Raw genomic sequence first — 72,089 nt, 5'->3', positions numbered from 1 at the left:
AAACAAAAACACATTGTACACACCTATCAGACGCCCACATAGACAAATGTTTAATGGAAAATACAGTTCACCTCTTGCCATGAACTTCTAAATTTTCATCAAAAAATATGATCATTTTTTTTGCAGGAAAAAACATTGAGATATAAACAAATAATGCTCGAGTTATATAGCCATAGAGTTGTCTTTTTTGACACTAGAAGTCATTTTAAAAGGTGCAGTAACTAGTTTTAAAAACTACTTTTTCCCTGCAAGAGGTCACGGATTTCCACTATATCTTCAAAAAAAAGGCCGGTAGCAGAACTAGGAAGAACTTGAAACGACGGTGTCTATCACTTTCAAATCAAATCATATCATATCGTAAACTGCAAAAGGAGTAACTGGACTAATCTGTGATCTTTCAAGTTTTCATATACACAGGTTGCCTGGTCATACATGCGAGATCATCGGTTGCTCTGCAGGCCAATGTTGCAACCACACCAAAATGATGTATCAAATCACCAGACAAGCACTCTTTACACACCACAAAAGAACCCAACGCAAAGGAAAGACGCAAAACGACAAATCATGCGCTCCCGGCCACATGTTCTTCAACTCCAGGGCCATTTTTATAGCGCAAGATAGCATAGCGCGTCGCCCCAGGGCCATTTTTTACACTCTCCGTTCAACAAGGAGGAATGGTATACCTGCATCTGACCAGCACCTAAGAGCACCCCAAACATTTACTTACTGGGCCTAGGAACTCTAGAAAGCCGTGCATTGGTGGGGGTGAATTTTCGTCTGTTTTACAGGGCAGGTGTTTGAGGAATGCCCTGACTGCGCCCGTTACACCGTCTTCTGATTCCATGGCCTTGGCAAGCTCCACGGCCTTTTCTTTCACCTAAAAATCACATGGGGAAAATACATGTTTGCTGTAATTCTACCAACAGGAGATCATACAAACTAGTGAGTTATAAATAAGTTCTGAATCAGGGAAGTTTAGTTTTGTACTGATTTGTGTATATGTCCCAAAGATGTTCCAATCTGAGAGCTTAATATCTGAATTTGAACATTCTAACTATCCAATTTAAGGGAATGGAGCCAGACCGGTTCCTGTTTCTTGGCAGTAACCAGTTTGTTCCTGGCTTTTGGAACCCTGCTGGGTACCAAACTACGAATGCACTGGTAAGTTACCGACGACAACAGAATCATTCCAAAAACTCAAGTAAATGGTCATTCATCTTGACTACAGGAATCGATATATTCTCAGAGAGGAAGCACTAAAACAAAGTATATTTGGATGAAGTCTTCATGTAAAACACGGTGAAGGTCTTAAATGGTGGATGGATCATGGGGTTCAAAACTTCTAATTATCAAGGTGACAATCTAGCAATTTTGTACATCAGTATACCATAACCATATCTGTAACACTGCCTGCAGCCTACCTATGCACATCTGTGTCCATATTCTTGTTATCTATTTTTGCGATATGAAACAAAAGAAAAAGTCTCATCTGCCCAAGGCAAAGAATTTGTAGAGTTACCTCTGGATCCAACATAAATTTTATAGCATCAACCAACTTCTACAAAGTGAATTGATCAACCGGTATAGGCGAAGGCCCTACCCCTCTAGCATGCACCCGCTCTCCCCAGAATGGTTGGTCGCCAAAGAAAGGTACAATAGTTGTAGGACACTACAAATCACCAAAACACTGGGCTAGAACTAAACTAAATATAAGAACTGGTCTAAAAATAGCAAATATTATGATCAGGTGCTAGTTTTGCCAGTTGCTTAGCTAGTTCTAAGAGTAAATGCTGCTAATAAAAGTTGTCTCTGGCAACTGCAGGCATGCCCTGATCAGGAATTGTTTTCAGCTGATTCTAACTCTACCTAACAATAATTGGCTTAGAAAAAGTAATATTGTAGTTGCATCAAGAATAGTGTGGAAGTCATGTGGCATTGTGATGAATAGCTCGTACCGTAGTGCAACAGAGAGAGAGAGAGAGAGAGAGAGAGAGAGAGAGAGTACCGCTGCTTTCAGGCCGGCAGCCGTCGTTCCAGCACCACCATAGTGTACCTGCGGAGGTACAAAAAGGTGTGAGCTTCCTCTCAACAGAATAAACAGACACTATTAGCACCATAGTGCCAACACTGGAGTTCTTTCACCAAATTTTCTCAAGTATGACCCATGAAAACTGTTGGTTAATTAGTTTTGCAAAATCAGGAAACATTCGATATTTGATGATCACTAAAAGTACTATACGAATGAAACATAATATGATCCATGCACTAAGCCACCAAGAGTAACAAGAAAAGGCTTACCACTGCCTTACACTGCAGGAAAAGCCAGTCGTGAGGGCAGTTGTCAAGAACATATATGGAGTCTTTTGGTTCTACCACTGAAAAGGTTCAATACTCAGGATGGACTCAAAATATATGCCCACAACCAAATAGTGCAACATGCTCACAAATAACAAGATGAACTTACATGTTCCGAGACCACCCCAACCCTTGTTAATGATACCTCTCTGTCCAGTCATTTCGAGTGCCTTGACAATGGTTTCAATCATCTTTGCTGGATCTTGAACTGGCTAGTGTATAAAAAAAATTGAAAGAATCAGGTAAGTTATTATGGTGGCTTTTCAAAAGCACCTAGCATCTGAATTTTAAATTTCACAGTTAGTTGAGACTATTTTTTTAGATGTAATGTTAACAGCAAACCCCTATTTGAATTAGTAACAATTCCCCTAACTAACTAGAGCTACTAAACTATCGAGCTAAACTACCCTCCGCCTAAAGCACACAAATAACTTCTTCTACTGTGAGATGCTACAAAGATTCCAAGTGGCAAACCAGCTTCTTATTAATACTGTAGGTAGTGAAAAAAAAAGCATGTGCAAAGTCGCTTTCTGCTGTAAAACATGAAGAGTTTCACTAATCCACAAAGTGCATTCACTGCCAATGGCATCTGGGTAATCAAGAAAGATCCGCTATGCAACTACATAACTAACCCTGTTTTGCACCATATCAGTACAATAAGTTAAACAGAGCAGGTCAAATAATGCACCATATCAGAATTGGAATATTGGAACTTAAAACCAACATGCAGTAAATATAAGAAAGGTCAAACTGATCTTACAAGGCTACCAAAACCAACATAAATGGGTTTGTCACCTGCTTCAAGCCATTTCACAAGTTCTTCAGGTGGTACGTAATCAGACGCTAGATCGAGAAAGCAAAATCCAACAACATCGATCTTGGGGCCCCAGTCTGCATTCAAATAGATGACAAATTTTAACATTGAGCCACAAACCATTAGCAACAACAACATCTGAAAATTCCAATGCAATAGTTTTCTCAATAATTTACTCCACAATTCACAACTGCAGTTATAATCTCGAACACGAATTATAGAAGCTCCTTAAATAATTAGCAGTGATAAGGTATGCACATATTCTAGCAAGTACTAAGCACTTCCTTCTAATTTTAAATTTTAAATAACAGCATTTCCTAAAATTTCAATCTGCTAGCTTGTAGTAAAGAGGCAATTGCGATGCAACGCTCAGCACCCAAAATTTTAAGCTTGCCATAATATAGATAATTTTGAATCAGTGTTGCAATGACTCGAGTATGCAACATCACTGGTGTCAACCATCAGCTAGTTGACTTACCACATGCTATTCTTCTAAATACTAGCAAAAGGATGCAATGGGAGAAACACAAGACCAAATGAACCTGTTACTATCTTGACTTTGCCTATATTCTGTTCTGTAAAATGGGATAGAAACAAGATCATTCGACCATATAAATTACTTTTAACTTTGGCAAATTGGCAATTAAAACAATCAAGAAAGACAAGGTTAAGCATGGTCTAGTTTCAGCTCAAATTAATATGAATCAAGCACCTTTCGGTTTTGGGACAAGGTGAGGGCTCCAGATGTATCCATGAGGAATGTCACTTCCAGAACCCTGTGCACAACTTAGGTATGTTACTGGACGCAGCTTCAGCTTCTTTTTCCTGAATTCGTTTATCTTATCACGTATCCCAAGCCAAATCATAGAGTCAACAATTTGGTAAGAAAGCTGCAAATGCAGACAAACACGAGGTATCAGAGCAATTTTATGGATGAAAGAAACATACGGATTTGCTCTATGTTTTGCAATATCGATTTCACTTTCATTGACACGTGACGAATTAAAAAAACAGCCTTGCCTCAATGCTTCGAAATTACTAACACTGTAGGTCTTCCTAATTTTTATAGCATGAAACAACGTGACCACTATAGATTTCATATATAACCAAGGTTCATACATATGTGCGTGAACTACTCAATTGGGATTCACTACGGCAAAAAAGAAAACACGCTAGTGATGTACTACTCCATACGATCAGATGGACCTCAAACTTAAACACATCCAAAGACAAGGTGGAAGACAAATAATAACAGATGGCAAAGTTTTTCTTCTTTATTTCTTTCTTTCTTAAAATAATTTGCACAAGTACCAATTTTTGTGTTCCTTTTCATGAAATTTGCAATGATTTAGAAAAGCTTCACATTAGTCACTCGATACCCAGATCAAATAAGTAAATACAATGTGAACTCACTCGATATCCAGCTGATGTTTTCACTCGAGAAAGAGGATTAGGAAATTCGCTAGTTGGCCTGAACAAGCAGCATATGTTAGATCTCCAAATGACAGTATTCATCAGCAACTGTCTTTCAAAGAGGAAGCAGAACAAAAATGACTCACGTCCATGGCATGGTAAAGAATATATGAATGGGTACTTTTAGCGCCTCTGCCACATGTGTATGTCCTAAATAAATATTGAGGTCAGCAGGATGACATAGTTGTAATGGTAAAATATGGTAATCAAGTTGCTTATCCGGATCATAAAAGGGGAAAATATGCAAAAATAAAATTGATCTATCTCTACAAAACTGGTCCATGAACATGCTAAAGCATAAATAATAAATTGATCTATCTCTACAAAACTGGTCCGCAATGAAATTAATCTCAACAACACAACAACAACAACAACAACAACGAAGCCTTTTAGTCCAAACAAGTTGGGGCAGGCTAGAGCTGAAGACCATAAGATCTCGCAACCAACTCATGGTTCTGGCACATGGATAGCTAGCTTCCACGCGCCCCTGTCCATGGCTAGTTTTCTTTGGTTCCTTTAATGAAATTAATCTCAAATCAGAAAATAACCAAACTGAATGTTGTAAGAATAAATTGTGCATGAGTGAGGTTGATAAGATTCAAACAATATTACAGAATCTTATGATCATGTGGGAGAATTCAATCCCGATCCTATATAAGAACCATGTAGAATAGTATTTGTGCACCTTGTAATCATTATAACCATGATTTTTGAGGCACATCATAAGATGACCCTCATCCTGTCTAGAACTGATATTTTACGGTTTGCCACTGAGGTTGTTTACTATTAATAAATGAGCTTTGTGTTTCAGTCATAAAAAATAATTCAAAGTAAACAAAATATACTGACCATATGCTGGTGGGTTCGCAATAATTGCATCCACTTTGAAAGCAATACCGGTATCAGGGTCAGGATCCTTGCATGCAGGCAGTAGGGAAAATATAATTTCTTTCATTTGTTTTCTTTGAACAGGAATTTATGATGGGCCTGAAGGTAGGAACCCTTTATTCTTCACCATGTCTGCTCGAAGTGAATGTAGCAAAAATATTAATCTTCATCTGATATGGAAGTTAGAAAAAAATAATCACTGAAAAACATACATTCAGCAAGTACTTTTGGATCTCCACCCAGTGGAAAAAACTCCAGCCCGGATGTGAGTATGAACTCCTTATAGTTAGCATGAGTGGCTAATCTCACACGGTGTCCATAATCCTACAATAAAGGTGATAACTGATCTTCGTCATACTAAAAAAACATAAATGTGACGACATTAAATTGGAAGAGAAGCTCATGGAACTACTCGGAGTTAGCAAACAATAATATGAGATTAACAATAATATTAGCTTGGGCTAACCTGTAAGCGTTTTCCTATTGCAACAAATGGCTGAACGTCTCCCCTTGTACCCACGATAAGTATAACAATCTGTATTGGAGGTCTGTATGGTATATCTGATCCATCTAATGATTCTTCAACAACAACATCCTCATAGCCATCCACTGCTCCAACGTCAATTGGAGTCGCTTCTAGAGTACTTGGTACATTAACAACCACAGTTCCATCATCCTTGACTGTAGCTATTCGATTTAACATTTTGAGCTGTGTGAAGTTAAATATGCAGAAGATTAGAAGAGAGAGAAATCCAGCACCAGACACGAAGTAGTAAATCTGGCCATATTTCAAGCTTCCATGCAATGCATTGTAATATGTCAAAACTTACAAATTTTAATATACTACTCCCTCTGTACCAAAATACTTGTAGTTGGGGGAACTTGTACTAGTTTTCCCTAGCTACAAGTATTTCAGTACAGAGGTAGTATGTTGTTCCAACCCACTAAAGCACTTACAATTTCATCAGCTCCAACTTCTATAGAGATGCAGTTACATATTAAAAAACTATCTCCCAAACATATTAATGACAATCTTCATAAAGAAGCTAACATAATTAACAATTCAATACCTCCTAGATTTACATAACCCACACATGGACCGTGTCAAGAAGAAGCTACATTTCATCATACTAAGGAAGATAAGAGGGCCAGCTATACACACCTTTTTCCTTATGGAAATATTATCATCCAATAACTGTTTAGTAGGATCATCAGCTGGATTATTTTGTTTGCGCCTCTTAGTTTTTGACCTTTCCAGATTTGATGGACCGGTAGTTTCGGTAGTTACCCACAAAAGAACACAAGTTTGTCATTCCAGTGTTGATAGCTCTATCAGCTCTTGCTGCACTAGCTTTGATCTTGGGGATGTTCATTTTCTGGTTGAAGAGGGGGTACAAATCCAATGAGAACATTGTCCATTCATACATGGAGCTGAAAAGGATAACATATAGTGATGTTAACAATGCAACGGATAATTTTTCCCTAGTCAATGTAGTCGGCTCCGGGCAATTTGGGACCGTCTACAAAGGCTGGTTCGACGCACAAGATGGTACGGTTGTTGTTAAAGTCTTCAAGCTCAATCAGCCCGGCGCATTGCATAGCTTCATTGCTGAGTGCAAAGCATTGCAACACATCCGCCACCGGAATCTCTTGAAGGTCATAACCGCATGCTCAACTTATGACCCAGTGGGAAATGAGTTCAGGGCTCTAGTATTTGAGTATATGGCTAACGGAAGCCTTGAAAACCGACTCCGTAACCACCAGTGTGGTGGTTTGAGCTTAGGCGCAGTGATATGCATATCAGTTGACATTGCTTGTGCTCTTGATTACCTACATAATCAGTGCATCCCATCGGTTGTTCACTGTGATCTGAAACCAAGCAACATACTTTAAGACAATGATGATACTGCACGTGTCTGCGACTTTGGTCTGGCAAAGCTAATTCATGGTTGTTCATCTGGAGGGCAAAGCGGCACAACAAGCATAGTTTGACCAAGGGGATCTATTGGGTATATACCTCCTGGTGAGTACATTATATGAACACATTCTGAAATGAGGTTGCAAAATCTAGTATGAGTAATTGTATCAATTGCTAGTCTGCTTTTACTAATACTAGCATGTTTCATTATGTGCTCTCTGAAGAACTTTTTGTTTCAAACATTATTGCAGAGTATGGTATGGGCGGTGAAATCTCCACCGAGGGAGACATTTACAGCTATGGCATTGTTCTTTTGGAAATGCTAACACGGAAACGGCCTACTAATGAAGAGTTCAGTGATGGCTTGACGCTCCGCAAGTATGTGGAAGAATCACTTTCACGAACCCAAGACATTCTTCAACCCGGCCTTACTTCGGTGATGGGAGATCAGTTTGCTGATCAAATCCCAAACTTGCAAGAATGCAACACATTTGCGCTGAAGGATATGTGTGCTCTCCGTCTCCTTAAACTTGGCTTATTATGCTCTGCGGAATCACCGAAGGATCGCCCTGCAATGCACGATGTCTACAGCGAAGTAACTGAAGTAAAAGAGGCATTTTTCTCCATTGATAACCGAAGCAACGACCTTACATTATTAAGGCAAAAAGGCGGTCGATGAAGGTGAAGCTCATTGCTTCGACCACGGCATGAAAATATGTTGGTATCTTTTTTCCTTTTCTGTGAGCCAATTTGTTCGGCTCACTGCGGTGAAGAGCCATTTATATGATAATGATGGGTTTCTACTAGGGAATTTTTTCATATTTCTTTGCTGGAAAAACTAGAAGACTAGAAAATGATACATTGTACAAATATTGAAAATACAGTTGGAACAGTGAAGCTCATTTTCCAGTTCACCTCTCCCCACGAACTTGCAAATTTTCATCAAAATTTGTGATCATTTTGTGAACCCTACAAAAACTTTCAAGATACAAATGAACAGCCATAATTTTGTCTCTTTCGTACAAGTAACAAGTCATATTTCGCAAGATATAGCCCAGTTTACATCTATGAATTATTTCACTTTTTGGGGAACTCGGGAAAAAAAGGAGAACATAGGGTACCAAAATTACTTTCCCAGGCATGCAGAACAAGGAAAAACTTGAAACAATAATCATAAGCCTGGCAGTTTCAAATCAAACCATGTCGTAAACTGCAAAAGGAGTAAGTGAACTAATCTGCCCTCTTTCATGTTTTCCATATACACAGGTTGCCTGGTCATACATGAGAGATCATCGGTTGCTGCAGGCCAAGGTTGCAACGACACCAAAATGATGTATCAAATCACCAGACAAGTACTCTTTACACAACACACATATATAAAAAAAAACTAAATGATAAATCATGCATTCCGGGACGCATGTACATCAACTACAGCTGATATGACGAAGTGGTGGGTCCCGAATGTAAGCTAACCCAAAGGAGACGGCAACTGGCCGGCACGGCGCGGAGGGCATGGAACTAATTTTTCCGCAAGTGGTAGTGGCATAGACTGAACTCGTGAAGTTCGAGTGCCAGCCGTTGAATATCCGACTTCACTAGTGGCACAGGCCAAAATTCCCTCCACTCACTGATTGAGCCCTTGTGGCTGCAGTGTATTATGTTGTAGGTGTATTTCACAAAGATTAAGGGTGCGTAGGATCGCTAGTCTCCACTCTACACATTTCGCCTCTGGCATCGGATGAGACTTTCATTGTTAACTTTATTTACTTTGATGAGCTAGCTTTGGGCAAAGCAATTTGTATTAGACTGTGTATTCTGGATCATGCATTGTAATTGAATAGGATAATTTTGTGTTGGTATTTCATTGGTATCGTGTATGCTGGCGAATCAATCCAGTGACGGGCACGGTAAGCACGGAGAGTCAAAACCTAACAGGTTTGGTCCTTACAACATGCAGCCCGGGTGATAAAAAAAGACGATGCAACCTAGACCTGTTAAAAAGCCATTTTACAGGAGTGCTCCTCCCTAAACAGAATTCAAAACTGAAACAAAACTCTATCTAGGACTCAAATATATGCCAGTGGGCTGATCTTTGTACAACAAACATAGTGAACTTTAACCAGACACACTAGTCTTCTTTCTTTCCTTGCGGGAACAGTATATCTTCTTTCGACAGGGAGGAATGATAGACTTTGTATCTGATCGGCGCTAGCGCCCTAATAAACATATAAAAATACAATCTTGATATTTTTTTTGAGGGGAGTACAGTCTTGATTAACGGCCGCAAGTACAAAGTCTTGTGCGGCAAACACATCCGGGCCAGTCAGGATCACCTTGTTCTGCAAGAACAGTTTACATATGACTTGCAATGGGTACTAACAATTGTGGGAGTATAATATGTTAACACTTAATTGATTAGATATTATGCTGGATCTGTAGAACAACATATGATCTGCAAAACTACAAGGCCATACTATCAAAAAAAAAACAAGGCCAGAGCACTTACGACATCTAAACCCATGGCCACACGAATCCGCCAGCCCTTGGGGCGCCGTCGCAATGAGCAGAATGATCTCCAGTATAACGAGCAGAAGAGCCATGTCCATGTGGTACCTCCAAGCCATGATCTATATATATGGCGCGACGGAGGCTGTTCGTCTCGCCACTCTCTTCGCCTCTTGTTTATCAGCCTGTTGCTTCTTGGTCTCTCTCTATATAATGGGGTTTGTACAGAAATTTGGATGAAAACACACTCCACTTGACTGTTGAACAATTAATTATAGCGGGCATAGACGACTCAAAGTGAAGAGAAGTCAGCTACCCAGCTGATTCCTTGTATATATATATATATAAATAATAGGGTCGCGCTATTCGTCACCCTGGGTGAGGAATTCTTATTCCTCACCCCAGTTCAATCTCACGGACAGAAGTTGAAGCCGTAAGAAGCAAAGCTCTTGAGGTAAAATTACAGCATGGAGAAAGGGTTTGGTTTCCCACCGTAAACAAAAGGGAGCGAGGTAATTTTACCACTTGCATCAAGTAAATTACATCCTGCATGTTGAGGGCCTATTACCGTATCAAAACGTCAGAATGATTTTGTCGTAATGTTACTGGACGTTCCTGACTTCTCTTTCTGGATAAGGCTGCGTTTCAAAATTTTATTTCGTAGACATACTGACTAGGAAAAACTGTTGTCGGCCAACATAGGAAAAATGCCCATGCAAATTTACTTGCGCCTTAGCACGTAAGTTAAGGCCAAGGGTCACTGTGTGATGGAACAAAATATTACGATCTGCCAACTTAATTGTTATTTTTTGCGCTAATACCAACTGAATAAACATAAAAACAAATTCCATTCTACAATAATTGTCATGTAGAAGGAGCAATCGTCGCATGTAGAATTATGCATCTAACAAATGTGAAATAGCTGGAATCACCATATCCTTCATCCTTTTGAATGTCCATCTTCTAGAACGCTTCAAGAAGACAATGGTGCAATGTCATATTGGGGGTACTACAGCTTTGTTACCATCGATAAGGACAAGCTATAATAAATCATACATACTCAGCAGGAGATGTTAATAACTACACAAAAGAAGGTTTAAGGAAGGCCTTTACAACCAGTGTACCCAATCAAACAAAATCATACTTCTACATTTTACACCATGAGCCGTGTCAATAACACTGAAAGTTTTCTCCATAAAAAATGTGGATACTTGTACTTAAATCTTTCGGTTATGCAATTCAAGCTGGAGCTACCGACTCCCTCCGTCCCATAATATAAGAGCGTTAAAAAAACTCTCTTATATTATGGGATGGAGGGAGTACTTTTGAACAACTAAAAGTGACAGGAAGTTAACATGTAAGTACATTGTCTTGACAATACGAACTATTTTTGCTGTACAAATTACACTAATGATACTCATACTACTCTGCAGTCCCCATGTAATTGACACAATCAAATGCATCATAATTCGTTCTGATAGATTTTAATGGCTAAAAATCATTAAATCCACCACACTAAGAGATGGAACGGATCAAAAGCGCAACACTACTAACCCAGGAACCCCCAAAAAGCTCTAATTTTCACAGTTCTGTGCCAAGAGCATCATGCAGGCGGCTGACCCTTGCACGTCACAGAGTGTCTGGTTGAAGCGTCATTCCATTTGTTGGAGCCCGCCGTTGCTGCTCATTACCGCTGATCAGCAGGAGTCGCTGGAGGAGACGATGGATTACAACCCATCAGGAGTTGTTCTTTACTGGGTCTTGGTGCCTACCTCCAGATTCGGTCCTGCATGCATTCACTTCTCATACCTCCAGACCCTTGCACGGGCAAGGAGCAAGCAGCTGGTTCATCCACGTGGATACCATGGCCTGCCAAAAAAATATAGCTTCTACGTAGAGTTTCAACAGTAACGACTCGCTTGCAGCTACCTAATGACAAAATCAAAATACTCAACAGTAGACTGGTTATTCAACTAATGGAAAACCATGCAGATAATCTGTAGATAAATAAGTAAAAAATGAATAAATCTGGCAGTGGTATAGTAGTAAAAGGTGAATGGAAACAAATTAGTCATATTTGAGTGGATTCCTCTGAAAGACAAGAAAACATGTTAAAAAATACCAAAAGCAATGCCTTGCAGTTTATAGGAATTTGAAGCAAAAAATGTTGATATGGATCCGTATAGAAACAATTGCTGGGCAAGAAACATAAAATTATGTTTGTTTCAAGAATGTGCCAAAACAGATGTTAAATTCGTAAGCTTCAGTACAAAGTAGAAAGTCGATAAATATGATTATTGTTTTAGTAGTAAATGGTTGATAAATATGTATTCTATTTTGGTAGCAACAAAGGCCTCACATGATCAGAAGAAAAAAGATCCATTCTATGATGGATCAGAAATTATGCCTTGGCCAAATGAATGCAGGAAGTAAGCCATCTCTCTCTCTCTCTCTCTCTCTCTCTCTCTCTCTCTCTCTCTCTCTCTCTCTCTCTCTCTCTCTCTCTCTCTCTCTCCCTCTCCCTCTCCCTCCCTCCCTCCCTCCCTCCCTCTCTCTCTCTCTCTCTCTCTCTCTCTGCTGCATAACTAGTCATTGGTTAGTAATATAGCTAAGCGCATTACATGCCAACGTTGTATTGCAGCAAGAGCGTCTTTAGGAAATTTAAAAGGCTGAATGGAGGAAAATTCCATAAAAATTAGGGTCGCAATAATTATGAGACAACTGCACATGTAGTAATTAAGCGCATAATGATAATATGCATCAGCTGGAAGGATTTACCTCGACGCCCGAAATATGACACATAACTTGGATTTCTGAAACAAGCAACTGCAAGTGCTAGGTTTGGAGCAACGCAAACCAAAACTGGACCACATAATCTGAGAAAAGTAATAGGATCTAAACTAAAGGATTCAGGCTTGAGCTCATCTTAGGCCACAACAGGCTACAACACAAACACAAACAACAATGGCAATGGTTAAACCATTGTTTGTAAAAACAAAAACGGGAATAAATCAGTAAGAGTTTAAGTGGACTGAAATATAGAAGTAATACTAATTACCCTATATGTTTTATGAACTGAAATATAAGAAGATAAAAATTACATATCGCGACAACTCATCTTTGAAACCCAATTCAAATGGGAAAATCCATTATAATATCCATCCTGATTCTGCACCTACAGACCTGAGATACTTCTCATCTCAGTACTAGTTATACTGTTTGCTTTGTCTTCTTTGAGCTCAACTGTTCTCTTGAAGCTAATATAAATCCCAAGACCAATTTATGAATCCAATTATCTTACAACCCACGTTTTATTGCCTAATTCTAGACCCAGAGACCTGAAACCTACATAGATCCATAATGATTACACTAAGTAGCTCTTATTTCTTAATCTATTAACTAACATTTGATGGTCCACGGCAGATAGAAATTGCAGCATGTGGGCATGCTAAATTGAGGAGTAATTATACAAAAACCACTGAACCTAAGGAGTCAACAGACATAAACGCACTGCTAGCTCTATTTATGGAAGATAGGAGATTAGTAGGACTGCGTTGGTCAGATCTGGAGAGAAGCTCTTCTTTATTTGCCCCCAACATCTAGTCATCATCTCGTGGACCAGATCACCACGGCCATGCAATTTTTTGTTCAGTCTTGGTTGATATAGGAAGAAGGCGCACATTATCAAATCTGCCAAAGGCCGTACCACCCAAATTGAAACCAGTATAACTTCAGGAACCCAGCACAGGGATGCATCAATTGTTCAATACACACCGAATTTGTGAAGGGCCACACCCTCGCACCATGGCAGCCGCCACAGCCGGCAAGACATGTCCACGATTATGCCTAAGTTCCTCAATGGATTGGGTGAGGACAGGAGGAAAAATACAGGGGCATAAATCCGAACAAAAGACCAAAGTGTGGAGAGCTCACCGTGATGCCGTCGTAGTTCGCGAGATGGAGAGGGGCCGGCGTGGCCAGCACAGAGCACGAAGCGGTCGCAGCCGATATAATCCGCTGTGTTGCCCGTCACCGAGGAACTGGAGAGCTCACCACACGGCTGAGGCCACCAACTGCCACCGAGCACCACGCCGCTAAGCCTGCACCGCCATAACCAACCACGGCGCCGCCCAAGACCTAGCCAACCTGTTAAGCACCACGCCGCCGTTCGCCGTCGATAGTCCCAAAACCGTTCGCAGCTTTCTAAAAAGTATTGTATCAAAAACTGTTCGCAGCAGATTAGAAAAGGACGGAGAGGTGGGCTGTGTTCTGAGTCAACGCATAAAAGGTAAAATTACGTCGCCCCTGATGTAAATTTACAGCAAGGGATGGGCCTTTCTTCCGATCGCAGAATGGTGGCTGCTTAGTTGGGTGTAAGGTCTGGCTCGGTCGATCGACCAGGGTGAGGAATAAATTATTCTTCACCCTGGGTCTTAAATAGACTTTCTATATATATATATATATATATATATATATATATATATATATATATAGATGTTTTCGGATTGGGTGAGCATACATGGACTAACATAAAATTATTTGGCGAACCAACGAGAGTTCAAGTCCCGGTGCTCGCATTTATCCTGGATTTATTTCAGGATTTCCGGCGAAGCGTGTTCAGTGGGAGGAGACGTTCCCATCGACTATGAGGCGCCTATAGTGACTTAGTGAAATCTCGAGATGATATGCCGGCTCAGTCTCTCAGAGTGCTCATAGAGATAAGATATGCATGTATGCGTTCATATGGGGGAATGTATGCGCGCATATATGAGCATCTGCGTCTACACTGTTTAAAAAAACCATAAAACGATCTGGCTCACAAGGTCAAGGTCGAGAACCCTGTCTTCCTCTGTACATTAATTCCGCGAAAAGGGCCGCCTTGACGCAGCGTGCATATTGTCTCCGCTTTCAGTCAAGTAGAGCGTGTTTGCGTCCATGCCATCTACTACTATTCAAAAGTCAAGTAGTGCATGCGTTCACACCAGCTACGGCTATTCCAAATTTCTTTCCTACTGGTGCAAATCCTTTATATATACACCAAGAAGCTGGCCTGGACTTGAAAAAAACAGCCTTCATTCAGTCATATCATCATGGCCTGGACTTGGAGCTACCACATGAACATGTTTCTTCTGCTTGTTATACTGGAGATCATTCTGCTTATCACCATGGCGTCTACATCCAACGACCGTGAGTGTCCTTCTAGGCAATATTAATATTGCCCTACGCACTCTGGCCTTGTAGTTTTGCATATCATACATTGTTTTATAGATCCATTTAGCAATATATCTAATTAGTGAAGTACCTCGCAATTTTTTTTAGTGAAGTAACTCGATAAATGTTTGTGTTTTTATCGACACATACATAGAGTATAGACCATCGCCATTTAATCCATGAAACAATTTGGGCTTAGATAGCAAACAAAACCTTAAAAGTTGTATTAATTTTTATTAGTCCATTTACCTCTAGGTTCTGATGCTTTATTCAAATCTTATTCATTTTGATTACTAGATATCGCATCACCTACTTTATGTAAACCCACAAAGTAACACATAGAAAGGTACGGCTAGTTAGATAAAAATTGGTGAAGACAAATGAAATCGATGTGCCATATATACTTTTTGTGTGTGTATTGTAGCTGTTCTCTATCTTGACCCATTTCGTACTAATTTGTTTCGGAAATGCTTGCTCTAATCGAAGCACTAGCGCAGATTTTTGTTTATCATGGTAATATTAAGGTGTTACCATTTGCTCCCACAATTGTCAATACCGATTTGCATGTCATAAATCGTTTTCTTGCAGACCAAGCCGATCCTAATTGGCCCGGATGTGTTTGCCGCACAAGTCCATGTTCTTGCGGCCATTGATCATGACTGTAACTGTAAAGTTGTAAATGTTTATGGGCTAGATCGTGTTGATAAGATATAGGTCTATCATTCCTCTATGCTGAAAAAAAATTCTTGTATGGAAGAAGATCTGATTGAAGTTCAACATTTTGTACCAAGGATTAGCTCACACAGATGAGAGGAAGAGGATTTTGGCACCCCTAAGGATTTGAATGTAATTTTCTTTTTTCCTCAAGGGTGTTTGTAAAGACTTGTTATACTTATTTATGTCCTTGGGCCTTTCTGTAAAAAAAGATTCAGTTTGAATTTTGTTTAGAGAATAGTCTTCGAGCTCCGCCGTGTTAGGCATGTCACCATGTTGTGTTGAACGTGAAGTCTATGGCTCAGTGGACTGAGATTCAATTAAATCCCAGCGGACTGACATCGGCATGTGTCAGCACGTGACATCAAAGCCTATTTTTTTTGCATTGTTGCCTGCTTGTCTTTTATTTAGTTTTTGGGTTGGGTTTTGCGAAGTCAACTGTTGAGGGGTATCCTTTGAAAATGCCACTCTCATCTCCTCCGGTGATGACATGTCATCACTTACCACAACTTGGGAGTTTTGGAGGGCTTTGTCGCAATTTTACGGTATGTAAGGTTTCTCGATCTCACAAGGGGGTACTCTAGACCCCAAGGAGCGGAGGAATCTCTCTAGAAAGTCCGTTGCCACCCAAATCCATAGAAGAAAAGCCCGTGAAGTGTGCTGAGGCTGGATGGGATGGTGCCGCTCAGCACGTTGAAGCTGAGGTTGAGAACCCGGTGGGATGTTACCGGAGAGACTGTTGTTTGGCACGTGGATTCTTACCAGAAAAGTAAGGTTGGAGAATGGAGATGCAGGGTGGGATCTCACCAGGGCGAGGCCTTCCGCCGCCATATCCAGGGCCACAACGTGGGGTGGTTGCCTTGGCCTGCTCCTTCCTTGTGCATGAGACGCCATGCCAGGTGCAGAAATCTGGTGAGGTGGTCTGGTTCATGTGACCATGGCTCCTATGGTACCGTGGAGGCGGGACTTGAGGTAGAGCAGAGCATCTCTGCTCGTGTCCGTGCTGCTATCAGCTGGTGATGCACATGGCAAGGGGTTCAAAGCTGATGACACCAGGAGGAGGATGAGAAACTATCTTGTTGGTATGTAATGTGGATATCAGTGGATTTTTATTGTGCTTTGGGATACTATGAGATGCATGCTGCGAGTTGAGAGTTGAGACATCAAATTGCCCTCTCGTCCGTTTAGCCTTTCAAATTCTTGTTCATGCGACTAGTTTCCTAGTGCAGTTGATAATGACAGGTGGGTGCACTCGGAAACTGTCCTCCAAGCCTTGGTCTTCCATATACAGCAGTACATCGTTGGTGCTGTAACTACGTGGTAAGCTCCGTGTTAAGCACATAAGTCAAGCACAGCGTCTCTGTCTCCGTCCATGTCAGCTACAGCTATTCAAACTTAAGTAGAGTGTGAGTTCATACCCAGCAGCTACGACTGTTCCAAGACACCGGGCTATCTCTAGACGCTGAAGCAGTGCAATCCCGATCGGCAACACCAAGATTGAATCGGCAACACGGTTTTCTTGACTGAAAGTAGAGATTTTCAGTCAAGCAAACCGTGTCTGCATCCATGGCAGCTACAACTATGCAAAAGTCAAGTGGAGCGTGCGTCAATCCAAACTTGTGTGCAAATCCTTATATTTAGGGAGAGACCAAGAACAACATGGTGAAAATACACGAGAAGAGAGTGGTGAGTGCGACAGCCTTCATTTTGTCATATAATCATGGCTTGGAGGTGCCACATGAACATAGTTCTTTTGCTCGTTATACCGGAGATCATTTTGCATTGGTAGTTTGGTACCCAGCAGGGTTCGAATTTCCAAAGGGCGAGTTGACTGGTTACTAGCCAAGAAACGAAACCGACCAGGTTCCGTTCACTTAAATTAGATCTTTAGAATGTGCAAATGCCATTTTTTTAAAAATTTTCAGGGGGGGGGGGGGGGGGGTGGATTTCCTCACCTGAATTGTGTTCATTTGCCTATAAGACTTTCCAGCCTATCACAAGATAGGTTCAAGTGAAAATTACAAGGGCACAAGGGAGAAGAGAAAATAAAAACAACACACGCCGACAACACACAACATGGGGGAACAAGGAGGGAAAATACAACACAACACAACATAACAAAGAGCACGTCGAATGGCATCGGCCAGCCGAGACAAACCACGATACTGCACGACGCAATTGAAAGGCTCCGCGCATCCGAGACCGCACAATACCGTGACACCAACTATGTCGCGAGGCCAAGACGACGCCATATCACCTATGTGCCCCCATCGTAGTCGAAGGGCATCACCAAGCAAACCAAACCACATCACTGCACCGTCGACGCAATAAAAAGGCGATATGCAACCGAGTGCACAACGCCGTGACACCACCTATGTCGGGGGTACATTCGAAAGGTTATGGGAGGCCAAGACGACACCAGGCACTTGTGTGCCACCAGCATAGCCGCAGGGCACCACCTAGCAGAGACGCACCAAGGAGAACTTGAGCATGACACACACCACCGCCGACCCTAGACTAGCCGCACCACTACCATCACCATCAACCACCAACCTCAAGCCAGCCAACCACCACCCCGAACCTCAGGCAAGCAGCATGGAGCAATGTCTCCGAAGACCGGCGCCACCAAGGTTGTAACGACGTCAAGGACACCACCGTCCGATCCAGGAGTTGGATCTAAGGCTTTCACACAGAGAATGAACAACGGAGGCAAGGAACCAATGCATTACACAACGACACCTCCAAGAAGGGATCTGATGCTACAAAGTTGCTGCTGCCGGTGCCGACCGAAGACAACATAGGGCTTTTGCCCGGAGCATCACCCTCGCCACCCTTTGCTTAGCCACGTCGCTGCTGAGACCGGAGCCACCAACGTATGGGGGCAACCAAGCTCCTGCTACGATGGCGACTGAGTGCCTACCGGTCCAACACACCACCGCAGCAGCCAAAAAGGGTGGAACTAAGCAAGACGCGTTGAGGGGTGCTAGATCCGTGGGAGGACATGAGCAGAGGAGGCACCTTACCGCCCCCAACTTGGATCTGGCTCGAAAGAGAAAAATGGGTGGCCACCGGCCTGGCCCGCCCCCACGGCACGTGAGTGGCCGGGGACGGCGCGACCATCACACCGCCGCCAGGGATCGCAGCCTGACGCCCACAGCGAGCCCCTGGCCAGGATCCAACGCGCCGTCCAGATCCGCCGCTGAGGTGAAACGCCCGCACACGCCATACCCAGGCGCCAGCGAGTAGGCCTCGCGGCACCACGCTGCCACCCTGCTCCCCCAGGGCACACCGCGCCCCTCGGAGACGAGCTTGGGCAGAAGTCGCCACCAGGATGACCCCGACCACCCGGCACCACGCGTCCACCACAGGATCTCCCCGAACCACCTTTTGGAGGCAGGCGGCCGCACTGCGGCGAGGCCAGTGGTAGCGGCGGAGAAGAGGGGCGCACAGGAGGTGGCCGCGAGCAACGCACAAAGTTTTCTCCTGAGTCGCCCGAGCGGAGCGACGCGGCAGGTCGGGCTATATCCCGAGCGGAGCTTCGTCAAATGCCGTTCTTAAGCTCTCAAGTTGGACCAGTTTTGGGACATATACAGAAATCAGTACCGAACTAAACTTTCCTGATTCAGAACTTATTTATAACCTGTTACGGGCACAATTAGGGCATTCCTCAAACACCTGCCCTGTAAAACAGATGAAAATTCACCCCTGCCGACACTTGGCTTTCTAGAGTTCCTAGGCCCAGTAAGTAAATGTTTGGGGTGCTCTTAGGTGCTGGTCAGATGCAGGTATACCATTCCTCCCTGCTGAACCGAGAGTGTAAAAAAGGCTCTTGGGTGACGCACTATGCTATTTCGTGCGATAAGAATGTGGAAGCTGAATGTTAGAAGTTTATGTACTTGCATGCGACCAGGAGACCGTGATTTATCGTTTTGCGGTTTTTTTTGTATGCGTGTTGTGTAAAGAGTATTTGTCTGGTGATTTTAATACATCATTTTGGTGTGGTTGCAACCTTGGCCTGCAGCTACAGATGATCTCTCATGTATGACCAGGCAACCTGTGTATATGGCTATTCATTGTATGAAAAAGACAAATCTATGGCTATTCACCATGGCGATAAGCAGAATGATCTCCAGTATGACAAGCAGAATGATCTCGAATATCTTGAAAGTTTTTGTCTAGGTCACAAAATGATCACAAATTTTGATGAAAATTTACAAGTTCGTGGCCAGAGATGAACTGGAAAATGAGCTTTACAGTTCTAACTATATATACCATTTAATATTTATTTATGTGGGGATCTGACATGTGCATACAATGTGTTTTTGTCCTATAGTCTTTAGTTTTTCCAGCAAAGAAAATATCAAAAAAAAAATCCCCATTAGAAACCCATCACTGGGAGTGTATGCAATCAAATTATTACAGCGAGCCAAACATATTGGCTTACAGAAAAGGAAAAAAGATAGAAACATGTTCTTTTTTGAGGAAAAAGATAGCAACATGTTGTCATGCTGTGGTCGAAGCAACGAACTTCATCTTTGTCGACTGTCTTTGCCTTCATTATTTAGGGTCTTTGCTTTTGTTGTCCATAGAGAAGAATGCCTCTTTTACTTCTATGACTTCACTGTAGACATCATGCATCGCTGGACGATCTTTTGGTGATTCTGTGGAGCATAACAAACCAAGCTTCAGGAGCCGGAGAGCATAACTAAGTGCAAGTGTCTTGTATTCTTTCATCTTTGGGATATCATCAACACGCTGATCTCCCGTCTCCCAAGTAAGGCTGGGTTGAAGAATGTCTTCGGTTCGTGAAAGTGATGCTTCTACATACTTGCGGAGCGTCAAGCCATCACTGAACTCTTCATTAGTAGGTCGTTTCCGTGTTAGCATTTCTAAAAGAAGAATGCCATAGCTGTAGACGTCGCCCTCGGTTGAGATTTCACTGCCCATTCCATACTCTGCAATAATGTTTTGAATTCTTCAGCGGAGAACAAAAGTGAAACATGCTAGTATTAATAAAAAACCCAGCAACTGATATAGTTAGTCATACTTGATTTCGTTAGCATTATTTCAGAATGTGCTTATAAAACATACTCACCAGGAGGTATGTACCCAATAGATCCCCTTGGCCCAATTATGCTTGTTGTGCCGCTCTGCCCTCCAAATGAACATCCATGAATTAGCTTTCCTAGACCAAAGTCGCAGACATGTGCAGTATGGTCATTGTCAAAAAGTATGTTGCTTGGTTTCAGATCGCAGTGAACAACCGGTGGGATGCACTGGTTATGTAGGTATTCAAGAGCACAAGCAATGTCAACTGATATGCATATCATTGCGCCCAAACTCAAACCACCACACTGGTGGTTATGAAGTCGGTCTTCAAGGCTTCCATTGGCCATATACTCAAAGACTAGAGCCCTGAACTCATTTCCCACTGAGTCATAAGTTGAGCATGCGGTTATAACCTTCACGAGATTCCGGTGGCGGATGTGTTGCAGTGCTTTGCACTCAGCAATGAAGCTATGCAATGCGCCATCCTGATTGAGCTTGAAGACTTTAACCGCAACCGTACCATCTTTCGCGTTGAAGCAACCTTTGTAGACAGTCCCAAATTGCCCGGAGCCGACTACGTTGGCTAGAGAAAAACTGTCTGTTGCTTTGTTTATGTCGCCATATGTTATCCTTTTCAATTCCATGTATGAATGTCCAATTTTCTCACTGGGTTTGTATCTCCTCCTCAACAGAAAATTGAACACCCCCAACATCAAAGCAAGTGCAACGAGAGTTGACAGAGCTATCGACATAGGAAGAACGAACTTGTGATTTTTTGTGGATGCTGAAGAAAAGCAACTTGGCAGCTCTTGTATTGCAACATTGGCACAAAGGTGTGGATTTCCTTGGACAAAAATACCACCTGTGTTAGCAAACACTCCACTGGTGGGAACTGGTCCTTCCAAGTTGTTGAAGGACATATTCAAATACTGCAACGAGGTGAAGGTCTCGAGGAACTCCGGAATTGTACCAGATAGGTTGTTGTGGGAGAAATCTAACACTTGCATGCCTTTGAGGCTTGCTAGTGATTGCGGAATGCTTCCTTGCAGGAGGTTCCCTTCTACACGAAGCGCTTCCAACCGGACACATGCACCGAGTGTGGATGGGATTCTGCCCATGAGATTGTTGTGAGAGATGTTCAAGGAACCAAGGTTTACCAAGCTACCCATATCTAGTGGTATGAACATTGTGAGTTGGTTGTGGGATAAATCTAGTAACAAACTCAGTTGACTCAACCTGCTCAACATATGCCCGCTCATGCTTCCACCAAGGGCATTACAGGAAAGGTTTAGTGCCAACAACTTCTGGCAGCTTCCTAAACTTTCAGGGATGCTTCCACTCAATTGATTTTCTTGCAAATAAAGTTGTTCTAGTTTATTTAAGTTGCCAATGGAAGGTGGAATATCTCCAGAAAATTTGTTCTGTGACAGGCTAAGCTCAACCAAGTTGCGTAGCTGACCAATGGTAGAAGGTATAGACCCCATCAAAAGATTAGTATTAAGATAGAGCATGGAAAGGCTTGAGAGGTTTCCAATCTCCAAGGGGATGGTGCCAGAGATGTCGTTTGACCGGAGAGTCAGAGCAGTCAAGCTCTTGGGAAGATTTGCTATGGAATTTGCTGGTAAATCCCCGCGCAAGTTGTTGTCACCTACATTAAGTTTCAGCAGCTGTGTACAATTCGCCAAAGAGGAGAAGAATGTCCAGTCTCCAGCCTCTAGGTGATTTGCGTACAACATTACATACTTCAAACTTGGCATGGAGCTGAAAGAAGGAACCACCCCAGTTAGAGAATTGTTGGCTAGATGGATATACACCATGCCAGAGGCATTTTGTAGTGAGGCAGGGATGTCTCCCTCAAAATGATTATCAGCCATGCTCAGTGTTTGGAGGTTAGGAAGCGTGTTACCCATATCAAAAGGCAGTGTTCCTCCAAGGTTATTGCTTGTCAGTCTAAGAACGTTCAATGAAGACAGATTGTAAATGGAGGGTGGCACTATGCCTGACAGACTATTATAGGAGAGACCGAGTCTTTGTAGCCCTGCAAGTCTACCCAAATCTGGAATGGATCCTTGCAACTGGTTGTGCGAGAGGTCGAGTGAGGTAAGGGACGAGAGGTTTGCCACCGACGATGGCACGGGTCCGGAAAGACTGTTTTGGGAGAGATCTAGGTAGGTGAGTTTTGAAGGGAACATGATGAAAGGTGGAATTGCACCAGAAAGATTGTTGTGCGAAAGGTGTATCTCCATGATGATTGAGTTGTTGAACAGGGACGAAGGGATAGCCCCTTGAATGCTGTTGTTGTCAAGAGAAATGTAACGGAGGGAGGAACTATTTGCTAGTGATTGTGGGATTTCTCCGTATAGAAGATTGTTGGGGAGGTTGACAAACTCTGTCGCCGGGGAGCTCCCGAGCAGCGGCGGAATCTTGCCGGAAAACCGATTGTTGCCTAAGTCTAGAGACGAAAGGTTGCGAAGGTTACCAAGGCTGAAAGGGATGGTGCCACCGAGGATGTTGAAGCTGAGGTTGAGATACCGGAGCCCGGAGAGACGGCCAAGTTCCGGCGGGATATGGCCGGAGATCTGGTTGTTGGGCAAGTGGATCCTTACCAGGGAAGTGAGGTTGGAGATGCAGGGCGGGATCTCACCGGCGAGGCCTTCCTCCTCAATATCCAAGGCCACCAGCAGGGGTTGTTGCCCTGTCTTTGTTGTGCATGTGACGCCGTGCCAATTGCAGAAATCTGGTGAGGTGTCGTCGTTCCAAGTGGCGAAAGCTCGGGTGGGGCTGTGGAGGCGGGACTTGAGGCAGAGCAGAGCATCTCTGGTTGTATTGGTGCTGTAATCAGCTAGTGTTGCAGTTGCAGATGACATGGGGTTCAAAGCTGCTCGTGACAAGAGGAGGATGGCTAACAGTAAAAACAGAGGACTAGGAGTAGGAGTATGCACAGATGCCCAGACCATGGTGTTGGTACGTAAGGTGGATATATCAATGAATTTTTCGGCTGTGCGTTGATACTCTGTGATATGTGCTGCTTTTATAGACTCGAGCCTGTGCGAGTCGTCTTCCAGCTAGCGCGGTCAAAACCAGGCTTTGCTTGCCAGGTCCAACAAATTGAAGAAACGTTTTTTTTTTGTTTTGAATACAGTACAGACACACGCGCTTATACATACGCGCACACACTCACCTCAATTTATGCTCACACGCACACCTTATCCCTATGAGTACCTTCGAGAGACTGACGTGAAAGCTTGTTGGCTTGTCTTCACCAAAAATCATGATATTACCCGTCCAAGCGGATGAGTTATGGTTAGTGCATGAAAAAATTGCAATGACCTTCGTTTTTAACCGGACGAAAGTTTCAACTAGTATTATGCATGTCATCTACAAACTCATCTTCAGGATCCATACATGTTCCTTTCTGCGCCGACACGAGGACCGGACCTCCATAGTCGCCTGGGGTTTATTTAACAAATTTAGGTGGCAGCCTAATAATAAAAGAGTAAAATCATCAATAATACTTGAACTTGTCCCGTGAGCTCACTTAGATCATCGTACATAAGAAGTTGGTCAATACTGTCACTAGGTACAAGTCTAGGTGATTATTCCATGTTGACCGGTCAAACATGACAGCCACTCACCCGGCATATAGAGTAGTTTCGTATTTTTCCATGTTGACCGGCCTTACTTCCTCCGTCCGAATTTATTAGGCCCCCTTTTGTTTTGAGCTAAAGTTTGACCATGAATTTAAATAATAATATATAAACTACATGTCACAAAAATTATGTTAAAAAACCTCTTTCAAATACAAATCCAACAATATACTTTTTGTAGCATATAATTTATGTATTTTTAGTCAAATACATGGTCAAAGTTGGACCCAAAATACAATGAGGCCTAATAAACCGGGACAGAGGTAGTACATATCTGCCCATGGGCCGGGCCAGGCCGGGCTTCGGCCCAGGCCCCATCAAGCCCTAGGTCTGTTTCCTAGGCCCAGGCCCTCCCAGGCCCATGAAAATACCATGTTTCCCAGGCCCAGGCCCTCCCAACACAGAAAGCCCGAAAGCCCTAAGCCCTCCCAAAGGCCCTCGACGTTGTAACATCAAAACAGCACCGCAAATAGCACCAAAACAGCAAATAGTATCTTATAAAGTCTTAAAGACAACAACAGCACCAAGATAGCAGCACAGCAGCACCAAAAGTGCATAAAGAGAAGCACAACAGCACCAAAACAGCAGCACATCAGCACCAAAACAGCACTAAAGAGCATTGTTTTCACATCAAATAGTATAAAAAATTCCAGTTTCGAGTTTCTAGAAACACAAATGCATAAATGTATTATTACATGCCAGATGGCCAATTCATAGAACCAAAAATAAGGACCAGTAGCTGCTAGTTGCCATCTCGACATGCCTTCTCCGAATCTTCTACTCATCTCAGTGCTCTAGCAAGAACTCTACAAAATGAAATCTCTACTCCTAATGGACGAATTGGTTGAATAGTCCCCCCCACTTTCAACCGGTTTATTTTCAACCGGTTTTTCTTCGTCCCACCTCCCACCACCCCCCTCCCACCGGTTTTTCTCTTTCTCGTCTGCCCGACAATACCCAATGTATTTATGGTAATCAATCACAATTAATCCACGTATGGTAAGGCTATAAACTTAGAAATCTCAAATATGATAATTATAGTAATAAATCAATCCATGTATGGTAAGGCTATAACTAAGGAAATTTCGAATATGATAATTATTACTAGAATCAAAGCTTTCCAAAAAAGTTCTTCTTGCCATACCCTAATCATGACCTCTTCATCCTGAGGCATTATTTCCATCTATTTCTCAGCTGAATCAGAACTTTCCAAAACTTTGTCTGATTAAATCACAATTTTCCTTCCTTCCCTATCATCTCAATCGAATCATCTCTACTCCTAATGTCTCAGTACGTAAGTCGTTCGTTCGTTTCGTTCGTTTCCAGCCTTCCAACGATCTCCCCCCACCAGGCGATCTCCCTCCCACCGATTTTTTCCTCCCTCCAAAAACCAAGACCGGTTTTCATTCATGCATCACTAGAACCACACGCCCCATGCCTAGAAAAACCAAATGAACCATTCCATCCTTCCATCGATCCCACCCTTCCATATAAAACACTAATCGTTCCATCCTTCCCTTCCATATACCAGAGGGATCAAATCATATCGAATATTTTTATAACAAAAAGCTTCCATAAACACCAATCTTTCCATCCTCCCCTCCCACGATTCTTTCCATGCAGATGCTCCCTCCCGCATTCGTTTATTTCCTTCCAATTATACCAGGATTTTTTTCCAGCTTCTGTTCCTCAGAAAATTTCTCACGATCAAGGCCCCTGCCCTTCCTTATCTACCCACAAATCTCGTGCCCCTCTCCCAGGTCAGGTTCCGGAGCCGGGTCGTCGCCGCGGAGTACGTCGATGCGGAGCCGGAGGGCGCGGCGGACCGGTGGGAGAGGTGGAACGGCAACGGCGAGGCCTTCGGCGACGGCTCGGGCGTGTGGCGCCTCACTGTGGGCGACCGCGGCACCGGCGAGGAGGAGCCGGAGACGGAGGAGGTGCATGAGTCCGACTTCCTGATCCTCTGCATCGGCAGTTTCAGCGGCGTGCCCAACATCCCAGCGGTGTCCCCAGGCCCGGAGGCGTTCCGCGGGCGGGTGCTCCACTGCATGCAGCTCTCCCACATGGCCGACGAGGACGCCGCCGCGCTGGTTAAGGGGAAGCGCATCACCGTCGTGGGGTCCGGCAAGTCAGCCTTCGAGATCGCCGCCGAGTGCGCCGACGCCAATGGCGCGGGGACGCCGTGCACGATGCTGTGCCAGAACCCTCATTGGCTGCTACTATCGGGTACCTCTACATGAACCAAAGAACGCATTTTATTGTAACTGTTAGTCTGCTATATCCACGAGCTCACTGACGCCAGACCAGCAAGCAGCCCAGATTGAACGGCACTGAGCTCCAAATTCAACCGATTATATAATGCGCCACCCCCACATGATCCGCTACCATATCAATGATTGTGTATCTGTATTTATTTATCTACAAATCGTTGTACTGTTGTGCTTTTGTTAAGCAGATACATGCATGGCAGGGGGAAGTTGAGCGAGCATGGCAAAGCCAAAGATATATTCCTTGGAGCTACCATTTAATTCATAAGATGTCAAGTAATAGCTTGAAGTTTAGGTGATAAAAATGCTAATATGATGATCAGGTCAGGTATAATATCACAGAAAATGTAAAAAAAATATCATTGGAGTTGTTTTCATTATAGTAATCAGAATGCTTTGTCTTGCACCATTATTTGTTGAACATCTTTATTTGTAGGATGTAGGCTGAGTTTCAGAAGATGAGAGTTGAAATGGCTGGAATGAGAACAAAAAAAAATGGCAGCTTGGTCTTTACAATTGCAGTTTCAATTCCTTATTTGAGTCTAACTCAGGTGTTCCATAGACTTTCCAAAATATCTATTTTTGAACCTTATTGAAGTTGGCCTCTTACTGAGGAAAAAAGTCTACGAATGGATCATCTGAAAAACAAGACGTTACAGTTCCTTAAAATTAAAAGTGAAATTGCTTGCCAAATACAGTAACAGGTAACTCCAATATTTGTTGGAATGATATAACGTATGCCAGGTGAATATTTGTAGAGTTACCTGTTAGGGTTCTGTTTAGTCTGTTAAGTTTCCCTCTAATTTTTTTTATTGCTTAGCTAGGGTAGATATTTTTAGTCTGTTATGTTTTCCTTGATTTTTAATTTTTTTTGCTTAGCTAGGTTAGATATTTGTTTCCAGGTGTTACAACATGGCTTAGCACCTACTACATCAACGTTTCTCTGCTCCAATTCTTACCGTCCCACATCTCAAAGAATTTGTGTGGTAGTCCCTATCATGAAAAAAAGTAGAACAATTTCTAGCTTTCATGTGCATTTGTTTATGCTGTAATGTTTAAGAATGAAGCATTGATCAAGGCCCCACAAAGGTGAAGTAGTGATATCGTGATGTTCTATACGCTAATTGGATGCAGGTGACATGTCTCTCCTTTTCAATTTCTCTTATCGCAGGTTTGATCGGATGGAATTCACACACTTGGATCGAAGGATTTGTGATGTGAGTATATTTGTTCAGAAATACACATTTAAATTTGGTTAGTTTCTCCACACACACACACACACACACACACACACACACACACACACACACACACACACACACACATGCATAGAACTTTAGCATGTTCTTTTCTTCACGTAATTGTGTTAATAACAGGTAAATCATAACTTTGTGTACTGATGGATGCATAACATAATACGAGTACTTGTTACTTGAGTTTTGTTGACATTCCTTCTCCATGATGTTGTCCTGTCTTAAGTTGAGTTAGGTCAGTGGGTTAGAATATTAGTTGCATACCAGCAAAAATAAAAATCTTATTTGCACATCCATTATAACAGAGCATGTCAATATGCCAATATGTATAAAAGAAAACTCTTGGTCTGGTGGTACGGTATTTGTGTTGCTCCATTTGTTATGATTAATTCTGTTTGAAAAAAAGCATATGTTAATTTCAAGTTTTGAACTAAGCGTTACAGATATAATAATGGGCATGGACAAACTTAAACGTCAAGATTTTTTAAAGAATGTCAAGAATTAATAGCAAACTATCAGCCAGTTACCAATGCAACAATATATTATATTTTGGATTGACAAAATTATTTATTTTGAGCATGCCTGCAATTCTAATATCCATATGCTGAAATTTTATACTCGCTAAAACTTTAAACCTTCAATATTCTTCTGCATGTTTGCTTGGAATTATACTGGTCCATTAGAGCATCTTAGTTCTCATAAAATACAATATTTATTTTCTAGATATCTATTGATGGTATTCCTATATGTATGCAGATCATTAGTTGTCACATTGATTGGGTATGATCTACAAATTTGATCTGGGAATGAATGGCTATGTACTGGTTATGCCGATAGGATGATAAAGGTTCAGTGTATAGCCTGCATTCCTGTCTTGCAAGTTTAAGTTGAATTCATGTAGTAGTTATCACAACATGTATTGGCACTATTAATTTCTTAGAGTCTTGTCTTTACAGGTGTCTGCAATTTGTGTTGTTTTATGCATCTATTTGTATGATGCAATATGTTCCAGTTTTGGGAATCTTGTTGGACTTAGTTGGACAACTATTGTGATGTTGATGCACAAATACCATAATTTACTATTATCCGAATTGCTTTAGGCAAGGAAGAAGGTGGATGGAGCGCTGAGGAATATGATAAGGAAGGGGTCGGATGAGAGAGGAGAGAAGAGTAGGGTGAAGGACGAGATGGAGGGAAAGAGGGACAAGGACATGGTGAATGGAGTTTCTTGAGGCGGAGGGTGGGGGCTTCTCGGAGGAGGAGATGTTGGACTTCTCCTTGTTGCTGCCTTGCTGGGTAGGGGCCAGTCTGTCCTCATGAGGTTGTTGTGAAATTCCTCACCGAGACTTCAGTGATGCTGGGACAACTCAAGCATGAAATGTTATGGTAGTTTGTTTGGGAAATTGTAAATTCTTGTGCATGTGTGGTAGAGTACATTGGAAAATAAGGTCGGGCAGTGGGAGGATTTGTCAACCAGTTTCATACTCTTATTATAATTGGGGGTTAGGTTAGCATTTTGTACAGCAGCTCACGTCTAAAAGAAAATTTTAAGGTGCTGGCTTGTTATCCCATTTTTCATTAGCACATTGAACCAAATGCAAGTGCAAGCTTATTTTCGTTAAGTTTGCTCTTTCATTGTTCCTGGTTCTCCTTTTGCTAGGACGACAGTTTATGGAATATTTACTAGCTATATTTTGAATGGGAGTTGGTGGTCAGCAGTGGCGGTGGTGTCACATGTTCTCATTTGAAAAATGGATGATAGTAATCATATAGAATTGGAAGCGTCTCAAAGTAATTTTTATGTAGCTTTGTTCCTATATCCAGAACTGTCTTTGTAGGAAAATATTACTGATCAGGATTAAAATCCACTACAAAAATCATCTGATAAATATTTACTAATTTTAATATACGAGGTAGATTTGAGGGACGAGAGATTAGAGCAATATCACGCCCACGACAAGGCCGGGGGACAGGGCGGGTGTATATGATGCCTCGACCTCTTGTGTAGGGCGGCTTAGATACAATGGAGGCGGTGTAATATGCATGAGCGGCACGAGGAATCTCAAGGTACATGTTTAACTTGATCTGTGTTGATGCACTTGAATATTTATGTGTTGCAACATGTACGGGCAATGACCCAGGAGACATCGGATCCGCTTTCTTAACTCAGGAGGTGTCACGAGTGGCGCATGCCTCCTCCCCTTTGATGGCGGTGGTGGATCGACACAAACATGGGGGGAGGGATCGGAGCGGGGCGGTTGGCAGGGACTCCTCCTTGGCTGTCCTTTGGGAAGTACGTTGTGAAGGAGAGAGGGCGCCATGGCCAAGATGAGGTGGGTGTATCCCTATTTTAAAGGAGAGGACTCCAGCGAAAAATGTCCCGCTACAGCGGGAAACCGAGCCGGAAAAGGTGGGTCCAGCATACAAAAGGGAAGGATGCATCGTGGGGTGGGTTTTTTGTGTTGGGACCGCGTGTTGTAGATAACATGGCAGATAGTCCGGATAACCACATTTCTCCATCACATATGGGCTGGATTTGGGGAAGCCCGGATTGTCCATACGGTTGAATTTTGGGGAGCTCGTTGAGCGTCTGTTTGATATCCGAACATACCCGGACGTATGAGGGAGAAATGAACTTCGACCTTGAAGACCGTCCTTAGCCCGTAGCAACGCACGGGCATTCTACTAGTAAACATCAGGTTAGCTAAAGTACATGTTGAACTTGACAAGTTGACATGAACAAAGAATATGGATGTTACATTCATCATCGGAAGAAGAATTTTCATCATCTAGCTCAACCACTTCTGCCTTTCTCTTATTACCTACAACAACTACAACAACATGTTAGCTATAAACTCTAAAGTAGATAGCATGAAGAAAGAAACAAAGTAAGTTAAACTATATACCATCTTTCTTCTCCAATTTGCAGCGATACCAATCTTGCAAACACATCAAGGCCTCAATTGTGTTTGGTTTAAGTGAGGCTCGGCTCGGCTCGGGTTTATAACCTTCTTACTCAAGCTGAAAGCAGATTCTGATGCAGCACTTGACACGGGAACAGCAAGGATATCATGTGCCAATCTTGCTAGCTGCGGATACCTAGTTGTAGACTTGCTCCAGTAATCCAAGATATCAATGTTCTCATTCAACCTCTTGGTAGGTTTAGCCAAGTACAATTCCAATTCAGATTTCTCTTCAAATGTGCTCGTGCTTTCCACATACTGATCATAGTCAGAAAAGGCACCAAGTCCACAGGTGCTTGACATACTAGTTTTACATAAGCAACTCGATCTGTTTCCCCCGGGAAAAAAACTCAATCTGTTTCCATATCATTTTGCAACTTCCAGCCCAAAACTGAACAAATTCAAGTTCAAAATGTTATATGAGATTGAGAATCAGCTGTAACCCGGCGATGAAGCCAGGTTAGGATTACTGTATAACAGACAGGCATCGTGTTGGATAGGCATACAGATGATCTTGTATCGCCTCAATCCTTTCAGGAAAGCAATTCAATTAATCATGATGCATGCATGGGGTCCTTGGGGAATTTCGGGTGCCGCGTTTCTTTCTGCTGGTGGATTCATGTTGTGTCGTTCAGATGTTTATTCGTACAGGGATCCGTTGCCGCTGGCTTGTACTCTTAATTATTCATACAGGGTTAATGGGAACATGGCTACAGGGTTAATCGGAACATGGCTGTCGTTTGGCAGAAGGAAGCTTTTGTAATGTGTACTACTATGACACAACAAAGACTCAATGATTTGACCATAATAGCACTTGAGAGCCAAGTGTTCGAGAAGATTGATTACGAGGATATCATTGCAAAGAGCACTAAAAGAATGATGTTGTTCAAATAAATATTATGCAACCAGAGTTGAATAGGAATGATTTTCTATATATCCAATTGTTATGTAAAACATTTACATTATATTTTCTTGTGAGGTATATATACATTATAATTGCTCGTCAGTTCATTTTTTCTAGTGAGACAGGGTCCCATTTTTTAGTTTCGTACAGGGCCTTAGATTTTGCCGGCCCGACCCTGGGCCATACTATATGGTTAGACTCTGTAATGCTGCTGAGATGTATATTTAGATATTTATTTGGCTCCATTTATCCATCTAGGCATGATGATATCACGCCCATAATTATTTGGCTCCGGCGCAGTTGCAAGCTTGCGATGTGCGTGCATGCGTGTGATTTTATTATATAAAGACGTGTCGTGCTGTCGCGTTTGAGAGAGAGAGAGAGTTGTCATGGAGCCTGTTTGACCGGTCAACATGAAAAAATATGAACCTATACGACGGGTCAGTGACTGTATAATTAATCATCTAGATTTGTATATAGTGATCGTATTGATCAAGTTTTTATGTACGATGACCAAAGTGAGCTCGCGGGGCAAGTTCGAGTACCATGGATGAATTTTACTCATAATAAAACATGTGATGCATGCGGCCTCATATGTCTTATACTTGCCAGTTGTTTCCTTCCTTGGCTAGCCCTTGTGGCCCTTTAAGTATCGTAGTTTGTCTTGCTCGGATCATGGAAAAATTGTGCTTCATAGTACTTCTGTTTTTAACCTGTACTAAGGGGACGGCTCATACCCCGCGCCGTCGCTGCCTAGGGGCGACTCGGTGGTTCCCCACAAACCCTAGGCACCATCGCCAGAGGAAGCCACCAGGCGAAGGCTGGGCGACCAATGGCAGTGATGAGGACCTTTCTCAAGGCACCTCGGGACCTGCGGCCGGCGCGGTGCTCCGATGCGTGTGGCGACGGGGCTTGGTGAGCGGTGGTTTGGCGTGCGGCGGCTGGTGGTGTGTTTGCGGCTTGTGGCTCGGCCAGCTCATGGGTGGTGTCCAACCCTGTCTTGCCCGACGCGCTGCAGGACGGATTGTTCGGCTGCAAGAGATGGATAGTGAAAGCCATGCTCAATTTTTTTCTAGGCCGATGATGGTGGCACCTTTGGGCACCGTTATCTATTTGAAGGTGTCGTCACTGCCGTTGTCGCCTACTTGTTTGCTGCTCCGGGGGAAACCCTAGGTCTGAGTGATCTCGGATCGGCCGAAGACATCAATGTTGTCATTTTTCTGTCTTGAGAGCATCATCTTGGAGCTTCTTTGGTAGGGGGATAGTGGATGATGGCAGGTTTGCGCCACGGTGGACATTTCCATGTCTTGTTGACGCCGTATTTTGGGTGGCTGATGCATCGAGGCAGAGCATGGCATCGGGTGGCGGCGATCCTTCGTTTAGGCGCTTGAAATTTTGCCGGTGATAATCGCGGCCTTAGCGGGACACTGATGCCCGTATTTACCATTGATATACACTGGCTACAAAAGCGTGGGATTGCCGGATTGTCTCGAAGATAGGTTTTCAGTGGTGGCGTCTTCTGCAGCCCTACGATCAATGGCTCCATGACTGGCTATTTTCTTGATGTGTGCATGGTTTATAGTTCGTGTGGATATCATCTCTTGACCATGCCGCAATTGCTTGACAGGATCAATGTTGCTTTTCTTTCTTTTCTTTTTTCTTTTTTTTGTCTGCCTAGGCATAGCATTGTTCTTCTATGACTTTGCTATTTTCCGGTAGGATTTTTTGTGTGTGTGCATTGTGTACATCCTAGCTATGCAGAAGCTGGGTCTATGCTGATGGTGTTTTGTATCCCTGGATGCTTCATTATAAGTTAATAAAAATGCCAAAATTAAGAAGCTAAGATGAGGTATTATCCCTCCTTTTCTTAGCCTTATTAATTTCCAACCCAGTTCCTCTCCCTCCTCCATAATTTTCATGCCACCGGGTCACAATTTCCTGACATGCCCTACGGGTTGAGACATCAATACCCGACTCTTTCATTTAGCTTTAGAAAAAAATCCTTATTTTTGTTGGCCCAGTACTGACGTCGAGTACTTTCCGACGACAGTAGCGACGACCGACGACGAACGACGATGACGAACCAATGCTGGCTACTGAACCGCTCCCCTTGCCGATGCAATCTCGACGAAGTACTGTTACGCCGATCTGCACCGCACCACAAGAAGCTGACCTGATCGATCCACCTCAGTGCAAAGCTAGCCTCTAACCTAGTCTTGCTGCTGCCGATCGATTCTCCGTTGAATCCACACACACGTACACTAAAGCCTCCGGCTGGAAACACAATGCTCGCACACGAACACAAGGCTCTCTTTGATGGCCACAGGTACGTATCGTACCTGGTGTTTATTGTATTGATTCAACTCACGGTTCAAGTTACAAGGGGTGCAGGCTACATATATATACACGCTATGATCAGCTATAACAATACTACTCGGTCACGACTTGTACTACTACACGGTCATGACTTGCCATAGTTGGACTCGTATATACGCACATGTACCTGGTTCACGTCGGGATTAATTCCAACAATCACCCCCTAATCACGACGCCGACACAGCTCGAACGCCGATTCTTCTTTGCATCTCCAGGATCTTCTCTCGATCCAAAGCTTTAATCAGGATGTCCGCCAGCTGATCATCGGTGTGAATATAGTTGACCTTCGTCTTACCTTCTTCCGCGCAATCCTTCTTATAATGATACATCGTATCAATGTGCCTGCTCCTATCATGCCGCACTGGATCCTCACATAGAAAAAACGTAGACTCACTGTCAACGTTGAGCACCACTGGTTCCGGATCTCGATCCATGAGATCACCGTGTAGCCGTCCTAGCCACACACCTTGACACTCTGCTTTACTTGAAGTCGATGTCACCACTTTCTGTCTTCGTGATAGCCAGCTTACTACACTTTCACCAAGGAAATATGCCACGCCCGAGGTACACTTACGGTCGCCAACAATTCCTTCCTTGTCACTACCACTTTAGCCAAGTAGTTTCACCATCTCTTTCTTGCTTAGCTCAAGACGAGGTTCCATTGAAGCAACAATGTGATTGCAATCTTTCATGCCACGGCTTTCAAGTACCTTCCTTGCATATGCCTCCTGACATAGTGTGATCCCCTCCAGCTTTTGATGTACCTCTGTCCTGAGGTTGCAACTCAAAAGGCCTAGATCATCCATCTTGAAAAACTCCTTCATTTGTAGCTTGAACTTTGCAATCACTTCTTCATCTGCTCCAGTTATTAATAGGACGTCGACGTAGATGCCAACTAGTAGACGATCCCTTTCTTCACCTCTCTTGTACATCGCATGCTCTAGTGGGGCTTTCTCAAATCCAAGAGAAATCATCATCTGATCAAGTTTGATGTTCCACACCCGAGAGCCTTGCCGTAGCCCGTTCAAGACTTTGTGTAGCTTCAGTACCTTGTGTTCTTCTTCCTCTTTGATGAATCCCGGTGACTGATTCACATACACATCTCCTTTTAACTCGCCATCAAAAACGCGGGTTTTACATCCATGTGATGTATCTTCCATGATTCCTGAACCGCGAGAGCGATGAGTAGTCTCACCGATTCCATCTTTGCAACAGGAACGAACACTTCTTCGAAGTCCACACTTTCCTCTTGCACGTACTCTTTGGCCATTAGCCTTACTTTGTGCTTCCCGGACCCTGCGGCATCTTTCTTGATCTTAAATTCCCACTTGAGATCCATGACTTTTTTATTGTTGGGAAGATCCACAAGCACCCATGCATTATTGTCGTGGATCGACCTCAACTCCTCTTTCATAGCGTGACGCGGACACTCCTTCGTGTTCGCATCCTCAAATTTCGCCGGTTCCTCTCGGCGCTTGCTAGACACCGTCGCCCACTCTTTTTCACCGGTTCCTCTCGGCGCTTGCTAGACACCGTCGCCCACTCTTTTTCACCTTTACCGGGTCAATCGTCCGAAGAGACTTCTCCGAATATGGATGTAACACCGGCGGTAGGAGTACGGATGTAGATGACAGTATCCTTTCCTCCTTTACTTTCGGAGACGATGCAGGTGCCAACATGGCTGCCTTTCCTGCGTACAAGCATGCACACGACGGGGCTCCTAATGCATGCTCATCCTTAGCACGTGGGCACGCATGCATGCCCTTTGGTGGGTCTCGTAGCCTGCTTAGGCTTCTGCTTCCCAGATTGCCAGCGCCTACAGCCAATGATCCAAGCCCATCACCTCCATGGCCTTCAGGCACGCCTCCGCATGAGACTCCTTCCGCGCTGCCGCTTTCTGTTTCTGGGTTGCATCCCATCCTGCTTGCTAGGTTGCAGCAACTGCTGCCTTTGGACTTCTCTGGTTGTCTGTTCACTAAGCCATGGAGTGCCACGCCTTGGCCACCAACTCCATGTGTTTGTACCATAGCTGCACTTGTACTTGATGCACCAGCCCCAACAGTCACGACACCCATGTCTGCGTTTTCTCTTGCAACACATGTCTCTGTCTTTGCACCAGTACTAGCACCAGCTTTTGTTTCTTCGTGGACTTCCGGCGCCACGTACGCCTTTCTTTTTTCTGGATGCGTCTTACAAAGACTGCTTCTCCATGGCCGAGCACACGCAACAATTGTTGCATCCGCTCCAGCGAAGTTAGCACTTATGCCCGTAACATCGACGCAAGCTTTGGAATCACCCCCCATGTCCGTAGCGTCGACATGAGTTTCCGAACCATGATCTTGACAGTGAACTTTTTCTTCACGGAGCACGACAATTTCTTTAGCCGACGCTTGAAGAACTGGATCCACCTTGTCCACGAGTTCGCACATCAACATCATGTCACCTTCATCACCTTGCTGGGCCATGAGCGCCCTCTCCTTCGGGGGATTCTTACACTCCGACTTGAAGTGTCTGAGCAGATTACACTTGTGACAACGGATCTTCCTCTTGTCAAACTTTTTCTTCCTTGGCTTCTCCGACTGTTCGTCGGTGTCCTTTGCGGGATGGTACTTTCCGCCGCTACCAGACGCCTTGTCGAAATTGTTCTCCTTGGAAACCATTGCCTGCCACTGAGCATGTGTAAGCATCAGGTACTCATCCTGATTTGCGTCACCGTAACTCAGTTTCATCCGCTTGTCATGGGCCTTGAAGCGACCAACCAGATCATCCAAAGTGAGAGTCTTGAGATCAACGCATTGCTCGATCGCTGACACAATCGGCATGTAGCGCGGTGGAGCGGCACGTAGGAAACGTCGGACCACGGAGATGTCCTCTAACTTCTCTCCGAGGCCGCGAATCCCGTTCACCATGGAAGCAACCCTCACTGCGAAGGCGTCCACCATCTCATCTTCTCCCATCCTCAGATTCTCGTAACTCTTCAGCAAAGTTTGCAAGTTCGCCTCGCGCACACGCGAGTGCCCTAGATGCAATGTCTTGAGCGTGTCCCACGCCTCCTTCGCTGATGTCTTCGAGATTAGATGCTGCTGCACGTTCACCGCATCACTGAGCAGATGGCCGTGATAGCCTAGCGATCCTTCCGATACAAGGCACCACCCTTCAGGTACTCATCACCGCCGGGGTCGACGGCTTCCCAGAGCTCATTGGCCTCGAGCGCCCACTCCATCATGGTCGCCCACACCACGAAGTTCCCACAGTCGAATCATGGATACTCCGATCTCACTGGAGCAGCAATTACTTTAGCCACACCGGAGTACTCCACCAGCTGCTTGGTCTTCTCGTCGTCCGACATGATCTCCCGTTACTAGGAGATCAACCTTGCTCTAGATACCAATTGTTGGCCCAGTCCCGATGCCGAGTATTTTCTGACGACAGGCGATGATCGACGACAAACAAGGACGAAGCAACGCTGGCTTGTGATAGACCACCTGATGGAGTCATGTACCTAGGGTAGGGTCACAGACCTGATCTAAGTACCCTGCCAAGGACACCCTTAGAAGAGATCACCTTCCAGTCGACCTACAAGGGACTCACTCGACTGACTTGAAGGACTCGACCACGAAGACTCACTCGACCACCAGAAGGTCAAGAGGCACTCTGCACTGCAACGGCCTGTAATTAAGTAGACTTTATGATAGTAAAGACACTTTATGTGGGGCGTTACCAGTAACGCCCCGGACTTAATGTACCTTAAACCCTTCATTACGTGGGTTGGCTGGGGTCCTGGCGCACTCTATATAAGCCACCCCCCTCCACAGGCAGAAGGGTTCGGCACCCTGTAATCCATATACACATAATCCACTCGACCGCCTCCGGGCTCCGAGACGTAGGGCTTTTACTTCCTCCGAGAAGGGTCTGAACTCGTACATCTCTTGTGCTTACAACCTCTCCATAGCTAGGACTTTGCCTCTCCATACCTACCCCCCACTCTACTGTCAGACTTAGATCCACGACACCACCCTCAGTGTAAAGCTAGCCCCAAGCTAGCAATCTATCCTTCCTTGGACGTGTGGTACTAATACTAGTACTTCTGGCCGGAACAATCACACAACACGTACGTAGGCAAACTAGCAATCGATCTATGCTTTGATCAATTGGAGTTTTGGTCGAGGGTCGAGAGATTCGTCTCGGCGCTCTCACCTTCATCGCCGACGACTCCGCCTGGCTCCAGGAGGCTCCACTCGACGTCGATGCGCTCCCCGTCCGCGGTGAGATGCATTTTCGCGCATGTGTCCGCGGCGTTCTGCTGCGGCAACCGTCGACCCCATATCGGTCGACTCCCCTATCGACCACCCTCCTGGTCTCCTGCCAGCGCAAGCGCTCGGGTCGGTCGAGGCTTCAGCGGTGGGTGAGACACGCGGTGGCTCGCCAGACGGCCACCACCCAAGTTGCGGCAATCGAGCCCGACGAATCTCTCTACGGCATGTTCGATCTGTCGACTGGCTCCGTAGAGACTGCATCCGAATGCGATAGCAGTGATCCAGCGGCGGAAATCTTGATGGTCGACGGGCCTCGCAGCCCCCCTGGCTTCACCCGTGATGGTGGGGCAGGCGACGGAGGCGACCCCGCACGAGACCACGAAGAGTATCAGCCCGAGCCACTCGACTCTCTGCAAAGAGAGGAACTTCGCCGCAGGAACATGGATGCCCTGCATACTCCCATCGCAGGAGAAATCCCCGAGGCTCGCGCCTTGGAGGAGGCACGTTTGGCCAATTTGGCCGAACGCGCTCGCCTGGAGAATCTTCAGCGAGCACTCGACGAGCGCGCGCGGCAACGAGTTCCCGACGCCAGTCGACGTCAACTCTTCCCGCCGACACAGGTATATCGAACCCCAATCCAGAATTTAGCAGCTGCGACCCGTATTGCAGAGTCTATCCAGCCCTCTCAGTCGAAAGCTGGCAGAGGCTTGATGCAGATCAGGGATCTGCTCCGGGCAGCAGGAGATCAGAATTCAGCCGTGTCGCAGTCGCGCAACAGAATTCACAGTCGATCCGTCGCTGCGAATATGGTTCAGTCGGCTCACAGTCCCAGATCGCCTCCGCGGCGTGAGGGGCGCGAGAATCGGCGAGACCGATATGGAGACTGACACGACCGAGATGATAGGCGTCGAGTGCCCACTTCCCCTCCGAGGGGCGGGTCTTACGCTCCTCGGTAGCAAGATGACAGACGTCAGCTCAGTGCGGGGCGAAGAGTTCCAGTCGACCCCAGAGAACCAGGCTTCGACGCGCGATCCATTATCGTGCAAGGCTTGGTCGACCGGAACAGAGCCCATCGAGGTGGACTCGACAGAGATGCGCCCACGAGCAGTCGAGTGCACGTTTCTGGTCCGGAATGTTTCAGCAGAGCTATCAGAGCCACAGTGATTCCTCCCAATTTCAGGTTGGCAACAGGAGTCAGCAAGTTCACCGGTGAGTCTAAGCCTGAAACTTGGCTTGAGGACTACCGAGTGGCAGTTCAGATTGGTGGTGGGAATGACGAGGTGGCCATGAAGCATTTGCCCCTCATGTTGGAAGGTTCTGCCAGAGCGCGGTTGAATCAGTTACCTCCTAGTAGTATTTACACTTGGGAAGATCTGTCCCGAGTTTTTTTCAGAACGTCTGAAGGAACTTGCAAGCGACCGGCTGGACTGACGGAGCTGCAAGTCTGCGTGCAGAAGACCAATGAGACCCTCAGGGAGTATATTCAAAGATGGATCACTTTGCACCATACTGTGGAGAATGTGTCTGATCATCAGGCAGTCTGCGCCTTCAAGGATGGTGTCAAGAACAGAGAATTGAGTTTGAAATTTGGTCGAACCGGAGACATGACCTTGAGTCGGATGATGGAAATTGCTACCAAGTACGCCAACGGTGAAGAAGAAGACCGACTCCGAAGCGGCAAGCACAAGCCGAGCCAGTCGGAGAAGGGAAACACCAGTCGAAAACAGAAGCGGAAGGCTGAACCGGCAGCTCCTGGAGAGGCTCTGGCCGTGGCTCATGGAAAGTTTAAAGGGAAACCAAAAGGATCCTGGAACCCTAAGAAGGTAAAGGATAAAGAAGGGAACGACGTGATGGATATGCCGTGTCATATCCACACGAAGAAAGATGAAGAGGGGAATATCATTTACCCAAAACATACCACTCGCCAATGTCGACTCCTGATCCAGCAGTTTCAAGGAAAACAGTCTAAAGACAAGGAAAAGGAGTCGGACAAGGGCGAAGACAAGGAGGACAGTGAGGAAGGATATCCGCATGTCAACTCCACTCTGATGATCTTTGCAGATGTGGAAAGCAAGAGTCGACTGAAAGTCATTAACCGCAAGGTGAACATGGTTACCCCAGCAAAAGCAAATTAGCTGAGATGGTCCCAAACACCCATCACATTCGACCAATCTGATCACCCGAGTCATATTGCCACCCCTGGGAGGCAAGCTTTGGTGGTCGATCCAGTTGTCGAAGGCACTCGACTGAAAAAAGTGCTGATGGACGGTGGTAGCGGGCTGAATTTGTTGTATGCAGACACACTGAAAGGAATGGGCATTCCGATGTCCCGACTGAGCACCAGTAACATGAGCTTTCATGGAGTTATACCAGGGAAGAAAGCCGAGTCACTCGGCCAAATAGCTCTGGACTGGTGTTTGGTGATTCGAAACATTTTCGCAAAAAGAAGTTGACGTTTGAGGTCGTGGATTTTCAGAGTGCATATCATGCCATTTTAGGGAGACCAGCTTATGCACGGTTCATGGCTCGACCATGTTACGTGTACCTCAAATTGAAGATGCCTGGCCCCAAAGGAGTGATCACTGTCACCGGTGATCGGAAAAAGGCAGAAGAGTGCTTTCAGAAGGGCTCAAAGATTGCTGATTCCCAGGTGACAGCGGTCGAGTTTGAAGAATACAAGCAAAATGCAGATCCGAGTGATTTGCTGCGATCCAAGAAACCCGTCATAGAATCTGCATTTCAGTCGTCCGGTGAGACGAAGCCTGTTCACATTCACCCGACCGACCCCGATGCAGCCCCGACCCACATCTCCACAACACTCGACCCAAAATAGGAAGAAGCGCTCATCCAGTTCCTCTGTGAGAACTGGGACATTTTTGCATGGAAGCCCGCTGACATGCCAGGTGTTCCCAGGGACTGGCTGAGCATCGCCTAAGAGTCGACTCATCAGCAAAACCAGTCAAAGAGCATCTTCGGCGGTCCGCCGTCCAGAAGAGAAAAGCCATTGGTGAGGAAGTGGCTCGACTGTTGGCGGCAGGATTTATCCGAGAGATATACCACTCCGAGTGGCTCGCTAATGTCGTCATGGTTCCTAAGAAGGACAAATCGCTCCGAATGTGCATTGATTTCAAGCACATCAACCGGGCCTACCCGAAAGATCATTTTCCTCTCCCTCGCATAGATCAAATTGTTGACTCGACCGCGGGATGCGAGAGATTGTCTTTTCTAGACGCCTACTCCGGGTACCACCAGATCCGTCTGTACGGACCCGACGAGGTAAAAACAGCTTTCATCACTCCATTCGGGTGCTTCTACTATATCACCATGCCATTCGGCCTCAAGAATGCCGGAGCCACATTTATGCGAATGATTCAGAAGTGTCTACTCACTCAAATCAGTCGGAATGTGGAAGCGTATATGGATGATATCGTCGTCAAGTCACGAAAAGGTTCCGACCTGCTCGCTGACCTCGCCGAAACATTTGCCAACCTCAGAAGGTATGATATCAAGCTCAATCCATCAAAGTGCACATTCGGAGTTCCTGGTGGCAAGTTACTCGGTTTTCTCATTTCCGAGCGAGGGATCGACGCTAATCCAGAAAAGATCAGCACTATTCTCTGAATGAAACGCCCTGTGCGAGTGCACGATGTCCAGAAGCTTACTGGATGCTTGGCCGCATTAAGTCGATTCATCTCACGACTCGGTGAAAAGGCATTGCCTCTTTACCGACTGATGAAGAAGGCAGACAAGTTTGAGTGGACTCCAGAAGCTGATGCAGCGTTTGCCGAGCTAAAAGCTCTGCTCTCCACCCAGCCGGTACTTGCTGCTGCAATCAGCAAAGAGCCTCTGTTGCTTTATATCGCAGCTACAGGACAAGTCGTCAGTACAGTGCTTATGGTCGAGCGGGAAGAAGAAGGAAAAGCTTTCAAAGTTCAGCGCCCAGTGTATTATTTCTCTGAAGTCTTGACTCCATCCAAGCAGAGATATCCTCATTATCAGAAGCTTGTGTATGGAATTTACATGACCACAAAGAAGGTTGCTCATTATTTCTCTGATCATTCCATCACAGTCATCAGCGACGCTCCACTATCAGAGATTTTGCACAACAGAGATGCAACTGGTCGAGTGGCGAAATGGGCGATTGAACTTCTTCCCCTTGATATCAAGTTTGAGGCAAAGGAAAGCCATTAAGTCCCAGGCAATAGCAGATTTCCTCGCCGAGTGGATTGAACAGCAGCAGCCGACTGAAGTTCACTCGGAGGCATTGGACCATGTTTTTTGATGGCTCTAAGATGTTGAATGGTTCCGGTGCTGGGGTTGTCCTGGTTTTCCCCCAAGAGGGAGATTAAGCTCAGATATGTGCTCCAGATTCACTTTGATTCCTCCAACAATGAGGCAGAGTATGAGGCCCTCTTATACGGATTGCGCATGGCCATTTCACTCAGCGTCCGTCGCCTGATGGTTTATGGCGATTCAGATTTAGTGGTCAACCAGGTGATGAAGGAAGTGGGACGTGAGAAAGCCCAGCCATGACTGGATACTGCAGTGCAGTGAGGGAAGCTGGAAAAGAAATTCGATGGGTTGGAGCTCCATCATATACCCCGACTGAAAAATCAAGTAGCTGATGATCTAGCAAAGATAGGTTCCAAGAGAGGAGCCATTCCGAGTGGTTGTTTCTTGGAGCATATACACACTCCGTCAGTCAAAGAAGATCCTTTCACCGAAGAGGCTCCACAGCCCAAGAGTGCCACAGATCCGACTGAGGTTGAAGTCCAGCAGTGGTCGACTTGGTCATGGAGGTCTTGGTGGTCATTCCCGACTGGACAGTTCCGTATATCGCGTATATCCTGAGAAAAGAGCTTCCGGAGGATTGAGGAAGAGGGCTCGACAGATCGTCCGTCGATCTAAAGCCTTTACCGTAATCAAAGGACAGTTATATAGAGAAAGCGCGACTGGAGTGGTCAGAAGTGCATAACACCAGACGAAGGTCGAATCATCCTTAATGATATTCACTCGGGGACCTGTGGTCATCACGCGTCCTCTCGGACCATCGTGGCCAAAGCATACCGAGCCGGATTTTAACTGGCCGAAGGCGAATGAGATGGCAAAGGAAATAGTGGATAAGTGCGAGGGATGTCAGTTCTACTCGAATATGTCGCACAAGCCTGCATCAGCTCTGAAGACCATCCCACTCGTCTGGCCTTTTACAGTATGGGGCTCGACATGGTTGGTCCTTTGAGAACAGGTCGGAGTGGCTTCACGCACGTACTGGTGGCAGTCGACAAGTTCACCAAGTGGATTGATGCTAAACCAATCAAGAACCTTGACACCGGTACTGTTGTTAGTTCATCAGGGAACTATATTCAGATATGGAGTCCCGCACAGCATCATTACGGATAATGGGTCGAACTTTGACTCGGAGGGAATTCAGGGATTTCTGCAACTCTCAAGGCACACGAGTCGACTATGCTTCAGTCGCCCATCCGCAGACGAATGGACAAGCAGAGCGAAGCCAATGGCCTGATTCTCAAGGGATTGAAACCCGACTGATGCGTGATCTCAAGCATGCAGTTGGAGCTTGGGTCGACGAACTTCCCTCGATGCTTTGGGGACTGCGGACCACACCTAATCGATCGACTGGAAGAAACTCCATTCTTCTTGGGTCTACGGAGCTGAAGCAGTCTTGCCGAGTGATCTTCTCCACAATGCTCCTCGAGTTGAGATCTACAACGAAGCAGAAGACTGAACAAGCGCGGCAAGACGCAGTCGACCTTTTAGAGGAAGAAGGGAGATGGATCTGATCCGATCGGACCATCTACCAACAAGATTTGCGTCGTTTCCACGCCAGAAATGTGGAGGGGTCGAGCCTTCCAGGAAGGAGATTTAGTTCTCCGAGTGGATCAGAAGAAACATCACAAGCTTGCTCCTTCTTGGGAAGGACCCTTCATCGTCACCAAAGTTCTCCACAACGGGGCATACCGTCTTTACAACGTCGAACATAATATCGACGAGCCCCGAGCTTGGAACGCGGAACTACTCCGCCCATTTTACACCTAAGTTTATCACTCGGGATGAGTTGGCAATAAAGTACTCCTGTAGTTCATGGATTTCAAAATAATAGTGTCATAGTTCCTCCATAATTTTTGTCACTTTTTATTTTGTCCAATAAAATTTTCCCCTCAGTGGGTGACTTAGCCACGAATCCGTTTCGCCTAAGTTTCTAAAAATCCTTACCGAGTGGTGAGCCAGACTCCCACTCGGAGGCTTAGCTGCGAATCCGTTTCGCCTAAGATTAAATAAAATCCTACCGAGTGGTAAAGCCAGACTTCCACTCGGGAGGCTTAGCTGCAGTCCAAGTACTCGGCCTAAGTTATCAAAATCCCACAGAGTGGTAAGCCAGACTTCCACTCGGGGGCTTAGCTGCAGTCCAAGTACTCGCCTAAGTTATCAAAATCCTACCGAGTGGTAAGCCAGACTTCCACTCGGGGGCTTAGCTGCAGTCCAAGTACTCGCCTAAGTTATCAAAATCCTACCGAGTGGTAAGCCAGACTTTCCACTCGGGGGCTTAGCTGCAGTCTAAGTACTCGCCTAAGTTATCAAAATCCTACCGAGTGGTAAGCCAGACTTCCACTCGGGGGCTTAGCTGCAGTCCAAGTACTCGCCTAAGTTATCAAAATCCTACCGAGTGGTAAGCCAGACTTCCACTCGGGGGCCTAGCTGCAGTCCAAGTACTCGCCTAAGTTATCAAAAATCCTACCGAGTGGTAAGCCAGACTTCCACTCGGGGGCTTAGCTGCAGTCCAAGTACTCGCCTAAGTTTATCAAAATCCTATCGAGTGGTAAGCCAGACTTCCACTCGGGGGCTTAGCTGCAGTCCAAGTACTCGCCTAAGTTATCAAATCCTACCGAGTGGTAAGCCAGACTTCCACTCGGAGGCTTAGCTGCAGTCCAAGTACTCGCCTAAGTTATAAAAAATCCTACCGAGTGGTAAGCCAGACTTCCACTCGGGGGCTTAGCTGCAGTCGAAGTACTCGCCTAAGTTATCAAAATCCTACCGAGTGGTAAGCCAGACTTCCACTCGGAGGCTTAGCTGCAGTCCAAGTACTCGCCTAAGTTATAAAAAATCCTACCGAGTGGTAAGCCAGACTTCCCACTCGGGGGCTTAGCTGCAGTCCAAGTACTCGCCTAAGTTATCAAAATCCTACCGAGTGGTAAGCCAGACTTCCACTCGGAGGCTTAGCTGTAGTCCAAGTACTCGCCTAAGTTATCAAAATCCTACCGAGTGGTAAGCCAGACTTCCACTCGGAGGCTTAGCTGCAGTCCAAGTACTCGCCTAAGTTATCAAAATCCTACCGAGTGGTAAAGCCAGACTTCCACTCGGGGGCTTAGCTGCAGCCCAGTGCTCGCCTAAGATAGAAAATCCTACCGAGTGAAGAGCAAACCTCTCACTCGGGGGCTTAGCTGCAGCCCAGTGCTCGCCTAAGATATAAAAATCCTACCGAGTGAAGAGCAAACCTCTCACTCAGGGGCTTAGCTGCAGCCCAGTGCTCACCTAAGATATAAAAATCCTACCGAGTGAAGAGCAAACCTCTCACTCGGAGGCTTAGCTGCAGCCCAGTGCTCGCCTAAGATATAAAAATCGTACCGAGTGAAGAGCAAACCTCTCACTCAGGGGCTTAGCTGCAGCCCAGTGCTCGCCTAAGATATAAAAATCCTACCGAGTGAAGAGCAAACCTCTCACACGGAGGCTTAGCTGCAGTCCAAGTACTCGCCTAAGTTATCAAAATCCCACAGAGTGGTAAGCCAGACTTCCACTCGGGGGCTTAGCTGCAGTCCAAGTACTCGCCTAAGTTATCAAAATCCTACCGAGTGGTAAGCCAGACTTCCACTCGGGGGCTTAGCTGCAGTCCAAGTACTCGCCTAAGTTATCAAAATCCTACCGAGTGGTAAGCCAGACTTCCACTCGGGGGCTTAGCTGCAGTCCAAGTACTCGCCTAAGTTATCAAAATCCTACCGAGTGGTAAGCCAGACTTCCACTCGGGGGCTTAAGCTGCAGTCCAAGTACTCGCCTAAGTTATCAAAATCCTACCGAGTGGTAAGCCAGACTTACACTCGGAGGCTTAGCTGCAGTCCAAGTACTCCCCTAAGTTATAAAATCCTACCGAGTGGTAAGCCAGACTTCCACTCGGGGGCTTAGCTGCAGTCGAAGTACTCGCCTAAGTTATCAAAATCCTACCGAGTGGTAAGCCAGACTTCCACTCGGAGGCCTAGCTGCAGTCCAAGTACTCGCCTAAGTTATAAAAATCGTACCGAGTGGTAAGCCAGACTTCCACTCGGGGGCTTAGCTGCAGTCCAAGTACTCGCCTAAGTTATCAAAATCCTACCGAGTGGTAAAGCCAGACTTCCACTCGGAGGCTTAGCTGCAGTCCAAGTACTCGCCTAAGTTATCAAAATCCTACCGAGTGGTAAGCCAGACTTCCACTCGGAGGCTTAGCTGCAGTCCAAGTACTCGCCTAAGTTATCAAAATCCTACCGAGTGGTAAGCCAGACTTCCACTCGGGGGCTTAGCTGCAGCCCAGTGCTCGCCTAAGATAGAAAAATCCTACCGAGTGAAGAGCAAACCTCTCACTCGGGGGGCTTAGCTGTAGCCTAGTGCTCGCCTAAGATATAAAAATCCTACCGAGTGAAGAGCAAACCTCTCACTCAGGGGCTTAGCTGCAGCCCAGTGCTCACCTAAGATATAAAAATCCTACCGAGTGAAGAGCAAACCTCTCACTCGGAGGCTTAGCTGCAGCCCAGTGCTCGCATAAGATATAAAAATCCTACCGAGTGAAGAGCAAACCTCTCACTCAGGGGCTTAGCTACAGCCCAGTGCTCGCCTAAGATATAAAAATCCTACCGAGTGAAGAGCAAACCTCTCACTCGGAGGCTTAGCTGCAGTCCAAGTACTCGCCTAAGTTATCAAAATCCCACAGAGTGGTAAGCCAGACTTCCACTCGGGGGCTTAGCTGCAGTCCAAGTACTCGCCTAAGTTATCAAAATCCTACCGAGTGGTAAGCCAGACTTCCACTCGGGGGCTTAGCTGCAGTCCAAGTACTCACCTAAGTTATCAAAATCCTACCGAGTGGTAAGCCAGACTTCCACTCGGGGGCTTAGCTGCAGTATAAGTACTCGCCTAAGTTATCAAAATCCTACCGAGTGGTAAGCCAGACTTCCACTCGGGGGCTTAGCTGCAGTCCAAGGTACTCGCCTAAGTTATCAAAATCCTACCGAGTGGTAAGCCAGACTTCCACTCGGGGGCCTTAGCTGCAGGTCCAAGTACTCGCCTAAGTTATCAAAATCCTACCGAGTGGTAAGCCAGACTTCCACTCGGGGCCTTAGCTGCAGTCCAAGTACTCGCCTAAGTTATCAAAATCCTACCGAGTGGTAAAGCCAGGACTTCCACTCGGGGGCTTAGCTGCAGTCCAAAGTACTCGCCTAAGTTATAAAAATCCTACCGAGTGGTAAGCCAGACTTCCACTCGGGGGCTTAGCTGCAGTCCAAGTACTCGCCTAAGTTATCAAAATCCTACCGAGTTGGTAAGCCAGACTTCCACTCGGGGGAAGGGGGCTTAGCTGCAGTCCAAGTACTCGCCTAAGTTATCAAAATCCTACCGAGTGGTAAGCCAGACTTCCACTCGGGAGGCTTAGCTGCAGTCCAAGTACTCACCTAAGTTATCAAAATCCTACCGAGTGGTAAGCCAGATTCCACTCGAAGGCTTAGCTGCAGTCCAAGTACTCGCCTAAGTTATCAAAATCCTACCGAGTGGTAAGCAGACTCCACTCGGGGCTTAGCTGCAGCCCAGTACTCGCCTAATTAAAAATCCTACCGAGTGTAAGCAAACCTCTCACTCGGGGGCTTAGCTGCAGCCCAGTGCTCGCCTAAGATATAAAAATCCTACCGAGTGAAGAGCAAACCTCTCACTCGGGGCTTAGCTGCAGCCCAGTGCTCGCCTAAGATATAAAAATCCTACCGAGTGAAGAGCAAACCTCTCACTCGGGGGCTTAGCTGCAGCCCAGTGCTCGCCTAAGATATAAAAATCCTACCGAGTGAAGAGCAAACCTCTCACTCGGGGCTTAGCTGCAGCCCAGTGCTCGCCTAAGATATAAAAATCCTACCGAGTGAAGAGCAAACCTCTCACTCGGGGCTTAGCTGCAGCCAGCTCGCCTAAGATATAAAAATCCTACCGAGTGAAGAGCAAACCTCTCACTCGGGGCTTAGCTGCAGCCCAGTGCTCGCCTAAGATATAAAAATCCTACCGAGTGAAGAGCAAACCTCTCACTCGGGGGCTTAGCTGCAGCCCAGTGCTCGCCTAAGATATAAAAATCCTACCGAGTGAAGAGCAAACCTCTCACTCGGGGCTTAGCTGCAGCCCAGCGCTCGCCTAAGTGGATTAAGGAATAAGTCGACTGCAGTGAGCGTCTTGCTTTGAACCTGCAAAAGACATTTCAAGCCAAAAGCAATCATATTCAAACATCAAATTCAAGTTCGGAACGATACCTAAAGGAACCAAAAGTGCTCAGGCGCTAAGCCTGTTAAGGTTTATCGGTTACAACTCCACTCGGCATACCGAGGAAAATTTAAAGCGTCGAGCTTAAAAGAAGTTTTTTACTCCTCCTGTGGAGGGCTGGAAGGTGCAACAAACTCATCAAGATCAATTACGTCTGCGATCCGAGTTGCAGCAGCAATGAAAGTTTCCATAAAGGACCTGAAGTCGTGTTTCTTGGTGTTGGCCACCCGGAGGGCCGCCAGCTTGTCTTCTCGCGCATCTTTGCAGTGGACTCGGGCCAGACACAGAGCAACATCTGCACCGCACCGAGCCGAGGACTTTTTCCACTCCTGCACTCGACCCGGGACCGTGTTCAAGCGAGCCACCAGCGACTCGAGGTCGTTCGGGAGTGTCTCCCCGGGCCAGAGCGTTGAGTCGATGCGAGATGTGGCGACCTTCAGCCTTGCAAGATAGTCCACGACAGCTGCAACACGGGACTCCAGTCAGAAAACATTCATGGCAACTTCGTCGTTCACCGGAGAATTGACGGGGTCAAGGTTTGGTTCCAGCTGGCTAGTCTCTTCTTCAAAGTCTTGACAAAATTCTGCAAGGGCAATCACCGAGTCAAGGCAGTGGTCGAATGGAAAAATCACAGTTGAAAATGATTGTTGAGCATAAAGGTTTACCTTCAAGCATAAGGAATAGCTTCTTGGCAAGACCATTCAGGAAGGCCTCCAGATCATTTTTCTTCCCAAGAGCAGCTTTCAGATTGGTATTTTCTTGTTCAAGCTTGGTGACTGAAGCTAACTTCTCGTCAGCAAGCTTGATCCTCTCAGCTAGTTCAAGGTCTTTTTTCTGTTGGGCCTCCTTCACCTTACATGCAAGTTACAGCAAGATCAGATTTTGAAACAAATAAAGGGAAAAAGCAGTCGTCGAGGTCCCACCAAACATACCTTTGGTCTCCTCCTTTGCCTTCGTCAGATTCTCCTGAGCCAGCTTCAAATCCAGCTCGAGCTGAATGTGCTTGTTTTCCAGCTCAGTGTAGCGAGCCGCAAGGTCACAGGATCTCTGGGAAGAATCAATCGACTAAATGTCAAAGATAATTCACTTCCGAGTGGAACAGGAAAAATCATGCGTTTCTAAGACTACAGCCGAATACAAGCATTCGACCGTAGTCTCGGGGACTACACCCAGTGGGTGCACTTAGCGTGCCCCCACTAAACCTGTTGAAGACAGAGTCGACCAGTCGACCTCAAAAAAAAACAACATGTATTCTTTAAGACTGTAATCGACTGCAAGCAGTCGACCACAGTCTCGGGGACTACACCCAGTGGGTGCACTCAGCGTGCCCCCACCGGTTTGCGAAATCCAGTCGCCATAGTCGAATGACGGAAAGACTGAACTTATAAAGCCTAAGGCCGACTGCCCGCAGTCGACCTTAGCCTTGGGGACTACACCCGGTGGGTGCACTCAGCGTGCCCCCACCGGTTTGCGAAATCCATTCGCCATAGTCGAATGACGGAAAGACTGAACTTATAAAGCCTAAGGCTGACTGCCAGCAGTCGACTTTAGCCTTGGGGACTACACCCAGTGGGTGCACTCAGCGTGCCCCCACCGGTTTGCGAAATCCATTCGCCATAGTCGAATGACGGAAAGACTGAACTTATAAAGCCTAAGGCCGACTGCCAGCAGTCGACCTTAGCCTTGGGGACTACACCCAGTGGGTGCACTCAGCGTGCCCCCACCGGTTTGCGAAATCCATTCGCCATAGTCGAATGACGGAAAGACTGAACTTATAAAGCCTAAGGCCGACTGCCAGCAGTCGACCTTAGCCTTGGGGACTACACCCAGCGGGTGCACTCAGCGTGCCCCCGCTAATACGGAGTTTAAATCGACACACCCACTGGGTGATTACTATAAATTCTGGAAAGAAAACAAGCGGTGGTCGATTGACCTGAACATTGCTTTGAAGGGCGGAACTGGCATCGTAAGCTGCCTGGCTCGCATCCCGGATGGTCTTCAACTGCTCCATCATGATCCCTGCCTGGCGTATCGCCTCCTTCGCGGCATCAGCTTGGTCCTCTGGGACGTGGTGCGTCGTGAAGAGGAAGGGCTGCAGAGCACTCTTCAGTGGATCTGCGAAGGACACAGTGTGTCGAGTGGTGTTTTCCTCCTCTGCGACCAGAGTCTCAGGCACCGTCACATCCTGGGGCACCCTGCCGGCAGACGCTTTCCTACTCCTTCTGTGCTTCAGCGGCTCCTCATCTTCATCATCATCAGGGAGAGTGATAACAACATTGGATGGAGCTACAGAAAAGAATCAGAATTAGAGATCATGAGTCAGTCGACTAGAAACGGTGTCAAGAGCATAGTACCAGGTTTTGAGGTTGTTGCGTCCTCCATCTCATGGTCGTCAGCCCGGGCTGAGGTCTCAGAAGTAGCAACACTGCAACTCCAAAGAGTCAGTCGACTAACTCCAGCGCCAACAAGAGATAATGTTCGCACAAAACAAGAAGACTCAAGCAGCATGATTACCCTGATATGGTGGGGATGGACACCTTCATCTTCGGCAGGAGCTTGGTCGGCTTTGACGGGGCCGCCCTGGGCTGCTTCGACGCCTTTTCAGTCGGCGCCGGAGAGGTGGTCCGAGGGCGCTTGGTCGACTGCGTAACAGTCGCAACCCCCTTGCCACGTTCAGTCGCAGGGTCATGGACAAGTTTTGACCGCCTTTCCGAGCGCGGTGGTGCGACCTCCTCCTCCTCCTCCTCTTCCTCGTCCTCATCATCATCGTCATCATCGTCATCATCATCATCATCATCCTCAGCGGCGTCCGAGTCCCACTCCTCCTCCTGGCTCTCGCCCCCGCTCGCTTCTCCCTCCTCGGTCGGAGCCTGTGCTCCATTGGGCATCGAGTACAGCTCAGTGAGGGCCTGATAGACATCAAGACAAAGATCAGTCGACCGATCGGCAGAGAAAACAGAAATAAATGTGACGAGAATACAATGGGAAGTGGAGCAGACATACCTTGTTTGGATCACTGTGGCAGTCGAGTGGAGGAATCCTTCTGGCTCCGTGAGGGTTATCCTTGTTCCCAGTAACAGCGGCCATCCACCTTTCCAGAGTGGCATCGTCGACTGCTTCTGGATTGACCCGAGTCACATCCTCAGTCCCGCAGTACAACCACATGCAATGGCTCCGGAACTGAAGAGGCTGGATACGACGCCTAAGAAAAACCTCCAGGAGATCCATACCCGTCACTCCCTCCCGAACCAACTGAACTACACGCTCCATCAGCATCTTCACGTCAGCTTTCTCCTTCGGAATCACCTTCAGAGAGGAGGGCTTGTTCACTCGGCCCATGGTGAACTGAGGGAGTCCACTCGACTGCCCCGACGTCGACTGATCCTGGCAGTAGAACCAGGTCGACTGCCAGCCTCTGACTGACTCGGGAAATGTCATGGCTGGGAAGGTGCTCTTGTTCCTCATCTGGATCCCCAGACCCCCACACATTTGGACAACTCGGGTTTTTTCGTCGCCTGGGCTCGCCTTCTTCACGGTCTGAGAGCGACACGTGAATATGTGCTTGAACAAACCCCAATGCGGTCGACAACCCAGGAAACTCTCACACATGGACACAAACGCGGCAAGATAGGCGATAGAATTAGGGGTGAAGTGGTGGAGTTGCGCTCCAAAAAAGTTCAAGAAACCACGGAAGAAAATGCTCGGCGGCAAAAAAAATCCGCGGTCGACATGGGTAGCCAGAAGCACGCACTCACCCTCTTCCGGCTGGGGCTGCCACTCTTTCCCCGGAAGCCTCGCAGCTCCATGGGGAATCAGGCCCTCGTTGGCCATGTCGAGGAGATCCTTCTCCGTGATGGTCGACTGGATCCAATCTCCCTGGACCCAGCCTTTCGGCAGGCGAGATCTAGACGAAGACCCGCCACGACTAGTGGATCTCCCCTTCGCCTTCTCCATCGCCGACGCCTTCTTCGCGCGTTCCAACGCCGCCGTCTTCTCCTTGACCATGGCTGCCGGCGGGACGCGCGAGGGGAGGTTGTGCGGAGGCGGGAGCGAGCGCGTTGGGCGGAGACGAAGGGAACAGAGGGAGAATGCTGAGGCACTGTTCAAAAAACCCTCGCCGGGCGCATTTATAAGATCCCTTCCGAGTGGATGACAGGTGGGCCCGGTCGATCTAATCATATCCTGAACAGTTACGCGGACGCGATACATGGCGAAAAAAGCGGCGCGGGGATCGAGGCGTCTATGCCCTGTCCCGTCCGAACACCGCGGTCCGCCCCGCTTCGCGCGCTTCCCCAAATTTCGCATCCCGCGGAATCCGCGAACGGCAGATCAGTCTGCCAAACGCGGGATTTCCTGCGATCCGTCGCTCGGAAATCGGCGAAGTCCAAAAGATCACTCGACGAAGGAAAAGAATGGATCGAGTCGACTGAAGAAAAGTTGCTCACTATCAACAAAGAGATTTTTTTCAAAACAACGCACGACCAGTATGCGAAGGCTAATCGGAAACAACATCAACTCCTTCATCACTCGAGCCTCAATCCATTCGGGGGCTAATGATGGAGTCATGTACCTAGGGTAGGGTCACAGACCTGATCTAAGTACCCTGCCCAAGGACACCCTTAGAAGAGATCACCTTCCAGTCGACCTACGAGGGACTCACTCGACTGACTTGAAGGACTCGACCACGAAGACTCACTCGACCACCAGAAGGTCAAGAGGCACTCTGCACTGCAACGGCCTGTAATTAAGTAGACTTTATGATAGTAAAGACACTTTATGTGGGGCGTTACCAGTAACGCCCCGGACTTAATGTACCTTAAACCCTTCATTACGTGGGTTGGCTGGGGTCCTGGCGCACTCTATATAAGCCACCCCCCTCCACAGGCAGAAGGGTTCGGCACCCTGTAATCCATATACACATAATCCACTCGACCGCCTCCGGGCTCCGAGACGTAGGGCTTTTACTTCCTCCGAGAAGGGCCTGAACTCGTACATCTCTTGTGCTTACAACCTCTCCATAGTTAGGACCTTGCCTCTCCATACCTACCCCCACTCTACTGTCAGACTTAGATCCACGACACCACCCTCAGTGTAAAGCTAGCCCCAAGCTAGCAATCTATCCTTCCTTGGACGTGTGGTACTAATACTAGTACTTCTGGCCGGAACAATCACACAACACGTACGTAGGCAAACTAGCAATCGATCTATGCTTTGATCAATTGGACACAAGCAACGCACGCGAGATTGTATGGCCACAGGCTCGTGTCGAGCCTGTTGTAATTCTGTATTACTTTTCCACGATACAAAGTACAGGGGTTAGGCTACATATATATAGGAGCAAATAGCCCAAAAGCTAACCTAGTCGGCAAGGTATACGTGCACTACTCGGACACATATACCAGAGACGTGATTAACTCCAACAATTTTTCGGCATCTTCACATCAGCGACAAGTACTTATTTTCCATCTTTCGTGGAGACGCTGCAACGAAGATGGTGCCTGGCAATTTACCGGTGATAATCACGCCCTTGGCGGGATAGTGACAACTCGTGGTGTACTATTAGTGGTGTCCAGATTTACTACAGACAGACACCAGCAACAGAAGCGTGAGATTGTCAGAATGTCGCCAAGATGATTTTCAGTGGTGGCAATGGCTCCGTGCCTGGCTATTTTTTTGGTGTGTGTATAGTTTATAGTTCGTGTGCTTATCACATCTAGACCATGCCGCAACTGCTCGATGAGGATTAGTGTTGCTATTTTTTCCTCTTCCTTTTGTTTCTCGCATGCCTAGCCATAGCGTTAGTATTCTATGACTTTGCTATTTCTCGGCGTGACCCTTTGTGTGTTTGTGTTGTTGTTGGTTGTGTACGTTCTAACTATGTAGGAACTGGGTTTATTCTCATGGTGTTTTGTATCCCCCTAGATACTTTATTATGTAAAAGTGCCAAAATTAAGCTGTGAGCATGGATCAATGCAGAGACATCAATTTTTATAGCCTACTAATTTCCAACTCAGTCGCTCTCCCTCCATAACTTCTTGCCTCCAGGCCACAATTTCGTGACATGCTCTATGGGTTGAGACATCAATACCTGACTCTTTCATTTAGCTTTTGAAAAAATCCTGATTTTTTTGCATCTTCACACCAGCGACAAGTACTTATTTTCCACCTTTCGTGGAAACGCTGCAACTAAGATGGCGCTTGGCAATTTGCCGGTGATAATCACGCCCTTGGCGGGATAGTGACAACTCGTGGTGTATTGTCGGTGGTGTCTAGATTTACCACAGACAAACAATGGCAATAGAAGCGTGAGATTGTCGGAATGTCTCCAAGATGATTTTCAGGGGTGTCAATGGCTCCGTGGCTGGCTATTTTCGTGGTGTGTGTATAGTGTACAGTTCGCATGGTTAATTATCACGTCTAGACCATTCTGCAACTTCTCGACAAGGATCATTGTTGCTCTTTTCCCCTCTTCCTTTTGTTTCTCGCCTGCCTAGGCATAGCATTAGTGTTCTATGACTTTGCTATTTGTCGGCGTGATCCTTTATGTGTTTGTGTTCTTGTTGGTTGTGTACATCCTAACTATGTGGAGACTGGGTGTATTCTCATGGTGTTTTGTATCCCCTAGATGCTTTATTATGTAAAAGTGCCAAAATTAAGCTGTGAGCATCAATCAATGCAGAGACATCTATTTTTTTAGCCTACTAATTTCCAACTCAGTCGTTGTCCCTCCATAATTTTCTTGCCTCCAGGCCACAATTTCATGATGTGATTGATGGGTTGAGACATCAATACCCGACTCTTTCATTTAGCTTTAGAAAAAGTCCTGATTTTTCCGCATCTCCACACCTGCGACAAGTACTTATTTTCTACCTTTCATGGAGACGCTGCAACGAAGATGGCGCTTGGCAATTTGCCGGTGATAATCACGCCCTTGACGGGATAGTGACAACTCGTGGTGTATTGTCGGAGGCGTCCAGATTTACCACAGACACACACTGGCAACAGAAGCGTGACATTGTCAGAATGTCTCCAAGATGATTTTCAGTGGTTGCAATGGCTCTGTGGCTGTATATTTTCTTGGTGTGTGTATTGTTTATAGTTCGCGTGGTTTCACGTCCATGCCTCAACTGCTCGATGATGATTAGTGTTGCTCGTTTTTCCTCTTCTTTTGTTTCTGGCCTGCCTAGGCATAGCGTTAATCTTCTATGACTTCGCTATTTGTCGGTGTGATCCTTTGTGTGTTTGTGTTGTTGTTGGTTGTGTACATCCTAACTATGCAGGGACTGGGTGTATTCTCATGGTGTTTTGTATCCCCTAGGTACTTTATTATGTAAAACTGCCAAAATTAAGCTGTGAAGAGACGTCTCTTTTTTTAGCCTTACTAATTTCCAACTCAGTCGTTCTCCCTCCATAATTTTCTTGACTCCAAGCCACAATTTCCTGACGTGCTCTACGGGTTGAGACATCAATACCTGTCTCTTTCATTTAGCTTTTGAAAAATCCTGATTTTTTGGCATCTTCACACCGGTGACAAGTACTTATTTTCCACCTTTCGTGGAGATGCTGCAACGCAGATGGCCCTTGGCAATTTGCCGGTGATAACCACACCCTGGCAGGATAGTGACAGCTCGTGGTCTATTGTCGGAGGTGTCCAGATTTACCACAGACAGACACTGGCAACAGAAGCGTGTGTATAGTTTTCAGTGGTGGCAATGGCTATGTGGCGGCTATTTTCTTGGCGTGTGTATAGTTTATAGTTCGCGTGGTCATCACGTCTAGAACATGCCGCAACTACTCGATGAGGATCATTGTTGCTCATTTTCCCTCTTGCTTTTGTTTCTCGTCTGCCTAGGCATAGTGTTAGTCTTTTATGACACTGCTATTTGTCGGCTTGATTCTTTGTGCGTTTGTGTTGTTGTTGGTTGTGTACATCCTAACTATGCAGAGACTGGGTGTATTCTCATGGTGTTTTGTATTCCCGTAGATGCTTTATTATGTAAAAGTGCGAAAATTAAGTTGTGAGCATCAATCAATGCAGAGATGTCTCTCTTTTTCTAGCCTACTAATTTCCAACTCAGTCGTTCTCCCTCCATAATTTTCTTGCCTCTAGGCCACAATTTCCTGACTTGATCTACGGGTTGAGACATTGACCCTTTCCTTTAGCTTCCAGAAAAAAGCCTGACTTTTCGGCCTCTTCACACCAGCGGCAAGTACTCTCTCCATCTGGGTTTATAGGACATGTGCGTAGTTTTAGGTCTTTCTTTTGACTAACTAAACATGTCATAAAAAATATCATCAGATTCATGCGCGGACGTAGTTTCTAAAGATACCCCCCCCCCCACACACACACACACATGTAATGCATATTTAGCTAATTAAGCTATCGACCTAGAATTACGCGTATGCCCTATACACCCGGACGGAGGTAGTACTTATTTTCCACCTTATCCCATTATTTTCTCCAATTTAATACTCCCCAAACACTTTAGTTCAGTTCTTGTTCCATGCTACTATTAATTTTCCTAGTGGACTCACTTGGCATCCTCTTTTATCCATCGATTTCTGTCCTCCAAGTCGTTACCCGCTGTCATATACTCCAAGACTTGGTGATGGTCAAAGTATTATTTTTCCTAGTGGACCCACTTGTTTCCACCTTCTTTTTCTTTCGGCATGTCATACGTTTTCACATCAGTGCAATCGTGAAGATTCGTCTACGATAATGCGTGCAAACCACAAAAAACGACCTTGATTGTCGGGAAGGATCATCTGATCATGTACGCTGCCATCAATGCCTGGTCCTTTGGCCCTCTTGACCTTGACCTGAGATTGAGAGGTGAGCTCGATGTAATAGTACATAGTACATGCCTGGTCCTTGGCCCTGTTGACATCTTGCACCACTAGACAGTCGACGAGGAAACCGCCCAAAGTATCCTATGGAAATGGTGACCAGAAGCGCGTGGAAATCGCTGCTTCACCACTCGATATGCATGCACATTGAGCATTTTTTGCACGACAAACGGACAACGACGTGACAAGCCAAAATGTAGAGCAGCTGGGTACCTCTAGAATCTTATTCTCCATCTTTTCCCTCCTTATGTCAGAGAGAAGACAAGTCTTCCGACCTTTGCATCTAAACACGCAGATAGCCAAAGTCACCCTTGCATCATGGCAGTTTAGAGAGGAGTTTTTGAGAACCATATAGCCGTTCCTCCAAGCCTCCAACTCTGGATGCTGTTCAATTCAAAAGCAGTGACTCTGTACAAATGTGTGAGATGCAAAAAAAAAAATCCGCCAAATGGAATTTTAGCGACTCAATTGTCGCATCAAGGCATACAAACACACAGCGGACACAAAAATGTAATCTAGCATAGTTCAACAAAAAGAAAACAACTTAAGGTGCTCACATGAGGACGATCAAGACTAAACCGCGCTATCCATGAGGGGTAAAATTCTCCTTGGCTCCTTGCTCCAAACACTATTAGGAAAAGGCTTATACGTGAGCTCAAATCAATGTCGGGTATGGGCAATCACCCGCCACTGCTATTTTAGAAAAGTAGCAGTGGCGGGTAAAATGGTTTGCCGACCACTGCTATGTGGACAGCTAGGGATGAAAATCGAGCGGAAACTATCTGCTTTTCCAGCGAAAAAATGGAAACGGGAAGGAAAAACGGAAATGAAAACGGAATTTTGCAAAATGGGGCATGAAATGATTTTTGTTTTCCGGAAGCGGAAAAACGTTTTCCAGTGAAATAGACGCAAAAACTGAATTTTTGTCTACGTTAATACGGAACTTTCCGTTTTGATTATGAACATATGGCTATTTTGTAGCCCAACAAACATATAACTAGGCCCTCCATTAATGGGCAGAATGGCCCATATGGCCCAACTTCTACAGTACTACCAATGCATCATGGACCCTTTTCTTGCTGAGCTGAACTGTGTATTATAGTACTAGTACTACTATTGATCAAGTTGTCAACTATGTAAAAGTGATGTGTGAACTGTGTTCTAGTCTAACAATATGTCACTAGTATGACCCTATGAGCACTATTGTGATTTTAGATGCATTGTTTGGTTATTTGATGCCTTCCAAGATTTTGTTTTGCCGAAGTAGAATATGTATGCATAAATAGTTATCTTATTATATATATCCATGACATATCTTAATATTTTGATGCATTCTCAAGTTTTTGTGTTGCCTTCCAAGTTTTTCTGTTGGCAATGTTCAATGGTATTTTTCTTGGTTTCATTATGTTTGTTTTATGGTTCAAGGGGTCTTTGGGTCCGGTGAACAGTCGCTTCCATCTCCGTGTCCATGCTGTATTCATTCCAGTTTTGTTCTCAGTAGTGTTTGTTTCCGTATTTGTTTTTGGAGTTTTTGTATTCATTTCCGCTTCCAGAATAGAAAATGAAAACAAATGCGGCAGCACCTAGTTGTGTCCGTTTATGCTCTATTTTCGTCCCACAAGACAACAATGGCGGACCAAAAAACAATCTGCCACTTATTACTTTTTATAAATTTAGGCGGGCGACAAACTCGTGCCTTTTTCCAAAATTTCGGTGACTCGCGCCATTTATTCCAAAATTTCCGAAATTTAGCTACTCGATTCCCCGCCCCATATATAGTAAGAAAAATGATTGATTTTTTTACTGAACTCAGAATAGTATAAAATTTGAGCATGAGACTTCCAATGGTGTGTGTTAAACATATAAAGGGTTTGAAGTGAAAATGATGTAGAAAAATTGAATTGTGCGTGGTAGATGTTGGTTTTCCTTCAAAACCCTGATACTTCGTCGAAGAGTTTTCAGTTTGTACACGAAGTGCATGAAGTTTTTGCCGTAACGCTCTAAAATTTCTATCACACCCTACAGGGATCACATGAAGACACTACGCCAAGTTTCATTCATTTCCGAACTCTTTTGCAGGCTATGTTGAACCCAATAGCTTTTTGACCTTTTTAATGACCGGAAAATTAATCAATGCTTTAAATAGCAAAACAAACTAAAGAAGTGGCTAAATTTCAGCATGTGACTTCCAGTGGTGTGTACTAAGCATAGAAAAAGTTTGAAGTGAAAATGGTGTAAAAATAGAACACATATCAACGGCAGGCGTCCGTGAATACCTACCATTGCCAGGTCTTTAGCTATGGCGGGCGATGAGCCTCGCACGTCACTGCTCGGCCCACGCAGGGACATGCCGGTTTCTTCCAAAACATCTCAAAAACCGTTTCATTTCCCCCTCAAATCCAAATCTTGCCGTTGCCCTCCTCAGTCGCCATGCCCGTACCCATCGCGCTCGTGCTCGTGCTTCCACCACCATCGTGTGCTTCCACATCATGCGACAGCATCCCTGCCTGGTCTCGCCCCGCCGACATGGCCTCCTCCTCTAACAATGGTGTCCCCGGGCGTGCTTGACGGTTCACCCGTCATGGACCTTCGAGCCAGGTCGCCCGGGCGCCAGCCGTCCAGGTACATCAGGCGGCTCACCATGACCGACCCAGCCCAATGACAGTGGCCTTAGGCTCTTCCAACGGTCCACCCGTTATGGACCCTCCAGCTGTCTCACATCGCCCCTAAAGGTTCCCGTGTCAAGCCAGCCGGAAATGGACGGCTGGTAGGCACTCTCGCCAGCAAGGAGCTCAGGGAGGCGGATACTCCAGCATCCTGTATAAAAGAATATTTGATGCATGACGCTTCATTCTGCATGTTTAGCTATACTTGCTTGTTCTTCTGTTTAGCATGCCAAGGAGTCACCTTCATGTATCACTTTTGAGTTATCTTGGATTGTGTAAACTTTTAAATAATTAACGGAGGGCTGTGTGCATCTATTGGTGCAGAGGTAGTGGGTGTTAGGGCATCTCCAACTCTGACCCTCAAACTAGAGACCTCATCCATCCGCCGACCGGGGGTGGAGGGGGTGAGGACCAGCCCGCGGACATGGATGCGGAAGCCGGCCATCCAACAGTGACCACAATATTTCAAACCGAATTTCAACTAAGTGGACGAATTGCATGCAAATCGGAAGATATTAATATAAACGAGAGCAAATTCATTACATTTTGACATATTTCAACTAAACCATACTTTAAGCTAGTCTAAATGAACGTCGGCGTTTGTTTCCCATGTCCGGCCGACCATGAGGCCCGGAAAATGAAGCTCCGCCTCCGCAGCCTGCTAGAAGCTAATTGGCTGACGATGATGAGCCAGCCAAGCTTAGCTTCAACAGGAGGGGAGGAGTGATGACCGTTCGCCGCCACCCGTGGATGTGCTAGCTTCGTCGTCATGGCGTCGTGCCATGGCCGTCACAGAGCTGGCAACCTCCTCGTCGTCGGGCCCGTAGACTTCCGCTGTTGCTTCGTCGATCTTCTTGAAGGTGGCTTACAACTCCGTCTGGTGGACGCGGTACCATCGATGGTCATGGCGGATGTCACGGGCGAAGCAGTAGTATAGGAGCAGTGCCTCCTGCTCGTCCACGTCCACGTTCGTTGTGATGCCCGTGCCGACAGCGAGTTGCTCCTCTCGGCACCGGTGTTCGTCGATGAGGCGGAGGTTCTAGGCTTGGTCGGCCTGCGCTTGCCGGAACGCGGCCTCCCACTCTTCCAACACCATGTCGGTGTAGTGAGCATGTGCCTCGCCCATGGTAATGCCGGCATTGGCCGGCAAGGACGGTGGCGCTGGCTCATCGTTGGCCGCGTCTTCCATTGGCTCATCTGTAGCACTGGCCCCGGTGAGCCCATCCGTCTGGCGGCCTCCCACCTGCCCGCAATGGCGGCGATGTCCTTCTTTTGTTCGGAAGAGAGACTGTCCCACGCGGCTTTGGAACTCGAGGAGACCATGGTGGGTGTGGTGCCAAGACGAGATATGGAGTGGAGGAGGTTGGATGGAGTTGTGATGCCCGGCCTGGAGTCTTAATAGCGGGCGGAATTGGCTGGCCAGGAGGCGATGTGGTTAATGGTGGGCGGCAGACAGAAGGACGGGTGGCACCAGAGTAGATTCCTCAGCAACCGTGTACATTTAATGGAGGGAGACAGACGGACTGGTGCAGTTTGAATGCAAAGAGGCGACACATGCATGGCAAGCGAAGCGGACGACGCTCTCTGCCGGATGCCGCTTCAATGTCGATTCCTGTTAGAGGTCGTGTCCACTCTGGGCTGGCATAAATGCAGCGCTGATGCTCTATAGCGGCGTTGACTGCTTCGGGTGGGAAATGACGCGGACGAGAGATAGGGTTTTCGAGTGGGCCAGGGTTGTCGGACATTTACGTGGCAGCGGTCTTAATGCCAGCAAACCCCGATCGATTTACTTTCGGTTTGCGGGGAAAATGACGTTTGGACTAACGAGCTGACCGAGTTGGATGGCAAAACATGCCTAGACCACGCGGTACGGATTGATGTGGGTGATTTGAGGGTCCGCGTTGGAGATGTCTTATCCCTCTTTTTTGAAAACAGTATCTCATCGTTCTTTTGCCCCAACCTTTGTTTGTAAATTTTACTGCGATGTTTTCAGATTCGGGAATACCGGGAGCACATAGGATTATCTTGCATTAATCGTGTGGATCGGCAGGCACAACGTCTGTCACGGGGACCATAGGTGGAACAGCGACGTTTAACCTCTCTTGTGGGGATGAATCACCGATGCGGACGGGCGGACGCCTACTCCACTTTACAAGCCAAGCAGAGCGTGTCTGCGTCCATGATAGCTGTCAATGCAAAGGTCTCAAGTAAAGCGTGCGTTCATACCGGCTACGGCTATTCCAAATTTCTGCACAACAAATCCTTTATATATAGAGAGAGACCAAGAAGCAGCAGGGTGACAAGAGAAGAGAAGAGAGTGGTGAGTGCACAGCCTTGATATTGCAACATCATGGCTTGGAGGTGCCAGATGAACATGGTTCTTCTGCTTGTTATACTGGAGATCATTCTGCTCGTTGCGATGCCGTCTGGAGTGCTGGCTTTTCAATCATATAGTACGTGCTCTGAACTCTCAGTGTTGCAGATCCTACTATAAATTTATTATTATAAACTAGTATCACTTCACGCACTAGTTCAATGTTTGCTTCTTATCTGGAGACATAGACTATTGTTAGACCGTTCTTAAGGGTTTTGATCATTGAAACAGGCACATATTTCCATCCTTACTCTCTCTATGTGTTCTAAATTCAAATCTGATTTACATTGAAGTAACAAGCTTTTTTAAAAAGGAGGATGACACCCGGCCTCTCTATCAGGACGATGCATGCATCCATTTTATTAATTATTCACCAAGGCCTTACAAAGTAATACATCAACAAGTCTGAAGCCATCATCTTGCAACAACTGTGTTAATTTATATATAAAAGAAAAGGAATGAGAGTTACTATTACAAGTTTGCATTCTCAGGCATTATTGAAATGTTATTCATATTGATTGGATCATTACACTGGCCAGAAAGCTCGTCGGGATCCCAACGAACATGATTCTTGATGAATACTCCCCAACTTTTCATAAACCCATGAAACAATATTTGGAATTTATGGGTAGTTATATGAAAAATTGGTGAAGAGATATAATTAATTTTTTTTTGCCATATTTTAATTATACCTTTCCTCTATCTTGACCCATTGTGTACTTTGCTTCATAAATGCTTGCTCTACTTAAAGCAGTAGCTAGAAGTTGTGTTAACAATGGTGATAGTAAGGTGTTGCAACTCATAAACCGTTCTTGCAGGAAGGACCGGCCCCGACTGTCCAGGATGTGCTGGTGATCCTTGTAATTGTTTACCATGAGAAGAGGACTAATACATATGCTCGTCCGCCACCATCTATGATTCACGACGACTTATTTCTCCCTGTAATAAGACGTATATTATTCCTCCTTGCAATAAGAATTGTGATGATCTCATATGTATGACCAAGCTTCGTGTATATACGGGAAAAGTGAAACCGGCTCCAATTACCACACGCTCAATGACCCCCCTTGCCCTATGGTTTGATTTGAAACTGCTAGACATGACATGGTCACATTATGTAGGCAGTATGCTGTGTTAAGTACGAACTTCATTGTCTATGCATGATGATACTGGTGCTTTAGGAGTTGCCTGGAGAAATGAACTGTGCCACACAATGCCACATCTTGACACAGGATATGGTGGAGACAGGCCCTGTCAAGTGTCAGCTTTTCTTTATTGCAAGTGAAGTTTTTTGAAACGCGGCCCCTTAGAGCCCAATTTATTAAAAAAATACTAGAAGAGAATTGCCCGGTTATTAACGGAAAACGGAGCGAAAACCGTCATAATTGGCCCGCAAAAACAAGCCACACAGGGCGACCTGGCAACCCACACAAGAAGGCACACAAGCCGCCAAGGAGCAAAGCGTCGTCGAGGTTGCAGCCCGACATCATCGTCATCACGCCTCTGCGAGGGCGACACCGACTCCATCATCGACGACCACCGAAGAAACCTTCACCACGAACAAGCATTGAGGCCTGCGCCGGCCGATCCCAAACAGTCAGCCACACACGCCGGCGACCAGGCAGCTCCGATTTTGTCAATGTGCATTGCAGGGAAAAAGCGTTGGGCTTGCGCCGACCCAGCGCCAGAGCCGACCACCCGTCTCGTGTCATCTTCACCGCAAGAGCCCCTCCCTCAGCAGCTCCGACTTCAGGGAAGCAAAGCGAGGCACGGCAACTCCTCGAACACGCCGGAAGAGACCGACTAACAAGAACCATCAGCAAACCTGACTCCGTCCGAAGCCGCAATCGTTGCCACACAAGATGTCATGCAAACATCCACATCACCGGACGAACACCTGCCGACCGCGATGTCGTGCACGTCCAGCCTGCCGAAAGCACAATTGAGACCAAGATCTCCAAGACGACGCCCCAAAGAGGGAATACGACGTTGAAGACTCCGCCGCCGCCCGATCCTGCAATAGGATCATGACTTTCACCTGAGACCTTGGCCCGAGAAGGCCCGACCGCGCCACACTGCGCAGAGGCTGCGGGAGGGCAGAGCCTCCCTTCCGTGAGCGGATCTGGATCCAAATCCAACTAACGTTGCTGCTTGCTCCATGGAGGAATGAGCCTCCAGTGCCAGCAGAGGCCGCTGTCAGTCCGCCACAGGAGACGAAGCAGCGAAGCCGCCGCCAGGAGGGCGCGCCGCCTCCGGTGGCGACCCCGAGCACCACCTTGGATCTGGCGGGAGCAGTACAACGTGGGAGAGCAAGCCCCGCCACCGTCGTCTGCGGCACAGGCTTAGCCTAGGCGCATCTTCCGACGTGGGCTCGGGAGGGTGGAGCGGAGGTGGGGGCGCCGAGGCATGGTGGCGTGGTTTTCCCCGTGTCGCCGCTAGGAGCGACGCGGTGGTCGAGTCTGCGGAGTTGCGAGTGAAGTCAAGTGTCAACTTAGAGCACCTCCAGCCGCGCCCCCCAACTGCGCCCCCAAGGGCCACTTTTGGCGCCGGCGCCCAAAAACCGACCCAGTCGCGCCCCCAGGAGCCTGTTTTTTCTCTGGTTTGGGCCGAAACTAGCGCCGGCGGACCCAAGCTGGGGCAATTGGTTTTGGCGCGAACGAACGGCGGGCCCGCAAAGTCAGCGACCCTTGCCTCGTCGTCCTCACAACGCCTCGGTTTCCCGCGGGGAATCAATGCCAAGGCTGCCGCCGATCATCCTTCCATTGATTCCTCACGGGCGGCGCGGTGCGGCGACGCGCCACCTCCCGCCACGCGTACACAAAGCGCCGCCCCCCGGCCTCTATATAAAGAAGCACGTCCCTCGCCGGTGCCGCACCCGCCCGCAACCCTCCTCTCTCCCCATGTACAACCGTCGCCGACGAACTCTTTCCACCGCTGCAGACGATGGGCGAGAGGTTCCCCGGCGATGGGGCGGCGGCCAATGGCTTCGGCCACCGCTAGCTGCACGAGTGGGAAGCCCACCTCCTGCATGAAGCAAACATCCCGGTGCCTCCTGACATGCGCGCACCGGGACGGTGGAGGCTCAGCGCCGGGGGCGTCGCCATGGCCCCGCTACCCGACGTCACGCGCACCGACTATTTCAACGCCGAGGTCGAGCGTGCGCGGGCGTCGCTGACGGAGGAGCAGCGGGCCCGCCCGGAGTACGCCGCCGACAACCACGCGGCGTGGGCGGTCTACTTCGAGCGCCGGCAGGCGGAGCGACTGGCCTCCACCAACAACGCACCAGTGGTGCGGGGGACCAAGAACAGCGGCGACCGCCGCCTGTGGTGGGGCGCCCCCGGCCGCACGCTCCACGCCATCCTCGAACACCTCGAGGGAGGCAACGAGCCACCGTACACGTACCCTGCCCCCCCTCCCCCGCCGGAGCGGTGGCCAATGGATGCCGAGGAGGACCGACTCCTCTTCCTCCTCATCCCACTCCTCCTCCCACTCCTCTGGGTCGCCGGCGCTCTACAATGTCAAGGCCGAGCCCGCGGAGATGCCGCTCGGCTGGCACACCCGTAGCACCGGCATTGTCATCAATGAGGGCGGGCGCGCCTCCTCCTCGGCTCCTCCCCGCCTCGTCAAGCCGAAGACGGAGCCGGGGCTCACTGGCGTGAAGACGGAGCCAGTGCTCGCCGGCGTGAAGACGGAGCCGGGGTTCGACGACACGGCGGCCATGAAGTGGGCACGGGAGGACTAGGCGCGGCTGGAGTTGGAGCGCCAGCGCCGCGCCCTAGAGGAGATCACGGCTCAGCGTCGTGGCGGCGACGAGGGAGGCATCGTCGTTCTCTACGACAGCGACAATGACGCGCCTCCACCGGTCTGCCAGGGCGACTCCGGGCAGGGGTCCAACAGGGGCAGCCGCGTGAAGGAGGAGAAGGACGACGACGGCGGCGGCGAGTTTAGCGAGTTCTTTCTGTAGTCGCGGCCTTTGTTTTTATTTAAGTAAATTTTAAGTCACCTATGTAAAAACTATTGAAGTCGCTGAAGTTTATGCCGGTTTACCGAATTACAGCCGAATTTCTTTTCGATTTTTTTTAAAAAGCCTTCTGGGGGCGACCCTGGGGCCGGCAGCTGGGAAGCCGATCAGCTCCAAGCCGATTTTTAGCGCCGAGTCGTCCTCAGGCGGTGAATTTTCGAGCCTCCTAGTGGGCCAACGGCTGGAGATGCTGTTAGCAATGCCATATGCTGCTCCTCGTTGTATTTATTGTATACTACGAGATGACGATGTTTTGTAGCAAAAATTTCCACAATTTTGGGGATCATTGTCTACATCTGCGTGCAGGGTACTTCGTGTCGGCATTTCCCAATTTGGAAACGGGCGCCTGTAGCAGTCCAAGCTGGGCTGGCCCACTCTAGTTTTGCGGAAACTTTAAAAAGTGAGATAATTGAGAATCAAACCCACGCCGGACTCGTAACGATTGCTGCGATCCAACCACTACGACATCGCGCTTGTTGTGTGCTAAGTTAAGTCGCTCTTTCTTTTTATTTTGTTTCTTCTGGTTCGCGAATTCTTGACGGTTTTATTCGTTTTCCCCATTTTTCTTTCTTTTTTTGCTTTTTAATGCGTGATTTTTTAAAAGAATGTCATGTTTTTTTAAATCGTTGTACTTTTTCAGATTACATGAACTTTATTCAAATTCGATGAACTTTTTCTGATTTCGATGAACTTTTTCCATATTACATGAACTTTTTTCAAATTCGATGAACAATTCCTTTAAAATTGATGAACGTTTTCCACATTACATGAACTTTTTTCAAATTTGGCGAACTTTTTCTGAATTCGATGAACTTTTTTAAAAATTTAATGAACTCTTTTCATATCACATGAACTTTTTTCGAATTCGATGAACTTTTTTCGAATTCGATGAACTTTTTTTTGAATCTAATGAACTTTTTTTGAATTCGATGAAGTTTTTTCGAATCCGATGAACTTTTCTTCGAATTTGGTGAACTTTTTTCGAATTCAATGAAAATTTTCTTGTAAATCGATGAACCTTTTTCATTTTTTTGAACTTTGCTTAAAATTTGATGAACTTTTTTTCGAATTTATGTTTTCTTTTTTTCGATAATTTATATTGAGTATATATTAATGTTTTACTGCACGGAAAGGTTAACTAGAACTGTTTTCTTGGAGAAGACAACAAAGTTAGTTTGGTCTGGTGGTTAATTTGGTGCACTGGCAACAAAGCGATCCAGAGTTCAAATCCCCAGCTATCCTCAGGTTTTATTGCTTTTTTACTTCAAAAGCGAACAACTCCCACGCGCCAGCTCGTTAACGGGCGCCTGCAGCGCTGACTAGGAGCTCAGATCTTCGTGTCACAGTGTTGTTAGTTTCGTTACGCTTAACTGGGCTGGACCTGGGCTTAGTGCTTGGTTTGTCTTGGTATTTTTTACCGGGCTCACAGGATTGGCCTGGCTTGTACTTTCTCATGTTCCATGCCTTTGTTAGTCTGTTCCACAAGTTCAACGACTGAATAGACCGAAAAATGAGCCAATTAAAAATAATGCGGCAATGCGGCTACTTGCCTTTTCTGCCAGAAAAAGAACACATCTAACAAATGTCTATTTGCTGTGTTGTTCACTTCCATTGACTAACCTGAACAGCAAAACAGAATAAAAATGAAGAGAAACATATTGCAGAATAAGCCGTTCATGAAAAACTCTTGATCCCTTCCATATCGCAGCATCCATGACATTCCGTCATGTTAATTTAAGTTAAGCAGCACTTTCTAGATTTTAGTTTTCCTTCTCTAAACAGTTATTCAAACCCTAGTTTGATGTATTGATGTTTAATCCACAGACCACACCAGTATTTTTTTGTTCTTTTTTGTTCACCTTCATTCTTGCAAACTGAAATTGCTTTCTACTTTTATGGTTGATTTGTTGGTTAACCACACGCTCTTAGTTTTATGATTACGTCACTTCCTCCACTTTATGACATTTTACACGTGAACAAAAGAAATATGGATGGATCTGTTACTTACTGTTTCCAGTAAAAATCAAGTCGACCAAGGAACTATAGTCAAGACAAACAATCATTTACTTGAGGTTTTGGAAAGATCTCATCGTTAGCTATGAGTCACCACTGTATTGGTGGTGAGAAGGATTCCAAATGCTAGGAACCGACTAGTTGCTTCCTGATAAACTGGAACCAGTCTTGTCCCGTTCCCTTAATTGGGCCTTTAGAAAGTTCAACTTCAGATCTTCCGTTTTCAAATTGAAACGGTATTCTTGACATATACAATTAGTGGTGTACTAAAATTTCAAATTCAGAATTTATTGGTAAACCACTACTGGTTTGTATATGATCTCTTGGTTAGTGAAAGTGTAAAACTACAGCATAAACAACTTTCCATGTGATTTCAGGTGAAAGAAAAGGTTGTGGAGCTTGCCAAGGCCATGGAATCTGAAGATGGCGTAACGGGCGCCAGTTAGGGCATTCCTCAAACATCTGCCCTGTACAACAGATGAAAATTTACCCCCACCGACGAACGGTTTGCTAGAGTTTCTATGCCCAATAAGTCAATGTTTGGGGTGCTCTTAGTTGCTGGTCATATGCAGTATGCCATTTCTCCCTGCTGAACAAACAGAGTGTAAAAGAAAGCACTCTTCGTTGGCGCGCTATCTATTTCGCGCGATAAGTATGTGAAAGTCCATTGTAGCAAGGCGAAGAACATTTGGCTGGGAGCGCGTGATTTATCATTTTGTGTCTTTCCTTTGTGTTGTTATCTTTTGTGGTGTGTAAAGAGTAATTGTCTGGTGATTTGATACATCATTGTCATGTGGTTGCAACCTTGGCCTGCAGCAACCGATGATCTCACATGCATGACCAGGCACCAGCACCACCTGTGTATATGGAAAACTCGAAAGAGGGCAGATTAGTTCAGTTATCCATTTGCAGTTTTCGATATGATTTGATTTGAAACTGCTAAACACTTCATAGTTATATTCGTTTGTTTCAAGTTCTTCTTAGTTCTACTACAGGTCTTCAATTTAAGATAATGTAGGGACCTGGGGTCTCATGCAGCGGAAAGTAATTTTGGTAACTAGTTGAAATGGTTCATGGCTGCAAATCAAACTACACTGTGTGCATTTGCAAATCCCTTTTTAAATGAATGGCCTCTTGTGATATGTACAAATAGACAACTCCATGGCTATATAATTCGAGGGCTTTTCATTTATGTTTTGTAGAAGTTTTTTGTCTATGTCACAAAATGAAAATATCCCCCTCTCACCTCATGGCCGATAAAGAAACTCTTCCAAATCTTGCGTCATGTCAACAGGAGAGATAATCACGGAGAGAACAAAACATTCAACATCTCACAGACTATCCATAGTGGGGAGTAACTTAGACTAGTAACATGCATATATTACTAGTCTATATTACTACCTCTATACGGGGGAGTAACATATGTGTGGTGTAATGCAACACTTCATTTATTAGGTTGTAGACTCATCTTGTCTTGGTATGTGTGATGTTACCAATAGTGTGAGTAACATACTATGTTATCAGATGTCTCTCCTTCCTTATTAATTACTTGCCACATTATCTATTTTGTCTACATATGTGTGATGTTACCATTTATGTTACTTCCACTATGGATAGTCATCGCTGAAAAATCCTTCCGTGAATCACTAGTTCACTACCCATCCGAATTCTTTATCATATTCTCCTTATTTGCTTCTCCACGGCACGAGCTTCAAATCGCCGATTTTATGTTCGTCGTTCTTGTTCACAAGAGCGTCACCCATGCCCATCATGGTGGCTGACTTCCATATTTTCAACACACACAAAAAAAGGTAATATCACCAGTGATGCTTAAACTTTTTATTAGTGTTTACTTTAGTGTCTAAACTTAAAAAACACGTCGGAATGGTTGTCGGAATGGTTGTAGAACTTGACACGAGCGTGCAAATACGATGCTAATCCAGTTCGCAGATGTATAATGCGGCGACGTGGCACCGTATTTTGGGTAGCATTAATGTACGACTCCGTGACCAGTGGGCCTCACATGTTAGAATAAAGGGAAATTAAACGGTAAAAATAGTCCCCACATGACTCGAACTGACCAAGTCAAGCTAGCTAACGCTGACCTGTACCTATAGACAACTCAAGTAAGATAATTATTTTCTATATATTATAAACGAACACGTTCGAGTGGTTTAAATGGGTTGCTGTCTGTGGGGGCCGTGTTGCACTTGTTAGTTTTTTTTTACTTTTTTAGTATTTGTAAGGAGTACGTAAATTATAATGATAGTAATAGAAATAAGGTTCAAACATTCATGTGTTATAAATATTATACATACAAAAAAATAACTTATTTAGCAAAATGTTCAAGTAATTTTAAAAGTATTGACGTCATATTTTTGAAAAAACCATATAAATAAAATAGTATTTCTGATTATAAAAATGTTTCTATAATTCGTAATAATACATATATTTTCCAAATTATAATTAATAATTATTATATTAATTAGAAAAATATTTGTATAATTATATGCAAAGTTTTATAATTCATATATTTGTTGTTCAATTTTTTATGTTATTTAAAAATATTCATTATTACTTAATATTTAAATTTTTGTAAATATATAGATGTGAGTATACTTAAGTTATATAGCAATTAAGAATATATGCCTCGACTGAAAGTAATCACAAGTGAATATTAACAAAAATGTTTGTATCCATAATTTTGTACAATTTAAATATGAGCCACAAGGTATATATTTGCACATTTAGTAAATAAGTAGTAGTTTTGTATTTGCTAAATGTTTTCAATATAACCAGCATGTAAAAAAGTGAATATTTTTAAAAGTTACATAAAGATTTTGTAAATAAGTTATTTTATTTGTACGGATAATGTTATAACACGTAAATACTCGAAATTTATTCACTGTGATATTAGTTTACAAACTTTTTACAAATTTGTAAAAATATAACATTTGCGAAATGGGCTGCACTAACGTGTTCCTACACAAGACATTAATCAAGTTATCGTTATTGGTGATATGAAAC

At 45.9% G+C, this 72,089-nt stretch overlaps 2 protein-coding genes and 1 pseudogene across 2 annotated transcripts; 1 reads left to right on the top strand and 2 right to left on the bottom strand.

Annotated features, from left to right (window-relative positions):
• Positions 1-678: 678 nt before the first annotated feature.
• On the bottom strand, positions 679-6,818 carry LOC123038720 (sterol 3-beta-glucosyltransferase UGT80A2-like; annotated as a pseudogene).
• A 13,420-nt stretch (positions 6,819-20,238) lies between these two features.
• On the bottom strand, positions 20,239-23,912 carry LOC123039904 (LRR receptor-like serine/threonine-protein kinase EFR). The gene is made up of 2 exons (XM_044462884.1): positions 20,974-23,912; positions 20,239-20,833 (listed from the first exon to the last, which is right to left on the bottom strand). Exons 1-2 carry the CDS (start codon positions 23,882-23,884, stop codon positions 20,436-20,438), a joined length of 3,309 nt encoding a protein of 1,102 aa, XP_044318819.1. The 5' UTR covers positions 23,885-23,912; the 3' UTR covers positions 20,239-20,435.
• On the top strand, positions 23,883-29,326 carry LOC123038719 (uncharacterized). The gene is made up of 7 exons (XM_044462218.1): positions 23,883-23,891; positions 25,769-25,868; positions 26,198-26,800; positions 27,165-27,169; positions 27,976-28,058; positions 28,818-28,842; positions 29,195-29,326. The coding sequence occupies exons 1-7, from the start codon at positions 23,883-23,885 to the stop codon at positions 29,324-29,326; spliced, it is 957 nt and encodes a 318-aa protein (XP_044318153.1).
• The last annotated feature ends 42,763 nt before the right edge of the window (positions 29,327-72,089 follow it).

This window comes from Triticum aestivum, chromosome 2B (genome assembly GCF_018294505.1).
Source record: "Triticum aestivum cultivar Chinese Spring chromosome 2B, IWGSC CS RefSeq v2.1, whole genome shotgun sequence".
In the NCBI taxonomy this organism is placed as follows: domain Eukaryota; kingdom Viridiplantae; phylum Streptophyta; class Magnoliopsida; order Poales; family Poaceae; genus Triticum; species Triticum aestivum.
The sequence above is the reverse complement of the archived record's forward strand: the minus strand, read 5'-3'. Positions and strand labels throughout refer to the sequence as shown.

Coding starts and splice junctions, on each gene's coding strand:
- LOC123038719 (XM_044462218.1), top strand. Junction 25,869..26,197: donor TACTCCTAATGTCTCAGTAC/GTAAGTCGTTCG, acceptor CTTTCCATGCAG/ATGCTCCCTCCCGCATTCGT. Junction 28,059..28,817: donor TGGATCGAAGGATTTGTGAT/GTGAGTATATTT, acceptor TTTATTTTCTAG/ATATCTATTGATGGTATTCC.
- LOC123039904 (XM_044462884.1), bottom strand. CDS start 23,884: ATGGTCTGGGCATCTGTGCATACTCCTACTCCTAGTCCTCTGTTTTTA. Junction 20,834..20,973: donor TATTGGGTACATACCTCCTG/GTGAGTATGTTT, acceptor ACATTATTGCAG/AGTATGGAATGGGCAGTGAA.